This window comes from Ascaphus truei, chromosome 11 (genome assembly GCF_040206685.1).
Source record: "Ascaphus truei isolate aAscTru1 chromosome 11, aAscTru1.hap1, whole genome shotgun sequence".
NCBI lineage: Eukaryota > Metazoa > Chordata > Amphibia > Anura > Ascaphidae > Ascaphus > Ascaphus truei.
In genome coordinates, this window is record NC_134493.1 from 56,531,849 (window position 1) to 56,602,766 (window position 70,918).

The window sequence follows — 70,918 nt, forward strand, 5'->3', positions numbered from 1 at the left end:
CGGCTTCAGGACGGGCAACATGGCTGCTTCAGGCCGGGCAACATGGCTGCTTCAGGCAGGGCAATAGGGCGGCTTCAGGCCGGGCAACAGGGCGGCTTCAGGCCGGGCAACAGGGCTGCTTCAGGCCGGGTAACATGGCGGCTTCAGGCCGGGCAACATGGCGGCTTCAGGACGGGCAACATGGCTGCTTCAGGCAGGGCAATATGGCGGCTTCAGGCCGGGCAACAGGGCGGCTTCAGGCCGGGCAACAGGGCTGCTTCAGGCCGGGTAACATGGCTGCTTCAGGCCGGGCAATATGGCGGCTTCAGGCCGGGCAACAGGGCGGCTTCAGGCCGGGCAACAGGGCTGCTTCAGGCCGGGCAACATGGCTGCTTCAGGCCGGGCAACATGGCTGCTTCAGGCCGGGCAACATGGCTGCTTCAGGCCGGGCAGCAGATAGACTTCCCCGGACTAGTTACGACCACACCGCCCCCCCCCCCCCCCCCGCCCCCATGCCAGCGGTCTTGCAAGTCCTCCCATTTCACACCTCACGAACCCCCTTTATTTCCCCCTTTTCCCATGTATTTCTCTCCCCTCCGTCTTCCTCACTCCTCTATCCTCCCCCTCCATCAATTACCCCACTCTCCCCCACAATATACACACACCAAACCCCTCCCCCCAGTACATACAAAAAACCCTACCCCACCAAAAAAACCCTACACCCCCAATACATACAAACCCTACACCCCCAATACATACAAACCCTACACCCCCAATACATACAAACCCTACACCCCCAATACATACAAACCCTACACCCCCAATACATACAAACCCTACACCCCCAATACATACAAACCCTACACCCCCAATACATACAAACCCTACACCCCCAATATATACAAACCCTACACCCCCAATACATACAAACCCTACACCCCCAATACATACAAACCCTACACCCCCAATACATACAAACCCTACACCCCCAATACATACAAACCCTACACCCCCAATACATACAAACCCTACACCCCCAATACATACAAAATACACTTACCTTGGGGGTGGTCTCAGGCCGGGGCCCGGTGGTAGCGAGGAGCCCAGCTGCCGGTCCTGCAGTTGCCGCCGGACCCCGGCTCTCCCCAGGTGTGGGGCTTCTTCACTGACCCACGCTGGCGTGCGCCAGGCCTCTCATGCCGGCATACGCCGGAAACTCAGCCCAGCTTCCGGTGCGCACCGACTTCAGAGAGGCCTGGAGCGGGACAGTAAGGAAGGCCCACAGCCGGGACTCGTGGCAACTGCTTTGCCCGGCCGCCGGGCCCCTCGCAGCCACACCCGGCTCTCCCAACCGTTGGCGGCCCTGGCCTCAGGCCCCCAAAGTGGAGCTCCATCCTTTGTAACCACCCACCTCCTAAATAAGAAAAGCAAAGGTACACACTGCTGGCAAGGATATCCTGAGGGAAAAATAATGGGCACAACACCAGACTAAAAACTGAGGGTATTTATTCCATAAACTCACAGGGACATAAGCACAGCCCACGCACCAACGCGTTTCGTGCCGTGGGACTTTATCAAGGTGTAATAGGAAAACATACCTCCTCACAGTTATAGGCCCCATTTCGCGCGAAAAAGTCTGTGGGAACGCATTGCGCATGCGCGCCAGTGACGCGTCGCAACACTGTGACACCGCCTCATGCCCAACCGATCACCTCGTCACCGTGAGGTGACGTCACTCGTGTGCGCCCGCATCCAGCCTGACACGCAAAGTCCCCGTGCTCCCAGCGGGCGGGAGGTGGAAGGGGATAATAAATCAACAACAACTTTATCGATACACTAAAAACGGACAAACTAACATAACTAGCAACAACTGGTATAATACACATAAACGTTCATACCACATGATAAAAACAAGAAAAAACAAGAAAAAAATAATAAAGAAAACCTAGTGATAAATTAGATACATTTAGATGCAAGAAGATGTTTAAACAATCACAAACCCAACCTGACTATAATCTACTATATATTTCTGAAAGTGTCCTATGTGTCCGGGTCTGTATGTGTCTCCCTGTGCCCCTCCCCGTGTCCCTAGCGGCAATCTCATTGGACCTTGGGCCAGGCCAATGAGATTGCTCCCTTGGGCCGCCCGCCCCCGCACACCTCTCATTGGCCTGAGGCGGAGTGAAGGGCACACACACACACACACACACACACACACACACACACACACACACACACACACACACACACACACACATCACTATACACACACACATCACTATACACACACACATCACTATACACACACACACATCACTATACACACACACACATCACTATACACACACACACACACACACACACACACACACATCACTATACACACACACACACACATCACTATACACACACACACACACATCACTATACACACACACACACACATCACTATACACACACACACACATCACTAAACACACACAACCCCCCCACACACACGGGGCTCACAGTGTTAGCAGCACATCACCGCTCTCTTCCCCACCGGTCCCGGAGGCTCCGTCTCTCCCTGTTTCCCGCGCTTTCACCCCCCCCCCCCCTCCACGTGGGAGTTGCCGGACGGGTGAGGGAGCTGCCGAACGGGTGAGGGAGCTGCCGGACGGGTGAGGGAGCGGCCTTCACCTTCCCTCACTCACTTCCCCTCCACCCCCCCCCCCCGGCGCCGCTACAGTCAGCGGCGGAGCGGAGTGAGCGAGCGCGCGCCAGGGACACAGCGGGGGAGCGGAGTGAGCGAGCGCGCGCCAGGGACACAGCGGGGGAGCGGCCACAACACGCTGCCTCCCGCCTCAGATCCACATGGGAGCTGCCGAACGGGTGAGGGAGCTGCCGGACGGGTGAGGGAGCTGCCGGACGGGTGAGGGAACGGCCGGACGGGTGAGGGAACGGCCGGACGGGTGAGGGAACGGCCGGACGGGTGAGGGAACGGCCGGACGGGTGAGTGAGCGGCCTTCACCTCACCCACCCCTCACTCCCCTCCCTTCCCCCTCCCCCTCCAACTCCACCTCCCCCTCCCTTCCCCCTCCACCTCCCCTCCCTCCCCCTCCACCTCCCCTCCCTCCACTTCACCTCCCCTCCACCCCCCCTTAACCTCCCCTCCACCCCCCCTTAACCTCCCCTCCACCCCCCCCTTAACCTCCCCTCCACCCCCCCTTAACCTCCCCCTCCACCCCCCCCTTAACCACCCCTCCACCCCCCCCTTAACCTCCCCTCCACCCCCCCTTCACCTCCCCTCCACCCCCCCTTTACCTCCCCTCCACCCCCCCTTTACCTCCCCTCCACCTCCCCTCCACCCCCCCCTTCACCTCCCCTCCACCCCCCCCTTCACCTCCCCTCCACCCCCCCCCCCCTTCACCTCCCCTCCACCCCCCCCCTTCACCTCCCCTCCACCCCCCCCTTCACCCCCGCTTCACCTCCCCTTCACCCGCGCTTCACCCCCCCTCCACCCCCCCCCCTTCACCTCCCCTCCACCCCCCCCTTCACCTCCCCTCCACCCCCCCCCCCCCCTTCACCTCCCCTCCACCCCCCCCCTTCACCCTCCACCCCCCCCCTTCACCCTCCACCCCCCCCTTCACCTCCCCTCCACCCCCCCTTCACCTCCCCTCCACCCCCGCTTCACCTCCCCTTCACCCCCACACCTTCACCCCCCCTCCACCCCCACCTTCACCCCCCCTCCACCCCCACCTTCACCCCCCCTCCACCCCCACCTTCACCCCCCCTCCACCTCCACCTTCACCCCCCCTCCACCCCCACCCCCCTTCACTCCCCCCTTACAACCTCCCACCTCCCCCCCCCTTCCCACCTTCCCACCACCTCCCCCCCTTCCCACCACCTCCCCACCTTCCCACCACCTCCCCCCCATCCCACCACCTCCCCCCCCTTACCTCCCCTCCACCCCCCCTTCACCTCCCCCCCAGCCCCCCACCCTTCCCACCTACCCCCTCCACCCCCCCTTCACCTCCCCTCCGCTCCGCCTTCACCTCCCCTCCGCCCCCCTTCACCTCCCCTCCGCCCCCCTTCACCTCCCCTCCGCCCCCCTTCACCTCCCCTCCGCCCCCCCTTCACCTCCCCTCCGCCCCCCTTCACCTCCCCTCCGCCCCCCCTCCGCCCCCCTTCGCCCCCCCTCCGCCTCCCCTCCGCCCCCCCTTCACCTCCCCTCCACCACCCATCCTCACCTCCCCTCACCACCCATCCTCACCTCCCCTCCGCCCCCCTTCACCTCCCCTCACCACCCCTCCGACCTCACCTCCCCTCCTTCAATGCCTTTCGTCCGCCCTCCTGCCTCTGCCTTTCGCCCACCCGCACTTCTGCCTTTCACCCGCCCACCGCTCACACCCCTGCGCCACACAGCCGCCGCACGCACTCAACAGACACCCGCCACTCGACACACACCCGCCGCCTCTCACCCACCCCACACACTCGACACACACCTGCCGCATCCTGCCCCTACGCAACAATATCACTGACCAGCTGTCACCCGCACTCGCCACACACCCGCCGCCTCACACCCTAGCAGGACCCCGACCCACAGCCAGCACTCACTACCCACGCGCCACCCGTACTGAACACCCACCCGCCGCCTCACACACGCTCACACCCTAGCAGGACACACGCCTCACATTTTCACATCACTTATGTCACCAAAATATACATTGTACTGTGGTGTGTTTACAATAAACCATTTTTATACAACATCGTATTACATTTTCTTCCATCTTTCTTTTCAATATTATTATCCAACCTTTCCAACAAATAGTCACCTATTGTTCCACCATTTATAAATAATACTACCTATTACGCATTTACATCCCGGGCAACGCCGGGTCTCTCAGCTAGTAACTAATAAATGATAAATTATTAAATATATGAAAAAAATAGATTTATGTCAAGTTCCTATCTTCCTTCATTTCTACTATTCTACTCTGCGTCTGCACTGATATTGACCGTCAGTCTCTACATCATTCTACCGCCTCCTACATCCAACTGCTGATTGGCTGGCCAAGTGCGCGGGCCCAACTACAGACTTTCCTACTTCACTTTAAAAACAAACGTCGCCTTATAAATCGGGCAACACCGGTATATTATAACTCATGGAAAAATGGCATTATGAATTGAATAAAAATATAATAAGTATCATCTAATAATCTGGTCACATTGGATTAAAGAGAAAGTCGTGACATTGTTCCACCTTCAACTCAATGTGTTTGTCACCATAAGGCCGAGCCTAGCCCTGGAGTTGCTGCATGCGCGCATGTCAGGCACACTTCTGTTATTGGCTATAGCGGTTAGCCAAGTGCCTGCAGGCGAAAAGGTGCGCCGACGCGGCAGCGTTTTGAGGAGACAATACATTTTGTCTTCTCAGGCGGCTGCCGCATGACATCAGCGTCACGTGAGCTGGTTCAGCCAATGAGGGCGAAACAGCTTTGTGACACCCCCCGCCACGCCTCCCCAAATCTCCTGCAGCCAAGTTCACAGATCGCTGGGGCTGCAGGAGTGCGTGCGAACCGCGTAGGTAGTATAAGCTTGAACGCTGGGGCTGCAGGACTGCGTGCGAACCGCGTAGGTAGTATAAGCTTGAACGCTGAGGCTGCAGGAGTGCATGCGAACCGCATAGGTAGTATAAGCTTGAACTCTGGGGCTGCAGGAGTGCATGCGAACCGCGTAGGTAGTATAAGCTTGAACGCTGGGCCTGCAGGAGTGCATGCGAACCGCATAGGTAGTATAAGCTCTGCCTCATTCTGGGCCCAGGACATACTTACCAACGAGAGGCAACTCTCACGGGGTTATTCAATTCAACACACGCAGGTCGATAAATAAAAATCACACACGCACGTTAAATAATGATCAGGAAAGCGGAAGATTTCAGAAACGCCGTTATCTTTATTCTCCCGGCCGGCGCAGGCGGCGCACTGAATGGGCCTTTTCTTTTAAAAAAGGAAAAACAAAACAAGACACAAAACATTACAAAAAAAGATTACTGCAGAGAGGTGCCGACGGCGCAGGAATGGGGTCGCTGGGCGATACAAACGCGCGTTAAAGAGCCATTAACCCCTCGGCTTCCGGGGAGGGTTTATAAATCATTACATGATTGTCTCTGACGGCGAAGGGTCGTGTCCGTAGTATACGCGCGTTACACCATAACACTACACGCCAATGGGATTATGGATGATAACCCACACGTGGTATTGCGTGGACCGCCATTAAATAAGGGTAGAACTTGGGTGGGGGTCAGGTTGGAAGCCCCCCTGTGGCGAACTTAACAAATGCGTTCTCCGTCACCGACTTTGCCTGTCACGTTTCTCCCGATGGTCACACCATCTGGCGTGTCCCCCCTCTCCTCCCCCCAAAAACACTAATGCAAAAATTCTCTTCAAAAGTGGCCACGTGATTATGCAGCTTGTTTCCGGACCCCGACCACGGTTCCTTTTAGTTCGGTTTCTGGGTAACGGCTGCAGCGTGTAATGAGCGCACTGCGCAAAGGTAATAAATAGGTCTTAATCTACAGCATGAGGCAACTGGTCAAACTGAAACTAAATCTGTTAGAGCCACGCTCCCACGCGGGAGAGCCACGCGGGGCCGAACATATTGTCTGGTGCCGTCCTACTTTGGCAACTTAAACGCGCCTGATTTTGCGCTGCATGTACACCAAGTCAGGATGCCAACTCCAGCCCGCAAGGGCCGCCAACAGGTCAGGTTTTGAGGGTGTCCCTGCTTCAGCACAGGTGTCTCAATCAGGTGTCTCAATATCGTCAAACCCTGGCCTGTTGGGGGAGCTTGCTGCCTGGAGTTGACCACTCCTTGGTACAAGTATGTTCTTACCCGATGCCCAGACGGCGAGCCTTGGTTTTGAGTGAGCAGCTGCTGTATCCGTTTCTTGCCGGCCTGGCACTGCCCACACAAAGCACACAATCTCTGCCCAACCTGGAAGCATTTCTCAGGCAGGCACCGTTATTCCAACCGCCAGGGACAAAGGCCTGGTCAATTGTGACAACGCCTCCGCAGGGTCCCTCACCGGGCGGCAGAAACAAACGCTTCTACCAACATTAAAGCCAGAGCTACGGAGGTAAGGTTACCCACGAGCGTACGGCCAATTCCACTGCCGCGCCGGTGCAGATCAGGCCTGCATTCCGCGGAAGTATGGCAGAGTTAGCGCCCAAAGGGGAGTTTCCTGGCAAAGTTATGCAAAGAATCGGGGCGTTGTGTCAGCGATATGGAAAACTCCTATATGTCACCTCTGGCTCGCACTCCTATCCTCACAAGGACCCCAGATAGAAGGGGAAAGCGGGCAACCAGCCACCGTACCAGTGCACCGGTCACATACCACTGACCCTGGTTGGTTATTCCCATACAACCAGGGCTGGCCAATGCCAGTCCTCAAGGGCCACCAACCAGTCCGGTTTTAAGGACATCCCTGCTTCAGCATAGGTGGCTCAATTAGAATGACTCCTTAAAAAGGGATATCCTTAAAAGCTCATTTTTTGGTGGCCCTTGAGGACTGGAGTTGGTCACCCCTGCCACACAAGATCTGGCCCAAGCTACATAATGAGATGTGGTCCGATCAGTGACCAGGTTAAGAGCTGCTGACCGAGTCATTGAACTGAGTAGAGGTCATGTACAACGTGTCAATCCTATTCCTGTTGGACAATGCAATGTCTCCGGTCCCTCTGCACTGGGACCCTAACCCTAATCCTAATCCCATCTTCTGGATACCAAACGGGGAACTTCCTGCTGGTGTCCTCACTACAGGCATCCGGTCCCAAAGGAGGTGTAAGCCTGACCACCGGGTCAGTGGAAGTCTCTACGAGAGGGGGTCGGATCTTTTTGTTGGTCTTCAGCTCGCTGAAGATGAGACCCCGAGATGCATCAGCAGGTGGGAGGGCAGGTGCTGGGAGGTACGGGATTCCCATAAAAGCATTGGTATTGCACACACACGTCCGACACTTTCCAACGTTGGCAAGCGGAACAGGGATATTTGGAATAGGATCTGCTTTGCACCGCTACGTTTCCTGTAAATCTGCTTGCAAAGTGATGGTGGGCACCCTGAGGTCACACTCCTGAGGGGTGTGTGTGTGTGTTGCAAAGTGATGGTGGGCACCCTGAGGTCACTCCTGAGGGGTGTGTGTGTGTGTGTGTTGCAAAGTGATGGTAGCACCCTGAGGTCGCTCCTGAGGGGTGTGTGTGTTGCAAAGTGATGGTAGCACCCTGAGGTCACTCCTGAGGGGTGTGTGTGTGTTGCAAAGTGATGGTAGCACCCTGAGGTCGCTCCTGAGGGGTGTGTGTGTTGCAAAGGAAATATCGTATGTCAGTATCATGGAGTAATGGTTACTCCCAGCGAGTACTACCGAGTACTGCGAAGCTGTGCTTTGGCATCACATCATACGACAGCGGCGCCGCCGAACCATAAGACGAGAGTCCGTGTTACTCCGTATAATCCTGCCGCCGCTGCACCCCCATTACCGGCAGTCCTAGTCTTAATGTTTCATGCAATGCCTTGTAGAGCAGTGACAGAGGCCGTTCCTGTTACCACTGCTCGCCCACCATACACGTCTGGTTAGCAGCGAGTGGTGCCACGGCTCTGAAAGTCTTAAAGTGGTCGCAACGTCCGAGAAACCCGCCAACCAGGACAAAACAAATAAAGCAAAATGGTGCAACTTGTATATCCCACACCACATGGTATAGGCAGGGCCCACTACCGCCATTTTAGTGGTCCCCGTACACATCGTGGTGCTGGTGGGGAAGTCCAGACATGACTTTCGGTGTGTGGTATCTGAGTTAGACCAGAGAATAAATTCCTTAATCCCTCCTTTTTTGGCTCCGCATGAATAGTAAAGCTGGAAGAATGGATCAGCGCAAACGGAGGTTCTCCTTTGGAATCGGTGGAGGAACCGATGGCCGGTCTGCTTTGGTTTCTCCTGTCCGAGCCAACAGAGCAGTTGGGTGGAGGTGGAAGAGTTGGGTCTAGAGCAACAGCAGGGACTAGAAGAACATGGCCCATTAACACTGGCCCACTACATGTTCTGCCAAGTCTTCATGGTAGAACCACACGTGTCCTGGGGGAGGAGACGAGTTTGTGGTCCCTTCAGCCTGGGTATAATCTCATAACGGGCCTCAATGCCGAGTCTTTTTTTTTTTACTGCAATGTTGAACAGTCTGGGGATTCTGATACAGGGGCCCGAGGTACGACCCCAGTGGCAATCTGATTCGCTACACGTCGCTATTCTGCTGGGTTTTTTGGCAGCGGTCAAGACAAATGGGGATTAGCGTCCCGACACGCTCTGCCCACTCGGAAAGGTTCTGCCGACACCCAGAAGATGCCCATTAAGGGCTCGGGCTTCTGCTCGTCCTTAACACGAGGTCGGGGGGGGGCGAGACGACCGGGCTTTGCCGCCTCAGCGCTTTGGTTTCCATGATTGAGGCATCTTGGGAAGGGGCCCGATTACGAGTTCCCTAAAACAGATGGCCGGGGTATTGAAGAAAGAAAAGAACGGCTCTTGAAAGCGTCCCATGAGCCAGCGGTGATACCATTAGCCCCTTTGCCGCTGGAGTGGGACCCCCCCTCACCCCCTCCAGTGGTGAAGGGGTTAGAGAATATCCCAATCTTCCTGGAAGCCTCCCCAGGCTAGATACGGAAGCTCTCCTCTTTGCCGTCGATGTGTTTGAGGCGGAGGTACGCGTCGGTGCCGATACCCTGGAGGGACTGGATGCCGAGGGATCCGCCCAGGTATTCTGCGTACGCCCGGGAGGTGGGGAGCCCGAAACCGAAACTGGAGGGAGAGAGAGAGGGGACATGGAGTTAGTGTAGCAAAGGCTCGGTCCTGGCTGCCCCGGTGTTCTCGGTAGCCGAGTACTCTGAAGGTGGACGGCGGGACGAGTAGGGGAAACGCGAGCAAGTACTTCATCGAAAGGGTGTTGGGTGCGTGGGATCGCCTCCCGGCAAAGGTGGTAGAGGCGAACATAGTAGGACCACACCTTGAGTATGGAGTACAGTTTTGGGCACCACTCCTTAGAAAAGACATTATGGAACTAGAGAGTGCAGAGAAGAGCCACCAAATGAATAAAGGGGAAGGACAATCTAATTTATGAGGAGAGGCTAGCTAAATTAAGATTTATTTACATTACAAAAGAGGCGTCTAAGAGGGGATATGATAACTATATACAAATATATTCGGGGACAGTACAAGGAGCTTTCAAAAGAACTATTCATCCCACGGGCAGTACAAAGGATTCGGGGCCAACCCTTACGGTTGGAGGAAAGGAGATTTCACCAGCAACAAAGGAAAAGGTTCTTTACAGTAAGGGCAGTTACAGTGTGGGATTCATTACCCATGGAGACTGTGATGGCAGATACAATAGATTTGTTCAAAAAAAAGTTGGACATCTTTTTAGATGGGAAAGGTATACAGGGATATACCAAATAAGTATATATGGGAAGGATGTTGATCCAGGGAGTAATCTGATTGCCAATTCTTGGGAGTCAGGAAGGAATTAATTTTTCCCCTTATGAGATATCATTAGATGATGTGACACTGGGGTTTGTGTTTGCTTCCTCTGGATCAATATACTGTGGGGGAAGAGAACAGGTAAGTACAGATATAGGAAAGTGTCTGTCGTCTACATTTAGCATAGGGTGAACTTGACGGACGTACGTCTTTTTTCAACCTCATCTATTATGAAACCATGTAACGACCATGTAACGACCATGTAACGACCATGTAACTACCATGTAACTACCATGTAACTACCATGTAACTACCATGTAACTACCATGTAACTACCATGTAACTACCATGTAACTACCATGTAACCCCGACATGCTTGGGATAGACAAGACTATAATAAAAAGATGTGTCTGATGTTTCTACAGCAGATAGAAAATGGACAGACTTGTTGGGCCAAGTGTTTCCCGCCCCAGACACACCGCCCACCCCAGACACACCGCCCGCCCCACCGCCCGCCCCAGACACACCGCCCGCCCCAGACACACCGCCCGCCCCAGACACACCGCCCGCCCCAGACACACCGCCCGCCCCAAACACACCGCCCGCCCCACCGCCCGCCCCAGACACACCGCCCGCCCCACCGCCCGCCCCAGACACACCGCCCGCCCCAGACACACCGCCCGCCCCAGACACACCGCCCGCCCCAGACACACGTCCCCCTCGTATACAATGTATATCTGGGACACGGCTGGAATTCCTGCAGGCTGGTACACGAGGAGGGGCGCCGGTCACACGGTCAGGGGCGCCGGTCACACGGTCAGGGGCGCCGGTCACACGGTCAGGGGCGCCGGTCACACGGTCAGGGGCGCCGGTCACACGGTCAGGGGCGCCGGTCACACGGTCAGGGGCGCCGGTCACACGGTCAGGGGCGCCGGTCACACGGTCAGAGGCGCCGGTCACACGGTCAGAGGCGCCGGTCACACGGTCAGAGGCGCCGGTCACACGGTCAGAGGCGCCGGTCACACGGTCAGAGGCAGAGGCGCCGGTCACACGATCAAAGGCGCCGGTCACACGGAATATCTCGGTCCCGCTCACCCATGCATGGGGCCGGACTGGCCGCTGTTCACCATGTCCACCATATTCCCGAAGATGGGGTTGATGCGGGGGTCCTGCGTGCTGGTCTCGGCGGTAGTGAAGTGGTAATCCATCACCCTCTCTAGGTGATCGTGGGGGATCCCTCCGCCCCGGTCTGAGATCCTGCGGGGGAAGAGAACAGGGCCGGTGAGCCGGTGGATCCCAATATATTATCCCTTCCACAGTGCATTGTAGGCCCATCACACGCTGCCTTAATGCACACGTCCCTCCTACCAACCAGTGTGCCCAGGCACTGCCATCTACTGCACGTACCCACCATCAAGGCCAGGCACTGCCATCTACTGCAGGTACCCACCATCAAGGCCAGGCACTGCCATCTACTGCAGGTACCCACCAACAAGGCCAGGCACTGCCATCTACTGCACGTACCCACCATCAAGGCCAGGCACTGCCATCTACTGCAGGTACCCACCATCAAGGCCAGGCACTGCCATCTACTGCAGGTACCCACCAACAAGGCCAGGCACTGCCATCTACTGCACGTACCCACCATCAAGGCCAGGCACTGCCATCTACTGCAGGTACCCACCATCAAGGCCAGGCACTGCCATCTACTGCACGTACCCACCATCAAGGCCAGGCACTGCCATCTACTGCATGTACCCACCATCAAGGCCAGGCACTGCCATCTACTGCAGGTACCCACCATCAAGGCCAGGCACTGCCATCTACTGCACCTACCCACCATCAAGGCCAGACACTGCCATCTACTGCACGTACCCACCATCAAGGCCAGGCACTGCCATCTCCTGCACTTACCCACCATCAAGGCCAGGCACTGCCATCTACTGCGCTTACCCACCATCAAGGCCAGGCACTGCCATCTACTGCACGTACCCACCATCAAGGCCAGGCACTGCCATCTACTGCAGGTACCCACCATCAAGGCCAGGCACTGCTATCTACTGCACGTACCAACCAGTGTGCCCAGGCACTGCCATCTACTGCACGTACCCACCATCAAGGCCAGGCACTGCCATCTACTGCACGTACCCACCATCAAGGCCAGGCACTGCCATCTACTGCAGGTACCCACCATCAAGGCCAGGCACTGCCATCTACTGCACGTACCCACCATCAAGGCCAGGCAGTGCCATCTACTGCACCTACCCACCATCAAGGCCAGGCACTGCCATTTACTGCGTTTACCCAACATCATCAAGGCCAGGCACTGCCATCTACTGCACCTACCCACCATTAAGGCCAGGCACTGCCATCTACTGCGCGTACCCACCATCAAGGCCAGGCACTGCCATCTACTGCGCTTACCCACCATCAAGGCCAGGCACTGCCATCTACTGCACTTACCCACCATCAAGGCCAGGCACTGCCATCTACTGCGCTTACCCACCATCAAGGCCAGGCACTGCCATCTACTGCACGTACCCACCATCAAGGCCAGGCACTGCCATCTACTGCAGGTACCCACCATCAAGGCCAGGCACTGCCATCTACTGCGCTTACCCACCATCAAGGCCAGGCACTGCCATCTACTGCGCTTACCCACCATCAAGGCCAGGCACTGCCATCTACTGCACGTACCCACCATCAAGGCCAGGCACTGCCATCTACTGCACGTACCCACCATCAAGGCCAGGCACTGCCATCTACTGCAGGTACCCACCATCAAGGCCAGGCACTGCCATCTACTGCACGTACCCACCATCAAGGCCAGGCACTGCCATCTACTGCAGGTACCCACCATCAAGGCCAGGCACTGCCATCTACTGCACGTACCCACCATCAAGGCCAGGCAGTGCCATCTACTGCACCTACCCACCATCAAGGCCAGGCACTGCCATCTACTGCAGGTACCCACCATCAAGGCCAGGCACTGCCATCTACTGCGCTTACCCACCATCAAGGCCAGGCACTGCCATCTACTGCAGGTACCCACCATCAAGGCCAGGCACTGCCATCTACTGCGCTTACCCACCATCAAGGCCAGGCACTGCCATCTACTGCACCTACCCACCATCAAGGCCAGGCACTGCCATCTACTGCAGGTACCCACCATCAAGGCCAGGCACTGCCATCTACTGCGCTTACCCACCATCAAGGCCAGGCACTGCCATCTACTGCACTTACCCACCATCAAGGCCAGGCACTGCCATCTACTGCGCTTACCCACCATCAAGGCCAGGCACTGCCATCTACTGCGCTTACCCACCATCAAGGCCAGGCACTGCCATCTACTGCACGTACCCACCATCAAGGCCAGGCACTGCCATCTACTGCGCTTACCCACCATCAAGGCCAGGCACTGCCATCTACTGCGCTTACCCACCTTCAAGGCCAGGCACTGCCATCTACTGCACGTACCCACCATCAAGGCCAGGCACTGCCATCTACGGCACTTATTCCCTCACCTGCTGCCTCTGTAACTCTCCCATCATACCCCCTAGATAGTAAGCTCCCCGGGGCAGGGATTTCCTTTCCTATTGTCTGACTTTGCTGCGCTTATTGTGTTATTATAGTTCCCTGTGCGGTTTGCTTTGTGAAGCGCGGAGTACACCATCAGCGCTATATACAGATATACAGTACATACAAATACTGCGTGTATGCATCATGGAGCAATAGTGACACCCAGTGGTCATTGCCGAGTACTGCAAGGCTGCACTCGGTATCACATCCCAGCTGTAGGTGGGAGGATGGGGTACCCCACAGCTGGGGTATGGGGGAGACCCTTTCCCTGGCTGGAGCCCCTGGTCCTTACCCCTCCCACGTCCCATGTCCGTGCTGCCGGTCAGCGGCGCTCACCTGATTATAAGGTCGATGTCGTTGTTGGCGATGGTGATGGAAATGTCGGGGACGTTGTATGGCGTCTCGATGTGACTCTCCATGGTGGCGCTGCGGGGGCAGAGAGAACAGTCACAGTCCTGATCTAGAGACACAGAGGGGCGGCGGGGCAGTGTGGGGCTTCAGCCGCAGCGGGGCAGGGGTTAACTTGGTTGTACAAGTGAGGAGGATTCCACCCCAGTGGTGGCTGCATGAAACCATCCAAATTAGGACCAGCTGAGACATTGCGAGACTAACCACCGCTCCACGCCTGGCCGCGGAACCCCGACGCAGAGCGCCACGCCTGGCCGCAGAACCCCGACGCAGAGCGCCACGCCTGGCCGCGGGACCCCGACGCAGAGCGCCACGCCTGGCCGCAGAACCCCGACGCAGAGCGCCACGCCTGGCCGCGGGACCCCGACGCAGAGCGCCACGCCTGGCCGCGGAACCCCGACGCAGAGCGCCACGCCTGGCCGCGGAACCCCGACGCAGAGCGCCACGCCTGGCCGCAGGACCCCGACGCAGAGCGCCACGCCTGGCCGCAGGACCCCGACGCAGAGCGCCACGCCAGGCCGCGGGATCTGCCGCAGAGCACCTCGCCAGGCCAAGGGACCAGCCGCAGAACGCCACGCCAAGGGACCAGCCGCAGAACGCCACGCGACCAGCCGCAGAACGCCAGGCCACGGGACCAGCCGCAGAACGCCACGCCAGGCCAAGGGACCAGCCGCAGAACGCCACGCCAGGCCAAGGGACCAGCCGCAGGACGCCACGCCACGCCAAGGGACCAGCCGCAGAACGCCACGCCAGGCCGCGGGACCAGACGCAGAATGCCAAGCCAGGCCGCGGGACCAGACGCAGAATGCCACGCCAGGCCGCGGGACCAGACGCAGAACGCCACGCCAGGCCGCGGGACCAGCCACAGGCCGCGGGACGAGCCGCAGAACGCCACGCCGCGGGACCAGCCGCAGAACGCCACGCCGCGGGACCAGACGCAGAACGCCACGCCAGGCCGCGGGACCAGACGCATAACGCCACGCCAGGCCGCGGGACCAGCCGCAGGCCGCGGGACCAGCCGCAGAACGCCACGCCGCGGGACCAGCCGCAGAACGCCACGCCGCGGGACCAGCCGCAGAACGCCACGCCGCGGGACCAGCCGCAGAACGCCACGCCGCGGGACCAGCCGCAGAACGCCACGCCGCGGGACCAACCGCAGAACGCCACGCCGCGGGACCAGCCGCAGAACGCCACGCCGCGGGACCAGCCGCAGAACGCCACGGGACCAGCCGCAGAACGCCAGGCCGCGGGACTCACCGCATGGAGTTTTTGAGCAGCTCGGGAAGGATGTAATCCAGCGGCATCGGGATAAAAGGGAATCGTGCAGCGACGTGGCCATTAATCCGAACGCGGGGAGCGTTCCCGTACTTGTGCTCACAGAGACGCCTGCGGGAAGAGGAGAGATAATGCACACTACTCAGAGCGGACATTCACAGCGCGGGCAGCGGCAGTGCCAGCCTCCCCCTCACACACACTGCTACACCATGACATGTATACACAGCACAGGTACAGCGCGGGCAGCGGCAGTGCCAGCCTCCCCGCACACCATGACATGTACACAGCACAGGTACAGCGCGGGCAGCGGCAGTGCCAGCCTCCCCCCTCACACGCACTACTACACCATGACATGTATACACAGCACAGGTACAGCGCGGGCAGCGGCAGTGCCAGCCTCCCCCTCACACACACTACTACACCATGACATGTATACACAGCACAGGTACAGCGCGGGCAGCGGCAGTGCCAGCCTCCCCCCTCACACGCACTACTACACCATGAATTGTACACAGCACAGGTACAGCGCGGGCAGCGGCAGTGCCAGCCTCCCCCTCACACGCACTGCTACACCATGAATTGTACACAGCACAGGTACAGCGCGGGCAGCGGCAGTGCCAGCCTCCCCGCACACCATGACATGTACACAGCACAGGTACAGCGCGGGCAGCGGCAGTGCCAGCTTCCCCCCTCACACACACTACTACACCATGACATGTACACACAGCACAGGTACAGCGCGGGCAGTGGCAGTGCCAGCCTCCCCCCTCACACACACTGCTACACCATGTATACACAGCACAGGTACAGCGCGGGCAGCGGCAGTGCCAGCCTCCCCCCTCACACACATTACTACACCATGACATGTACACACAGCACAGGTACAGCGCGGGCAGCGACAGTGCCAGCCTCCCCCCTCACACACATTACTACACCATGACATGTACACACAGCACAGGTACATCACAGGCAGCGGCAGTGCCAGCCTCCCCCTCACACACACTACTACACCATGACATGTATACACAGCACAGGTACAGCGCGGGCAGCGGCAGTGCCAGCCTCCCCCTCAGACACACTACTACACCATGACATGTACACACAGCACAGGTACATCACAGGCAGCGGCAGTGCCAGCCTCCCCCTCACACACACTACTACACCATGACATGTATACACAGCACAGGTACAGCGCGGGCAGCGGCAGTGCCAGCCTCCCCCCTCACACACACTTCTACACCATGTATACACAGCACAGGTACAGCGCGGGCAGCGACAGTGCCAGCCTCCCCCCTCACACATACTACTACACCATGACATGTACACACAGCACAGGTACAGCGCTGGCAGTGGCAGTGCCACCCTCCCCCTCACACACACTCCTACACCATGACATATATACACAGCACAGGTACAGCGCGGGCAGCGGCAGTGCCAGCCTCCCCCCTCACACACACTGCTACACCATGACATGTACACAGCACAGGTACAGCGCGGGCAGCAGCAGTGCCAGCCTCCCCCTCACAAACACTCCTACACCATGACATGTACACAGCACAGGTACAGCGCGGGCAGCGGCAGTGCCAGCCTCCCCGCACACCATGACATGTACACAGCACAGGTACAGCGCGGGCAACGGCAGTGCCAGCCTCCCCCTCACACACACTACTACACCAGGACATGTACACAGCACAGGTACAGCGCGGGCAGCGGTAGTGCCAGCCTCCCCCTCACACACACTACTACACCATGACATGTACACACAGCACAGGTACAGCGCGGGCAGCGGCAGTGCCAGCCTCCCCCCTCACACACACTACTACACCATGTATACACAGCACAGGTACAGCGCGGGCAGCGACAGTGCCAGCCTCCCCCCTCACACATACTACTACACCATGACATGTACACACAGCACAGGTACAGCGCAGGCAGCAGCAGTGCCAGCCTCCCCGTCACACACACACTGCTACACCATGTATACACAGCACAGGTACAGCGCAGGCAGCGGCAGCCTCCCGCTCACACACACTGCTACACCATGACATGTACACACAGCACAGGTACAGCTCGGGCAGCGGCAGTGCCAGCCTCCCCCCTCACACACACTACTACACCATGTATACACAGCACAGGTACAGCGCGGGCAGCGGTAGTGCCAGCCTCCCCCTCGCACACACTCCTACACCATGACATGTACACACAGCACAGGTACAGCGCGGACAGAGACAGATAGACAGGTGTGAAAAAGAAAGTACACCCTCTCTGAATTCTATGGTTTTACATATCAGGACATAATAACAATCATCTGTTCCTTAGCAGGTCTTAAAATTAGGTAAATACTGTGACGATCGAGAGGATTTGGCCCGGGATTAAAGGGGTTACACCCCAATTGGCCACCCTCTACCCTCACCTGGGAAGCAAGGGGTTAACTGGACTGAGGTCCAGTAATGTGTTTTTACCTCTCTTTATGTCCAAATGCTTATTCCCCTGTAAAAAATGTATTGTTTCTGGGCCAGTGTCTGCACCACACACACTGGGGCTTAAGGGGTTAATAAGCTACAGTTTAAGAAAATACAACTGTGGGGTGTCTTTTCAGAAAATCTGGACTTCAAAAGGCTTGATTGAAGTTGGGTGTGAAAAGCAGAAGGGTTTTTTGGTGCACAGTATGTTAATACCTAATTTGCAGGCCAAGGGAATATTGCTAGAGACAGCTAGACCCAGGCTGGGACATTGGGTGTGACATGTAGCACCAGGTGACAAATGTCCACCACCCAGGGGTCCCTGCTTCAAAGGATTTTTTGATGGGTCCAGGGGTGCGGCTACCCAAGGAGAAAATCAGAATGGGTGACCTTAGTAAATATAAGAATCTTATGATCCCCAACTAATGATTCTAAACACTTGATATCTAACAGATACTAAGAGCCAGATATTAATATCTCTCTTAATTTTAATATTACACGGTAATATGTAGTCTCATTGGGAGCGTCATGCGTGACGGAATGCATTAATATGGCTCGCGTGCCAGTAAGTACTACTAAACTGAAGTTATGAAGTTATTTAGATAGGGAAAAGCAGTTTTTAAACGTCGTGGGGTGGGAGGAGTTTTACTCTGAGGAAAACTGTCAACGTCACCGCTGATTTATGAGAGGGGCTGGGTTTAGGTTGTGTTCAAAGGGAAATTGTATAAGAACCAGGCTCAGCCTAGGGCTATTGTCTTCATGTCCTCATGTCTTCATGTATTGCTGTGATGTTTTCATCTGCAACTGAATTATGGAAGAAATGGCCCATCCTGTATCCTGATGGCTTTCTTGTCCTAATCTTTAAGTAAGTGTCTATATTTTGCCTGTTATTTGTATATTTTGTGTGTTCACCTTTATCAAGGAATAAATTATATTTTATCATATCTAAGTCTCGTCCCAGTTCAACCCAGTTATATATATATATATATATATATATATATATATTGGTTGGTGTATTATTAATAGCCTGTCACAAAGCTCCAGTCCAAATACAACCTCAGATGAACAACAACACATGACATATTACACCGTGTCGTGATTTATTTAACCAAAATAAAGCCAAAATGGAGACGCTGTGTGTGAAAAACTAAGTACACCCTTACTGCTTCCGTAGGAATTAAGATGCTAAGTAGCAGACAGGTGCTGCTAATCAAATGCCCTTGATTAATTGATCATCAGCAAGTGTGACCACCTCTATAAAAGCCGAAGTTTTAGCAGTTTTCTGGTCTGGAGCATTGGTGTGTCAACACAATGCCAAGGAGGAAAGACATCAGCAATGATCTTAGAGAAGCAATTATTGCTGCCAATCAATCTGGGAAGAGTTATAAGACCATTTCCAAACAATTTAAAGACCATAATTCTACAGTGAGAAAGATTATTCAAAAGTGGAAAACATTCAAGACAGTTGCCAATCTTCCCAGGAGTGGACGTCCCAGCAAATTCACCCCAAGGTCAGACCGTGCAATGCTCAGAGAAATTGCAAAAAACCCAAGAGTTACAAAATCTCAGACTCTACAGGCCTCAGTTAGCATGTTAAATGTTACAGTTCATGACAGTACAATTAGAAAAAGACTGAACAAGTATGGTTTGTTTGGAAGGGTTACCAGGAGAAAGACTTCTCTCTAAAAAGATGACAGCACGGCTTAGGTTTGCAAAGTTGCATCTGAACAAACCACAAGACTTCTGGAACAATGTCCTTTGGACAGACGAGACCAAAGTGGAGATGTTTGGCCATAATGCACAGCGCCACGTTTGGCGAAAACCAAACACAGCATATCAGGACAAACACCTCATACCAACTGTCAAGCACGGTGGTGGAGGGGTGATGATTTGGGCTTGTTTGCAGCCACAGGACCTGGAAACCTTCCAGTCATTGAGTCGACCATGAACTCCTCTGTATACCAAAGTATTCTAGAGTCAAATGTGAGGCCATCTGTCCAACAGCTAAAGCTTGGCCGAAATTGGGTCATGCAACTGGACAATGATCCCAAGCACACCAGCAAATCTACAACAGAATAGCTGAAAAAGAAAAGAATCAAAGTGTTGCAATGGCCCAGTCAAAGTCCAGACCTCAACCCGATTGAAATGCTGTGGCTGGACCTTAAGAGAGCTGTGCATAAACAGATGTCCACAAACCTCAATGAACTGAAGCAACGCTGTAAAGAAGAGTGGGCAAAAATTCCTCCACAACGATGTGAGAGACTGATAAAGTCATACAGAAAACGATGACTTCAAGTTATTGCTGCTAAAGGTGGTTCTACAAGCTATTGAATCATGTATGTATGTATGTATGTATGTATGTATGTATGTATGTCTTTATTTGTATAGCGCCATAAAATGTACATAGCGCTTCACAGTAGTAATACATGTCATATAAATAACAAATATAAATAACACATCATGGGAATAAGTGCTTCAGACATACTGTAAAAGTAACATTAAGGAAGGAGTCCCTGCTCCGAGGAGCTTACAATCTAATTGGTAGGTAGGGAGAACATACAGAGACAGTAGGAGGGAATACTAGTAAGTGCGTCTGCAGGAGGCCAAGCTTTGTGTCATGTGTCCATGATTATCCAGTGCTACTCATATGCTTCTTTAAGCAGATGTGTCTTAAGGTGGGTCTTAAAGGTGGATAGCGAGGGGGCTAGTCGGGTATTGAGGGGAAGAGCATTCCAGAGGTGTGGGGCAGAAAGTGAGAAAGGTTTAAGGCGGGAGAGAGCTTTAGATACAAAGGGGGTAGAAAGAAGACATCCTTGAGAAGAACGCAAGAGTCGTGATGGTGCATAGCGAGAAATTAGGGCTGAGATGTAATGAGGGGCAGAAGAATGTAAAGCTTTAAAAGTGAGCAGTAGAATTGAGTGTGAGATACGCGATTTAATCGGAAGCCAGGAGAGGGATTTCAGCAGGGGAGACGCTGAGACAGATTTAGGAAAGAGTAGAGTGATTCTGGCAGCAGTTTTTAGGATAGATTGTAGGGGAGACAGGTGAGAGGTAGAAAGGCCGGACAGCAGGAGGTTGCAGTAATCGAGACGTGAGAGAATGAGGGCCTGAGTCAGAGTTTTAGCAGTTGAGTAACAGAGGAAAGGGCGTATCTTTGTGATATTGCGGAGGAAAAAGCGACAAGTTTTAGAAACGTTTTGAATATGAGAGGAGAATGAGAGAGAGGAATCAAGTGTGACCCCTAGGCAGCGTGCTTGGGCTACTGGGTGAATGATCGTATTTCCAATAGCAATGTGGAAGGATGTAGTAGGGCCAGGTTTGGGAGGTAGTATAAGGAGCTCTGTTTTTGCCATGTTAAGTTTCAGTCGGCGGATGGCCATCCAGGATGATATTCCAGAGAGGCATTCAGAAACTTTGGTCTGTATAGCAGGTGTAAGGTCAGGGGTTGAAAGGTAAATTTGTGTGTCGTCAGCATAGAGGTGATATTTAAACCCAAAAGATGCGATTAGGTCACCTAGAGAGAGTGTGTAGAGAGAAAAGAGAAGGGGTCCCAGGACAGAGCCCTGGGGTACCCCCACAGAGAGATCAATAGAGGAGGAGGAGGTGTTAGCAAAAGAGACACTGAAGGTACGATGGGAGAGGTAAGAGGAGATCCAGGATAAAGCTTTGTTCCGAATACAAAGTGTATGGAGAATGTGAAGGAGAAGAGGGTGGTCCACGGTGTCGAATGCTGCAGAGAGGTCGAGTAATATGAGCAGAGTGTAATGACCTCTGTCTTTGGCAGCGTGGAGGTCGTCAGTTATTTTAGTGAGGGCTGTTTCAGTAGAGTGAGCAGTGCGGAAGCCAGATTGTAGAGGGTCTAGTACAGAATAGGTGTTGAGAAAGTGTAGCAATAGAGAGAATACAAGACGTTCAAGGAGTTTGGAGGCAAAAGGCAGGAGGGAGACAGGTCGATAGTTAGAAGGACAGGTAGGGTCAAGCTTGCTGTTTTTGAGTAATGGTATAACGGTTGCATGCTTGAAGGATGAAGGAAAGGTACCAGAGTAGAGGGAAGAGTTAAAGATCTGTGTGAGCATAGGGATTATAGAAGGAGCAAGAGGTTTTAGGAGATGGGAGGGAATGGGGTCAAGTGGTAGAGGGCGAAGAGGAGATCAGCAGTGATACATCCTCCTCCGAGATAGCAGAAAAAGAGTCAAGAAAGACAGGAGGAGAGTTGGGAATCATAAGGTATACTTAGATTTTCACACATGGCTTCTCCATTTTGGCTTTATTTTTGTTAAATAAATCGTGACACGGTGTAATAGGTCATGTGTTGCTGTTCATCTGAGGTTGTATTTACCTAATTTTTAGACCTGCTAAGGAACAGATGATTGTTATTATGTCCTGATATGTAAAACCATGGAATTCATAGAGGGTGTACTTTCTTTTTCACACAACTGTATATACACAGCACAGGTACAGCGCGGGCAGCGGCAGTGCCAGCCTCCACCTCACTACTCCACCATGACATATACACAGCACAGGTACAGCCTGGGCAACGGCAGTGCCAGCCTCCCCCTCACTACTCCACCATGACATATACACAGCACAGGTACAGCGTGGGCAGCGACAGTGCCAGCCTCCCCCTCACTACTCCACCATGACATATACACAGCACAGGTACAGCGTGGGCAGCGACAGTGCCAGCCTCCCCCTCACTACTCCACCATGACATATGCACAGCACAGGTACAGCGTGGGCAGCGGCAGTGCCAGCCTCACCCTCACTACTCCACCATGACATATACACAGCACAGGAACAGCGTGGGCAGCGGCAGTGCCAGCCTCCACCTCACTACTCCACCATGACATACACAGCACAGGTACAGCGTGGGCAGCGGCAGTGCCAGCCTCCACCTCACTACTCCACCATGACATACACAGCACAGGTACAGCGTGGGCAGCGGCAGTGCCAGCCTCCACCTCACTACTCCACCATGACATACACAGCACAGGTATAGCGTGGGCAGCGGCAGTGCCAGCCTCCCCCTCACTACTCCACCATGACATATGCACAGCACAGGTACAGCGTGGGCAGCGGCAGTGCCAGCCTCCCCCTCACTACTCCACCATGACATATGCACAGCACAGGTACAGCGTGGGCAGCGGCAGTGCCAGCCTCCCCCTCACTACTCCACCATGACATATACACAGCACAGGTACAGCGCGGGCAGCGGCAGTGCCAGCCTCACCCTCACTACTCCACCATGACATACACAGCACAGGTACAGCGTGGGCAGCGGCAGTGCCAGCCTCCCCCTCACTACTCCACCATGACATATACACAGCACAGGTACAGCGTGGGCAGCGGCAGTGCCAGCCTCCACCTCACTACTCCACCATGACATATACACAGCACAGGTACAGCGCGGGCAGCGGCAGTGCCAGCCTCACCCTCACTACTCCACCATGACATATACACAGCACAGGTACAGCGTGGGCAGCGGCAGTGCCAGCCTCCCCCTCACTACTCCACCATGACATATACACAGCACAGGTACAGCGTGGGCAGCGACAGTGCCAGCCTCCCCCTCACTACTCCACCATGACATATACACAGCACAGGTACAGCGTGGGCAGCGGCAGTGCCAGCCTCACCCTCACTACTCCACCATGACATATACACAGCACAGGTACAGCGCGGGCAGCGGCAGTGCCAGCCTCCCCTTTTCGGTCATCAATTACCTGGCAAAGTCCACCCACTTCTCGATTATTTTCTTGGGCGAAAGGCGGGTGCAGATAATGCCGACAAAATCTGCCTGCGGGGAGAGGGGGCAGGAGTGATATAGAGGGGGTAGGTGTGAGAGAGGGCTGTTAGATGTAATATAGAGGGGGTAGGTGTGAAAGGGCTGGAAATGTAGTAGGCGTGCGTGCAATACGGGCGGGGCAGGTGGTAGGCGCGTGCGATACGGGAGGGGCAGGTAGGGGGCCTGTGCGATAGGGCGGGGCAGGTAGTAGGCGCGTGCGATACGGGCGGGGCAGGAAGTAGGCGTGTGCGATACGGGCAGGGCAGGTAGAAGGCGCGTGCGATACGGGCGGGGCAGGTAGTAGGCGCGTGCGATACGGGCGGGGCAGGTAGTAGGCGCGTGCGATACGGGCGGGGCAGGTAGTAGGCGCGTGCGATACGGGCGGGGCAGGTAGTAGGCGCGTGCGATACGGGCGGGGCAGATAGTAGGCACGTGCGATACGGGCGGGGCAGGTAGTAGGCGCGTGCGATACGGGCGGGGCAGGTAGTAGGCGCGTGCGATACGGGCGGGGCAGGTAGTAGGCACGTGCGATACGGGCGGGGCAGGTAGTAGGCACGTGCGATACGGACGGGCAGGTAGTAGGCGAGTGCGATACGGGAGGGGCAGGTAGGGGGCGTGTGCGATACGGGCGGGGCAGGTAGTAGGCGTGTGTGATAGGGCGGGGCAGGTAGGGGGCGTGTGTGATAGGGAGGGGCAGGTAGGGGGCGTGTGTGATAGGGCGGGGCAGGTAGTAGGCGTGTGTGATAGGGCGGGGCAGGTAGGGGGCGTGTGTGATAGGGAGGGGCAGGTAGGGGGCGTGTGTGATAGGGCGGGGCAGGTAGTAGGCGTGTGTGATAGGGCGGGGCAGGTAGGGGGCGTGTGTGATAGGGCGGGGCAGGTAGTAGGCGTGTGTGATAGGGCGGGGCAGGTAGTAGGCGTGTGTGATAGGGCGGGGCAGGTAGGGGGCGTGTGTGATAGGGAGGGGCAGGTAGGGGGCGTGTGTGATAGGGCGGGGCAGGTAGTAGGCGTGTGTGATAGGGCGGGGCAGGTAGTAGGCGTGTGTGATAGGGCGGGGCAGGTAGGGGGCGTGTGTGATAGGGAGGGGCAGGTAGTAGGCGTGTGTGATAGGGCGGGGCAGGTAGTAGGCGTGTGTGATAGGGCGGGGCAGGTAGGGGGCGTGTGTGATAGGGCGGGGCAGGTAGTAGGCGTGTGTGATAGGGCGGGGCAGGTAGGGGGCGTGTAGTTACCCGGTCCTCATGCAGAGACAGGTGATGCGTGGCTAACATCCGGATGCCAAGACGGGACGTCAGAGTCTTATCCAGGAAGAAACTGATCACTTTCTCATCCTGCGCGTAGCGAGAAACCGGAGGGGTACAGGTTACAGAGGAGGGGTGCGGGGAGGGGTACAGGTTACAGAGGAGGGGTGCGGGGAGGGGTACAGGTTACAGAGGAGGGGTGCGGGGAGGGGTACAGGTTAGAGAGGAGGGGTGCGGGGAGGGGTACAGGTTAGAGAGGAGGGGTGCGGGGAGGGGTACAGGTTAGAGAGGAGGGGTGCGGGGAGGGGTACAGGTTAGAGAGAAGGGGTGCGGGGAGAGGTACAGGTTACAGAGGAGGGGTGCGGGGAGGGGTACAGGTTAGAGAGGAGGGGTGCGGGGAGGGGTACAGGTTAGAGAGAAGGGGTGCGGGGAGAGGTACAGGTTAGAGAGGAGGGGTGCGGGGAGGGGTACAGGTTAGAGAGGAGGGGTGCGGGGAGGGGTACAGGTTAGAGAGAAGGGGTGCGGGGAGAGGTACAGGTTAGAGAGGAGGGGTGCGGGGAGGGGTACAGGTTAGAGAGGAGGGTGCGGGGAGTGGTATAGGGGCTCAGGTTAGAGAGGAGGGGTACAGGTTAGAGAGGAGGGGTGCTGAGAGGGGTACAGGTTAGAGAGGACGGGTGCTGAGAGGGGTACAGGTTAGAGAAGAGGAGCGGTGCTGAGAGGGGTACAGGTTAGAGAGAAGGGTGCGGGGAGGGGTACAGGTTAGAGAGGAGGGTGCGGGGAGGGGTACAGGTTAGAGAGGATGGGTGCGGGGAGGGGTACAGGTTAGAGAGGATGGGTGCTGAGAGGGGTACAGGTTAGAGAGGAGGGGTGCAGGTTAGAGAGGATGGGTGCTGAGAGGGGTACAGGTTAGAGAGAAGGGTGCGGGGAGGGGTGCAGGTTAGAGAGAAGGGTGCGGGGAGGGGTATAGGGGCTCAAGTTAGAGAGGAGGGGTGCGAGGAGATAGCAATGGCGACACATTTCCGAGCCCCCGCCCTTTCACAGTGCCCGGGGGGGGGGGGGTTGGGGGGGGGGCGTGGCCCCTCCGCAGCGTGGTACCTGGATGGGCCTTCTCCCGAGCGGTACCTGGATGTGTTTCCTGCTCTCCCTCAGTCCCTCTGCCAGTTGGGTCACCACGTCCTTGTGATCGTCCAGCAGCTGGCGCAGGAGCTTACAGTACTGAGCCTCCGTGTCGTGGTTCGTGATCTGCGGGGAGAGGCCGCAATGAGACCTGCTCGGCTTTCCCAATCGCACATCGCCGCCACCGCCGCCCTGCACATCGCCGCCGCCGACCGGCGGATCATCACCGAGCGTCGCTACCCAGCGGCCTGCAGATCGTCACCGCCGAGCGTCGCTGCCCAGGACCTGCAGATCGTCACCGCCGAGCGTCGCTGCCCAGCGGCCTGCAGATCGTCACCGTCGAGCGTCGCTGCCCAGGACCTGCAGATCGTCACCGCCGAGCGTCGCTGCCCAGCGGCCTGCAGATCGTCACCGCAGAGCGTCGCTGCCCAGCGGCCTGCAGATCGTCACCGCCGAGCGTCGCTGCCCAGCGGCCTGCAGATCGTCACCGCAGAGCGTCGCTGCCCAGCGGCCTGCAGATCGTCACCGCCGAGCGTCGCTGCCCAGCGGCCTGCAGATCGTCACCGCAGAGCGGCGCTGCCCAGCGGCCTGCAGATCGTCACCGCAGAGCGTCGCTGCCCAGCGGCCTGCAGATCGTCACCACCGCCGAGCGACGCTGCCCAGCGGCCTGCAGATCGTCACCGCAGAGCGGCGCTGCCCAGCGGCCTGCAGATCGTCACCGCCGAGCGTCGCTACCCAGCAGCCTGCAGATCGTCACCGCCGAGCGTCGCTACCCAGCAGCCTGCAGATCGTCACCGCCGAGCATCGCTACCCAGCGGCCTGCAGATCGTCACCGCCGAGCGTCGCTACCCAGCGGCCTGCAGATCATCACCGCAGAGCATCGCTGCCCAGCGGCCTGCAGATCGTCACCGCAGAGCGTCGCTGCCCAGCGGCCTGCAGAGCGTCGCTGCCCAGAGGCCTGCAGATTGTCACCGCAGAGCGTCGCTGCCCAGCGGCCTGCAGATCGTCGCCGCTGAGCGTGACACCACTAACCGCTTCGCTACCTGCAGAGCGTCACTGCCAAGTGTCCCGCCACTAACCAATGCGCTACCAGCGGCCGCCTGCAGAGCATCGCTCCCTTTACTACTAAAGCCCAGTAGAAGATTGCTCCGTTAACCAGAAACCTGCTGCGGTGCGGCCTGCAGAGCATCGCTCCGTTCTCACTCACCGGAGGGAACTCGCTCAGCTTCTGGAAGGCGCGGATGTAAAGCTCGTGCTGCAGGAAACAGGCGGACATTACCAACACTGCGGGGGCCACCCCCGGACACTCCCAGAGGGGCAGAACCACGGGCCGGGTAGTGGGGGTTACAGGGTAGTGTGGTACATACCACGTGCAGTGCGGTGGGGTTACAGGGCAGTGTGGTACATACCACGTGCAGTGCGGTGGGGTTACAGGGCAGTGTGGTACATACCACGTACAGTGCGGTGGGGTTACAGGGCAGTGTGGTACATACCACGTGCAGTGCGGTGGGGTTACAGGGCAGTGTGGTACATACCACGTGCAGTGCAGTGGGGTTACAGGACTGTGTGGTACTACATACCACGTGCCGGATAGTGGGGGTTACAGGACAGTGTGGTATATACCATGTGCAGTATGAGGGAGTTACAGGAAAGTGCGGTGGGACGTGCCACGTGCCGGATAGTGGGGGTTACAGGACAGTGTGGTATATACCACGTGCAGTATGGTGGGGTTACAGGACATTGTGGTACATACCACGTGCAGTATGGTGGGGTTACAGGGCAGTGTGGTACATACCACGTGCAGTGCGGTGGGGGATAAGGGAGAGTGTGGTACATACCACGTGCAGTGCGGTGGGGTTACAGGGCAGTGTGGTACATACCACGTGCAGTATGGTGGGGTTACAGGGCAGTGTGGTACATACCACGTGCAGTATGGTGGGGTTACAGGGCAGTGTGGTACATACCACGTGCAGTATGGTGGGGGATAAGGGAGAGTGTGGTACATACCACGTGCAGAATGGTGGGGTTACAGGGCAGTGTGGTACATACCACGTGCAGTGCGGTGGGGGATAAGGGGCAGTGTGGTACATACCACGTGCAGTATGGTGGGGTTACAGGGCAGTGTGGTACATACCACGTGCAGTGCGGTGGGGGATAAGGGGCAGTGTGGTACATACCACGTGCAGTATGGTGGGGTTACAGGGCAGTGTGGTACATACCACGTGCAGTATGGTGGGGTTACAGGGCAGTGTGATACATACCACGTGCAGTGCGGTGGGGGATAAGGGGCAGTGTGGTACATACCACGTGCAGTATGGTGGTGTTACAGGACAGTGTGGTACATACCACGTGCAGTATGGTGGTGTTACAGGGCAGTGTGGTACATACCACGTGCAGTATGGTGGGGGATAAGGGAGAGTGTGGTACATACCACGTGCAGAATGGTGGGGTTACAGGGCAGTGTGGTACATACCACGTGCAGTGCGGTGGGGATAAGGGGCAGTGTGGTACATACCACGTGCAGTGCGGTGGGGGATAAGGGGCAGTGTGGTACATACCACGTGCAGAATGGTGGGGTTACAGGGCAGTGTGGTACATACCACGTGCAGTGCGGTGGGGGATAAGTGGCAGTGTGGTACATACCACGTGCAGAATGGTGGGGGATAAGGGAGAGTGTGGTACATACCACGTGCAGTATGGTGGGGTTACAGGGCAGTGTGGTACATACCACGTGCAGTGCGGTGGGGGATAAGTGGCAGTGTGGTACATACCACGTGCAGAATGGTGGGGGATAAGGGAGAGTGTGGTACATACCACGTGCAGAATGGTGGGGTTACAGGGCAGTGTGGTACATACCACGTGCAGTGCGGTGGGGGATAAGGGACAGTGTGGTACATACCACGTGCAGTATGGTGGGGTTACAGGGCAGTGTGGTACATACCACGTGCAGTATGGTGGGGTTACAGGGCAGTGTGGTACATACCACGTGCAGTATGGTGGGGTTGCATCCAATGATGAAGGGAAGGCTGCGGAACCCTTTAATACGATGAGCGATACGGACCGGCAGCTCCTTGTGCAGGTAACGGGCGCTCTTCTGTATAGGGAGAGAGAGGGTGAGACGGAGACACACAGGGGGCGAGAGAGGGAGACACACAGGGGGCGAGAGAGGGAGACACACAGGGGGCGAGAGAGAGGGGGCGAGAGAGAGGGGTGGAGACAGGGGGCGGAGAGAGAGGGGGCGAGACAGGGGGCGAGAGAGAGGGGGAGAGACAGGGGGCGAGAGAGAGGGGGAGAGACAGGGGGCGAGAGAGAGGTGGAGAGACAGGGGGCGAGAGAGAGGTGGAGAGACAGGGGGCGAGAGAGAGGTGGAGAGACAGGGGGCGAGAGAGAGGTGGAGAGACGGGGCGAGAGAGAGGTGGAGAGACAGGGGGCGAGAGAGAGGTGGAGAGACAGGGGGCGAGAGAGAGGTGGAGAGACGGGGCGAGAGAGAGGTGGAGAGACAGGGGGCGAGAGAGAGGTGGAGAGACAGGGGGCGAGAGAGAGGTGGAGAGACAGGGGGCGAGAGAGAGGTGGAGAGACAGGGGGCGAGAGAGAGGTGGAGAGACAGGGGGCGAGAGAGAGGTGGAGAGACAGGGGGCGAGAGAGAGGTGGAGAGACAGGGGGCGAGAGAGAGGTGGAGAGACAGGGGGCGAGAGAGAGGTGGAGAGACAGGGGGCGAGAGAGAGGTGGAGAGACAGGGGGCGAGAGAGAGGTGGAGAGACAGGGGGCGAGAGAGAGGTGGAGAGACAGGGGGCGAGAGAGAGGTGGAGAGACAGGGGGCGAGAGAGAGGTGGAGAGACAGGGGGCGAGAGAGAGGTGGAGAGACAGGGGGCGAGAGAGAGGTGGAGAGACAGGGGGCGAGAGAGAGGTGGAGAGACAGGGGGCGAGAGAGAGGTGGAGAGACAGGGGGCGAGAGAGAGGTGGAGAGACAGGGGGCGAGAGAGAGGTGGAGAGACAGGGGGCGAGAGAGAGGTGGAGAGACAGGGGGCGAGAGAGAGGTGGAGAGACAGGGGGCGAGAGAGAGGTGGAGAGACAGGGGGCGAGAGAGAGGTGGAGAGACAGGGGGCGAGAGAGAGGTGGAGAGACAGGGGGCGAGAGAGAGGTGGAGAGACAGGGGGCGAGAGAGAGGTGGAGAGACAGGGGGCGAGAGAGAGGTGGAGAGACAGGGGGCGAGAGAGAGGTGGAGAGACAGGGGGCGAGAGAGAGGTGGAGAGACAGGGGGCGAGAGAGAGGTGGAGAGACAGGGGGCGAGAGAGAGGTGGAGAGACAGGGGGCGAGAGAGAGGTGGAGAGACAGGGGGCGAGAGAGAGGTGGAGAGACAGGGGGCGAGAGAGAGGTGGAGAGACAGGGGGCGAGAGAGAGGTGGAGAGACAGGGGGCGAGAGAGAGGTGGAGAGACGGGGGGCGAGAGAGAGGTGGAGAGACGGGGGGCGAGAGAGAGGTGGAGAGACGGGGGGCGAGAGAGAGGTGGAGAGACGGGGGGCGAGAGAGAGGTGGAGAGACGGGGGGCGAGAGAGAGGTGGAGAGACGGGGGGCGAGAGAGAGGTGGAGAGACGGGGGGCGAGAGAGAGGTGGAGAGACGGGGGGCGAGAGAGAGGTGGAGAGACGGGGGGCGAGAGAGAGGTGGAGAGACGGGGGGCGAGAGAGAGGTGGAGAGACGGGGGGCGAGAGAGAGGTGGAGAGACGGGGGGCGAGAGAGAGGTGGAGAGACGGGGGGCGAGAGAGAGGTGGAGAGACGGGGGGCGAGAGAGAGGTGGAGAGACGGGGGGCGAGAGAGAGGTGGAGAGACGGGGGGCGAGAGAGAGGTGGAGAGACGGGGGGCGAGAGAGAGGTGGAGAGACGGGGGGCGAGAGAGAGGTGGAGAGACGGGGGGCGAGAGAGAGGTGGAGAGACCGGGGGCGAGAGAGAGGTGGAGAGACCGGGGGCGAGAGAGGTGGAGAGACCGGGGGCGAGAGAGGTGGAGAGGGCGAGAGAGGTGGAGAGGGCGAGAGAGGTGGAGAGACCGGGGGCGAGAGAGGTGGAGAGGGCGAGAGAGGTGGAGAGACCGGGGGCGAGAGAGGTGGAGAGGGCGAGAGAGGTGGAGAGACCGGGGGCGAGAGAGGTGGAGAGGGCGAGAGAGGTGGAGAGACCGGGGGCGAGAGAGGTGGAGAGGGCGAGAGAGGTGGAGGGGGCGAGAGAGGTGGAGGGGGCGAGAGAGGTGGAGGGGGCGAGAGAGGTGGAGGGGGCGAGAGAGGTGGAGGGGGCGAGAGAGGTGGAGGGGGCGAGAGAGGTGGAGGGGGCGAGAGAGGTGGAGGGGGCGAGAGAGGTGGAGGGGGCGAGAGAGGTGGAGAGGGCGAGAGAGGTGGAGAGACGGGGGGCGAGAGAGAGGTGGAGAGACGGGGGGCGAGAGAGAGGTGGAGAGACGGGGGGCGAGAGAGAGGTGGAGAGACGGGGGGCGAGAGAGAGGTGGAGAGACGGGGGGCGAGAGAGAGGTGGAGAGACGGGGGGCGAGAGAGAGGTGGAGAGACGGGGGGCGAGAGAGAGGTGGAGAGACGGGGGGCGAGAGAGGTGGAGAGACGGGGGGCGAGAGAGAGGTGGAGAGACGGGGGGCGAGAGAGAGGTGGAGAGACGGGGGGCGAGAGAGAGGTGGAGAGACGGAGGGCGAGAGAGAGGTGGAGAGACCGGGGGCGAGAGAGAGGTGGAGAGACCGGGGGCGAGAGAGAGGTGGAGAGACCGGGGGCGAGAGAGGTGGAGAGACCGGGGGCGAGAGAGGTGGAGAGACCGGGGGCGAGAGAGGTGGAGAGACCGGGGGCGAGAGAGGTGGAGAGACCGGGGGCGAGAGAGGTGGAGAGACCGGGGGCGAGAGAGGTGGAGAGGGCGAGAGAGGTGGAGAGGGCGAGAGAGGTGGAGAGACCGGGGGCGAGAGAGGTGGAGAGGGCGAGAGAGGTGGAGAGACCGGGGGCGAGAGAGGTGGAGAGGGCGAGAGAGGTGGAGGGGGCGAGAGAGGTGGAGGGGGCGAGAGAGGTGGAGGGGGCGAGAGAGGTGGAGGGGGCGAGAGAGGTGGAGGGGGCGAGAGAGGTGGAGGGGGCGAGAGAGGTGGAGGGGGCGAGAGAGGTGGAGAGGGCGAGAGAGGTGGAGAGGGCGAGAGGGGGCGGGGGTAACACGGTGTGAGGACAGGATAGTGAGGGGTGGGCGTAGGAAGGGGGGTGCAGGACCCGGAGCGCCCGTCTCTTACCAGGATGTGGCTGCCGTCCTGCGAGCGGCCTGAATACAGCATGGTGGTCGGAGTGAGACGGACAGAGGCCTAAAGCACAAGGAATACACACAGCTGTGTCACTTAATCCTGCTACACAACACACACCCCTATCACAGCGACTCTCACACGACGTACAGCACACCTGTGCTATACCTGCACTGACCCCACACCCACCACTGCTTAAAGGGCGACAGAAGAGGGTCGCAGGCCGCCCCTCCGCGAGCCCCCTCCCAGCGGCAGACACGCTTTGTACCTTCTCAGCTGCGATGTCGATCCCAAACTGGTTGTAGAAAGAGGTGACCGTCTTGGATCGCTCCCTCGCCAGCTCCACCTGGTGGTGATCAGTGGCGGAGGTGGAGCGGGGGCGCAGGGGCGGGAGGGAGAGGCGGAGAAGAGAGGGCAGCAGACACCCTCTGCCCCCCAACTCCAACAGGCTCGTCCGCAGCATCTCTAACCGTGCGTGGCACCCTGTAAGAGGAGGAACCGCGTGAGAGAGGAAGGGACGGGGAGAAGGAGGAAGGGACGGGGAGAAGGAGGAAGAGACCCCGGGGACAGGAGAGGAAGGGACAGGGAGAAGGAGGAAGAGACCCCGGGGACAGGAGAGGAAGGGACGGGGAGAAGGAGGAAGAGACCCCGGGGACAGGAGAGGAAGGGACGGGGAGAAGGAGGAAGAGACCCCGGGGACAGGAGAGGAAGGGACGGGGAGAAGGAGGAAGAGACCCCGGGGACAGGAGAGGAAGGGACGGGGAGAAGGAGGAAGAGACCCCGGGGACAGGAGAGGAAGGGACGGGGAGAAGGAGGAAGAGACCCCGGGGACAGGAGAGGAAGGGACGGGGAGAAGGAGGAAGAGACCCCGGGGACAGGAGAGGAAGGGACGGGGAGAAGGAGGAAGAGACTCCGGGGACAGGAGAGGAAGGAAGAGACCCCGGGGACAGGAGAGGAAGGGACAGGGAGAAGGAGGAAGAGACCCCGGGGACGGGAGAGGAAGGGACAGGGAGAAGGAGGAAGAGACCCCGGGGACAGGAGAGGAAGGGACGGGGAGAAGGAGGAAGAGACCCCGGGGACAGGAGAGGAAGGGACGGGGAGAAGGAGGAAGAGACCCCGGGGACAGGAGAGGAAGGGACGGGGAGAAGGAGGAAGAGACCCCGGGGACAGGAGAGGAAGGGACGGGGAGAAGGAGGAAGAGACCCCGGGGACAGGAGAGGAAGGGACGGGGAGAAGGAGGAAGAGACCCCGGGGACAGGAGAGGAAGGGACGGGGAGAAGGAGGAAGAGACCCCGGGGACAGGAGAGGAAGGGACGGGGAGAAGGAGGAAGAGACTCCGGGGACAGGAGAGGAAGGGACGGGGAGAAGGAGGAAGAGACCCCGGAGACAGAGAAGCGGAAAGGATGGAGGAGGAAGAGACCCCGGGGACAGAGAAGGAGGAAGAGACCCCGGGGACAGAGAAGAGGAAGGAAGAGACCCCGGGGACAGAGAAGCGGAAAGCATGGAGAGAAGGAAGAAGAGACCCGGGGACAGAGAAGCGGAAGGAAGAGACCCCGGGGACAGAGAAGAGGAAGGAAGAGACCCCGGGGACAGGAGAGGAAGGGACAGGGAGAAGGAGGAAGAGACCCCGGGGACAGGAGAGGAAGGGACAGGGAGAAGGAGGAAGAGACCCCGGGGACAGGAGAGGAAGGGACGGGGAGAAGGAGGAAGAGACCCCGGGGACAGGAGAGGAAGGGACGGGGAGAAGGAGGAAGAGACCCCGGGGACAGGAGAGGAAGGGACGGGGAGAAGGAGGAAGAGACCCCGGGGACAGGAGAGGAAGGGACGGGGAGAAGGAGGAAGAGACCCCGGGGACAGGAGAGGAAGGGACGGGGAGAAGGAGGAAGAGACCCCGGGGACAGGAGAGGAAGGGACGGGGAGAAGGAGGAAGAGACCCCGGGGACAGGAGAGGAAGGGACGGGGAGAAGGAGGAAGAGACTCCGGGGACAGGAGAGGAAGGGACGGGGAGAAGGAGGAAGAGACCCCGGAGACAGAGAAGCGGAAAGGATGGAGGAGGAAGAGACCCCGGGGACAGAGAAGGAGGAAGAGACCCCGGGGACAGAGAAGAGGAAGGAAGAGACCCCGGGGACAGAGAAGCGGAAAGCATGGAGAGAAGGAAGAAGAGACCCGGGGACAGAGAAGCGGAAGGAAGAGACCCCGGGGACAGAGAAGAGGAAGGAAGAGACCCCGGGGACAGAGAAGAGGAAGGGACAGGAGAAGGAAGAGACCCCTGGGCACAGAGAAGAGGAAGGAAGAGACCCCTGGGACAGAAGAGGAAGGGACGGGGAAGAGAACCAGGGGACAGGAGAAGAAGGGACGGGGAGAAGGAAGAAGAGACCCCGGGGACAGGAGAGGAAGGGACGGGGAGAAGGAGGAAGAGACGCCGGGGACAGGAGAGGAAGAGACGGGGAGAAGGAGGAAGAGACCCCGGGGACAGGAGAGGAAGGGACGGGGAGAAGGAGGAAGAGACCCCGGGGACAGGAGAGGAAGGGACGGGGAGAAGGAGGAAGAGACCCCGGGGACAGGAGAGGAAGGGACGGGGAGAAGGAGGAAGAGACCCCGGGGACAGGAGAGGAAGGGACGTGGAGAAGGAGGAAGAGACCCCGGGGACAGGAGAGGAAGGGACGGGGAGAAGGAGGAAGGGACGGGGAGAAGGAGGAAGAGACTCCGGGGACAGGAGAGGAAGGGACAGGGAGAAGGAGGAAGAGACCCCGGAGACAGAGAAGCGGAAAGGATGGAGAAGGAGGAAGAGACCCCGGGGACAGAGAAGAGGAAGGAAGAGACCCCGGGGACAGAGAAGCGGAAAGCATGGAGAGAAGGAAGAAGAGACCCGGGGACAGAGAAGCGGAAGGAATAGACCCCGGGACAGAGAAGAGGAAGGAAGAGACCCCGGGGACAGAGAAGAGGAAGGAAGAGACCCCGGGGACAGAGAAGAGGAAGGAAGAGACCCCGGGGACAGAGAAGAGGAAGGGACGGGGAAGAGGAAGAGAACCAGGGGACAGGAGAAGAAGGGACGGGGAGAAGGAAGAAGAGACCCCGGGGACAGGAGAGGAAGGGACGGGGAGAAGGAGGAAGAGACCCCGGGGACAGGAGAGGAAGAGACGGGGAGAAGGAGGAAGAGACGCCGGGGACAGGAGAGGAAGGGACGGGGAGAAGGAGGAAGAGACGCCGGGGACAGGAGAGGAAGGGACGGGGAGAAGGAGGAAGAGAACCCGGGGACAGGAGAGGAAGGGACGGGGAGAAGGAGGAAGAGACCCCGGGGACAGGAGAGGAAGGGACGGGGAGAAGGAAGAGACGCCGGGGACAGGAGAGGAAGGGACAGGGAGAAGGAAGAGACACCGGGGACAGGAGAGGAAGGGACGGGGAGAAGGAGGAAGAGACGCCGGGGACAGGAGAGGAAGGGACGGGGAGAAGGAAGAAGAGACCCCGGGGACAGGAGAGGAAGGGACGGGGAGAAGGAAGAAGAGACCCCGGGGACAGGAGAGGAAGAGACGGGAGGAGGAAGAGAACCCGGGGACAGGAGAGGAAGGGACGGGGAGAAGGAAGAAGAGACCCCGGGGACAGGAGAGGAAGAGACGGGAGGAGGAAGAGACGCCGGGGACAGGAGAGGAAGAGACGGGGAGAAGGAGGAAGAGACTCCGGGGACAGGAGAGGAAGGGACGGGGAGAAGGAGGAAGAGACGCCGGGGACAGGAGAGGAAGGGACGGGGAGAAGGAGGAAGAGACCCCGGGGACAGGAGAGGAAGGGACGGGGAGAAGGAGGAAGAGACGCCGGGGAGAAGGAGGAAGAGACGGGAAGAAGGAGGAAGAGACCCCGGGGACAGGAGAGGAAGGGACGGGGAGAAGGAGGAAGAGACCCTGGGGACAGGAGAGGAAGGGACGGGGAGAAGGAGGAAGAGACCCCGGGGACAGGAGAGGAAGGGACGGGGAGAAGGAGGAAGAGACGCCGGGGAGAAGGAGGAAGAGACGGGAAGAAGGAGGAAGAGACCCCGGGGACAGGAGAGGAAGGGACGGGGAGAATGAGGAAGAGACCCCGGGGACAGGAGAGGAAGGGACGGGGAGAAGGAGGAAGAGACCCCGGGGACAGGAGAGGAAGGGACGGGAAGAAGGAGGAAGAGACTCCGGGGACAGGAGAGGAAGGGACGGGGAGGAGGAAGAGACCCCGGGGACAGGAGAGGAAGAGACGGGAGGAGGAAGAGACGCCGGGGACAGGAAAGGAAGGGACGGGGAAGAGGAGGAAGAGATCCCGGGGACAGGAGAGGAAGGGACGGGAAGGAGGAAGAGACCCCGGGGACAGGAGAGGAAGGGACGGGAAGAAGGAGGAAGAGACCCGGGGACAGGAGAGGAAGGGACGGGGAAGAGGAGGAAGAGATCCCGGGGACAGGAGAGGAAAGGACGGGAAGAAGAAGGAAGAGACCCCGGGGACAGGAGAGGAAGGGACGGGAAGAAGGAGGAAGAGACCCCGGGGACAGGAGAGGAAGGGACGGGGAGAAGGAGGAAGAGACCCCGGGGACAGGAGAGGAAGGGACGGGGAGAAGGAGGAAGAGACCCCGGGGACAGGAGAGGAAGGGACGGGGAGAAGGAGGAAGAGACCCCAGGGACAGGAGAGGAAGGGACGGGAAGGAGGAAGAGACCCCGGGGACAGGAGAGGAAGGGACGGGGAGAAGGAGGAAGAGACCCCGGGGACAGGAGAGGAAGGGACAGGGAGAAGGAGGAAGAGACCCCGGGGACAGGAGAGGAAGGGACGGGGAGAAGGAGGAAGAGACGCCGGGGAGAAGGAGGAAGAGACGGGAAGGAGGAAGAGACCCCGGGGACAGGAGAGGAAGGGACGGGGAGAAGGAGGAAGAGACGCCGGGGACAGGAGAGGAAGGGACGGGAAGAAGGAGGAAGAGACCCCGGGGACAGGAGAGGAAGGGACGGGGAGAAGGAGGAAGAGACCCTGGGGACAGGAGAGGAAGGGACGGGGAGAAGGAGGAAGAGACCCTGGGGACAGGAGAGGAAGGGACGGGGAGAAGGAGGAAGAGACCCCGGGGACAGGAGAGGAAGGGACGGGGAGAAGGAGGAAGAGACCCCGGGGACAGGAGAGGAAGGGACGGGGAGAAGGAGGAAGAGACCCCGGGGACAGGAGAGGAAGGGACGGGGAGAAGGAGGAAGAGACCCCGGAGACAGGAGAGGAAGGGACGGGAAGAAGGAGGAAGAGACCCCGGGGACAGGAGAGGAAGGGACGGGGAGAAGGAGGAAGAGACCCCGGGGACAGGAGAGGAAGGGACGGGGAGAAGGAGGAAGAGACCCCGGGGACAGGAGAGGAAGGGACGGGGAGAAGGAGGAAGAGACCCCGGGGACAGGAGAGGAAGGGACGGGGAGAAGGAGGAAGAGACCCCGGAGACAGGAGAGGAAGGGACGGGAAGAAGGAGGAAGAGACCCCGGGGACAGGAGAGGAAGGGACGGGGAGAAGGAGGAAGAGACCCCGGGGACAGGAGAGGAAGGGACGGGGAGAAGGAGGAAGAGACGCCGGGGAGAAGGAGGAAGAGACGGGAAGAAGGAGGAAGAGACCCCGGGGACAGGAGAGGAAGGGACGGGGAGAAGGAAGAGACGCCGGGGACAGGAGAGGAAGGGACGGGGAGAAGGAAGAGACGCCGGGGACAGGAGAGGAAGGGACGGGGAGAAGGAGGAAGAGACGCCGGGGACAGGAGAGGAAGGGACGGGGAGAAGGAAGAAGAGACCCCGGGGACAGGAGAGGAAGGGACGGGGAGAAGGAAGAAGAGACCCCGGGGACAGGAGAGGAAGAGACGGGAGGAGGAAGAGAACCCGGGGACAGGAGAGGAAGGGACGGGGAGAAGGAAGAAGAGACCCCGGGGACAGGAGAGGAAGAGACGGGAGGAGGAAGAGACGCCGGGGACAGGAGAGGAAGAGACGGGGAGAAGGAGGAAGAGACTCCGGGGACAGGAGAGGAAGGGACGGGGAGAAGGAGGAAGAGACGCCGGGGACAGGAGAGGAAGGGACGGGGAGAAGGAGGAAGAGACCCCGGGGACAGGAGAGGAAGGGACGGGGAGAAGGAGGAAGAGACGCCGGGGAGAAGGAGGAAGAGACGGGAAGAAGGAGGAAGAGACCCCGGGGACAGGAGAGGAAGGGACGGGGAGAAGGAGGAAGAGACCCTGGGGACAGGAGAGGAAGGGACGGGGAGAAGGAGGAAGAGACCCCAGGGACAGGAGAGGAAGGGACAGGGAGAAGGAGGAAGAGACGCCGGGGAGAAGGAGGAAGAGACGGGAAGAAGGAGGAAGAGACCCCGGGGACAGGAGAGGAAGGGACGGGGAGAATGAGGAAGAGACCCCGGGGACAGGAGAGGAAGGGACGGGGAGAAGGAGGAAGAGACCCCGGGGACAGGAGAGGAAGGGACGGGAAGAAGGAGGAAGAGACTCCGGGGACAGGAGAGGAAGGGACGGGGAGGAGGAAGAGACCCCGGGGACAGGAGAGGAAGAGACGGGAGGAGGAAGAAACGCCGGGGACAGGAAAGGAAGGGACGGGGAAGAGGAGGAAGAGATCCCGGGGACAGGAGAGGAAGGGACGGGAAGGAGGAAGAGACCCCGGGGACAGGAGAGGAAGGGACGGGAAGAAGGAGGAAGAGACCCCGGGGACAGGAGAGGAAGGGACGGGGAAGAGGAGGAAGAGATCCCGGGGACAGGAGAGGAAAGGACGGGAAGAAGAAGGAAGAGACCCCGGGGACAGGAGAGGAAGGGACGGGAAGAAGGAGGAAGAGACCCCGGGGACAGGAGAGGAAGGGACGGGGAGAAGGAGGAAGAGACCCCGGGGACAGGAGAGGAAGGGACGGGGAGAAGGAGGAAGAGACCCCGGGGACAGGAGAGGAAGGGACGGGGAGAAGGAGGAAGAGACCCCAGGGACAGGAGAGGAAGGGACGGGAAGGAGGAAGAGACCCCGGGGACAGGAGAGGAAGGGACGGGGAGAAGGAGGAAGAGACCCCGGGGACAGGAGAGGAAGGGACGGGGAGAAGGAGGAAGAGACCCCGGGGACAGGAGAGGAAGGGACGGGGAGAAGGAGGAAGAGACGCCGGGGAGAAGGAGGAAGAGACGGGAAGGAGGAAGAGACCCCGGGGACAGGAGAGGAAGGGACGGGGAGAAGGAGGAAGAGACGCCGGGGACAGGAGAGGAAGGGACGGGAAGAAGGAGGAAGAGACCCCGGGGACAGGAGAGGAAGGGACGGGGAGAAGGAGGAAGAGACCCTGGGGACAGGAGAGGAAGGGACGGGGAGAAGGAGGAAGAGACCCCGGGGACAGGAGAGGAAGGGACGGGGAGAAGGAGGAAGAGACCCCGGGGACAGGAGAGGAAGGGACGGGGAGAAGGAGGAAGAGACCCCGGGGACAGGAGAGGAAGGGACGGGGAGAAGGAGGAAGAGACCCCGGGGACAGGAGAGGAAGGGACGGGGAGAAGGAGGAAGAGACCCCGGGGACAGGAGAGGAAGGGACGGGGAGAAGGAGGAAGAGACCCCGGAGACAGGAGAGGAAGGGACGGGAAGAAGGAGGAAGAGACCCCGGGGACAGGAGAGGAAGGGACGGGGAGAAGGAGGAAGAGACCCCGGGGACAGGAGAGGAAGGGACGGGGAGAAGGAGGAAGAGACGCCGGGGAGAAGGAGGAAGAGACGGGAAGAAGGAGGAAGAGACCCCGGGGACAGGAGAGGAAGGGACGGGGAGGAGGAAGAGACCCCGGGGACAGGAGAGGAAGGGACGGGAAGAAGGAGGAAGAGACCCCGGGGACAGGAGAGGAAGGGACGGGGAGGAGGAAGAGATCCCGGGGACAGGAGAGGAAGGGACGGGGAGAAGGAGGAAGAGACCCCCTGGCACAGAGAAGAAGAAAGGACGGGAGAGATGCAGATGTGAGAAAGACATCACAGGAGACCGGAGACCCCAAACCTGGCCCCTTACTGATGGAGACCCTGGGAACAGACTAACCCAGGTCCGGAGACGTTTGCCGCCGCTTAGGTTTCCTCTCTCCCGTCGCAGTTACTTCTCAGCCTGCATGAAGAGACAGTGACAGCCACGGAAAGGGAACACGTAACGTGGTGGGATTGGTAAACCCCCTTACCACCAGAAATGGACAGCCATGTTCCACCAATGACCCACTCCCCTCTCTGACCCCAGGGATGTGCACATGGGGCGACATTCTGCACGGACATCAACGTGGGCTCTACAGGTTGTAGGGTCATGTCACGAGGTGAAGTGGGGGACGGAAGGGACTCTGCTTGAGGTCAGCAGCAGTGCGGAGACCGGGGGTATGGCGAAATGGGACATGACAGATCAGCCCGTTACTTCCCACTGCCCAAAACCTGCGGGTTCACCAAAAAGGAGCGGTGCGTGGTCTTACCTCTGGGTGGCTCTGGTCACAGGATGAGGAGGTAACGGGTGGACACGGTGCCATCTACAGGGAACAAGACAGATGTGGCATCTGGATAGAAAGATCTCCAGGTGTTGAGAGCTGATTACTGTGGCATCTAAACCCTCGGAGCCCGGGAGAGACCTCGCTGGGGGGAAACCGGGAGGTCCTCACGCAGAGTAAAATTACCCAGAGATGGACATGAGCTAGTGCCGTGGAATCTGTGCGTCACCGTCTGACCTCTGGCCTTTGAAGTGGGTTAAAGCTGGTTACAAACCCAGCATCTGCCCACCTTGTGATCTGGGACCAGCAGGTAGCGAGTGTCCCGGACCCCGTGTACAGAGCCGCGTACATAGTCAGCGCCATGCAAATTACCATCATTATATTCATACTCGCTCAGGCACCAAGATTTAGATTGTAAGCTCAATGGGACAGGGACAAATGCGCGATAAATTCAGGAAAAACTATAATAATAACTCCAATTATGCAATTATTGTGCAATGACGTGTAATAAGGCAAAGGTATTGGGCGCAATCCATGCAGTTTCCTACGCGTGTGTTTAAATAAATCAGTTCTGTAGCATTAGATAATACTTACTACATTTATTCATTCACATGTAATGAGTTGTGAAGCCCCAGTTCCATGCTGCTGGGTTCCCCCTCAGTATGTGCATCAATGCAACCCACACAGCGAGAAGCACAGGGCTCCCGTCTTTTGTTGTATACATGTGCAACACTCCTTTTGACACATACACCTATATACATATACATACATATACACGTACATATACACGTACATATGATGTGGTGGGTGTTGGGGTTTCAGCTTGCTGGGAATGTGTGTGAATTCAATCAACACAATGATAAGTAATTGTCTAAGTTGCCGATCGGCGAAGATTCGGCTCAGGGGTTCACTAAATGGCTGTCAGTACAGCAGAAGAGCACCAAAGATGCAAAGTTATGTGTGGAAGATCGTGTGACCAGGCAGTCACTAGATACAATTGGTGCACTGCTAGAGAGGGCAGAGCTCGAAAAGGGGTGTGCCAGTTTCAGAAGAGAAAGGGGATGTCACTTTGTAAATGGTTGCTATAGAAACAATAAATGCTTGTTACATTATAATACATTAGAAATGTCAGAGTTGTTTAAAAAAATACTACAAGTATTTTCTCACAGTACAGAACTGATTTATTTAAAAAAAAAAAAAAAAACACATGTAGGATATTGCTTGGTCTGCAGCTTTAATACACCGGGCATCCGGGAATGTCTACAGCAGGATTAGCCACCTTCCCAGCCGTGCCAAATCATTGCAACACTTTCCTGTTTGTGATCATTTGCTGCCAATGTTCCCAGCAGTTTGAGCTGCAAACTGTAACAATAGGTAATGTTACCTTAGTAATATCAGGATACATTGTAGCGGCTGAGTTACACTGACTGAAGGATTGATTGAAACGGAAAGGCGGCCATTTAGTGAACCCGGGGAAGCAGGAACGTTGCTGATCGATCACGGGAGAACCGAATCGATCGGCAGCTTAGGTAATTAGCTTGACCTTTTTATTGAATCAAATGCGGCGTGTATTAAAACAAAATGTTTTTTTTATAAAGTTCTGCGTGGACATTTTAGTGGCCTTGCACGGCCTCTAATATTGTAGTGGCCCTGGGCACACAGCCCATCGCGGGAGCGAGATCCGCAGCCTGCGACAGTGCGCAGGCGTTTATAGGGTGGTCTTCGGTGGGAAGCGCGGGGCGGGCCCCGGGAGGAGCCAGATCCGCAGCCTGCGACAGTGCGCAGGCGTTTATAGGGTGGTCTTAGGTGGGAAGCGCTGGGCGGTCCCTAGGAGCGAGATCCGCAGCCTGCGACAGTGCGCAGGCGTTTATAGGGTGGTCTTAGGTGGGAAGCGCGGGGCGGGCCCCGGGAGGAGCGAGATCCGCAGCCTGCGACAGTGCGCAGGCGTTTATAGGGTGGTCTTAGGTGGGAAGCGCGGGGCGGTCCCGGGAGGAGCCAGATCCGCAGCCTGCGACAGTGCGCAGGCGTTTATAGGGTGGTCTTAGGTGGGAAGCGCTGGGCGGTCCCTAGGAGGAGCGAGATCCGCAGCCTGCGACAGTGCGCAGGCGTTTATAGGGTGGTCTTAGGTGGGAAGCGCGGGGCGGGCCCCGGGAGGAGCCAGATCCGCAGCCTGCGACAGTGCGCAGGCGTTTATAGGGTGGTCTTCGGTGGGAAGCGCGGGGCGGGCCCCGGGAGGAGCCAGATCCGCAGCCTGCGACAGTGCGCAGGCGTTTATAGGGTGGTCTTAGGTGGGAAGCGCGGGGCGGGCCCCGGGAGGAGCGAGATCCGCAGCCTGCGACAGTGCACAGGCGTTTATAGGGTGGTCTTAGGTGGGAAGCGCGGGGCGGTCCCTAGGAGGAGCGAGATCCGCAGCCTGCGACAGTGCGCAGGCGTTTATAGGGTGGTCTTAGGTGGGAAGCGCGGGGCGGGCCCCGGGAGGAGCGAGATCCGCAGCCTGCGACAGTGCGCAGGCGTTTATAGGGTGGTCTTAGGTGGGAAGCGCGGGGCGGGCCCCGGGAGGAGCGAGATCCGCAGCCTGCGACAGTGCGCAGGCGTTTGTAGGGTGGTCTTAGGTGGGAAGCGCGGGGCGGTCCCGGGAGGAGCGAGATCCGCAGCCTGCGACAGTGCGCAGGCGTTTGTAGGGTGGTCTTAGGTGGGAAGCGCGGGGCGGGCCCCGGGAGGAGCGAGATCCGCAGCCTGCGACAGTGCGCAGGCGTTTATAGGGTGGTCTTAGGTGGGAAGCGCGGGGCGGGCCCCGGGAGGAGCGAGATCCGCAGCCTGCGACAGTGCGCAGGCGTTTATAGGGTGGTCTTCGGTGGGAAGCGCGGGGCGGGCCCCGGGAGGAGCCAGATCCGCAGCCTGCGACAGTGCGCAGGCGTTTATAGGGTGGTCTTAGGTGGGAAGCGCGGGGCGGGCCCCGGGAGGAGCCAGATCCGCAGCCTGCGACAGTGCGCAAGCGTTTATAGGGTGGTCTTAGGTGGGAAGCGCGGGGCGGGCCCCGGGAGGAGCCAGATCCGCAGCCTGCGACAGTGCGCAGGCGTTTATAGGGTGGTCTTAGGTGGGAAGCGCGGGGCGGTCCCGGGAGGAGCCAGATCCGCAGCCTGCGACAGTGCGCAGGCGTTTATAGGGTGGTCTTAGGTGGGAAGCGCGGGGCGGGCCCCGGGAGGAGCGAGATCTGCAGCCTGCGACAGTGCGCAGGCGTTTATAGGGTGGTCTTCGGTGGGAAGCGCGGGGCGGGCCCCGGGAGGAGCCAGATCCGCAGCCTGCGACAGTGCGCAGGCGTTTATAGGGTGGTCTTAGGTGGGAAGCGCGGGCGGTCCCAGGGAGGAGCGAGATCCGCAGCCTGCGACAGTGCGCAGGCGTTTATAGGGTGGTCTTAGGTGGGAAGCGCGGGGCGGGCCCCGGGAGGAGCGAGATCCGCAGCCTGCGACAGTGCGCAGGCGTTTATAGGGTGGTCTTAGGTGGGAAGCGCGGGGCGGGCCCCGGGAGGAGCGAGATTGCTAAGGATCCTGGGTAACTTATTCAGGAGCGTGAGCAAATATAAACCCATTCAACTGGTTACAGCGAGTCTGGCGCCAACAGCCACTGCTTGTTTTGGCCGAGAAGGCGAGGGGGTGGAGGAGAGGGGGTGGAGGAGAGGGGGTGGAGGAGAGGGGGTGGAGGAGAGGGGGTGGAGGAGAGGGGGTGGAGGAGAGGGGGTGGAGGAGAGGGGGTGGAGGAGAGGGGGTGGAGGAGAGGGGGTGGAGGAGAGGGGGTGGAGGAGAGGGGGTGGAGGAGAGGGGGTGGAGGAGAGGGGGTGGAGGAGAGGGGGTGGAGGAGAGGGGGTGGAGGAGAGGGGGGAGAGATCAAGGGGGAGAGAGAAGCGGGAGAGAGAAGCGGGAGGAGAGGATGGAATACAAGTGGTGGGTGTTAGATCTTGTGTGACGTGCGATTAAATAAATTAACCATTGTGCTCCCGGGGGAAGGGTGGGCTCCCGGGGGAAGGGGGGGCTCCCGGGGGAAGGGGGGGCTCCCGGGGGACGGGGGGGCTCCCGGGGGACGGGGGGGCTCCCGGGGGACGGGGGGACTCCCAGGGGGGGGCGTCTCTTTCACTCACCTCCTGCACTTCAAACCCCATACGCAGAGCGACGCGCAGACTTCGCCAGCTCACCTGTTAGGAGACAGTAGAGAGAGGGGAGACGTGGGTGGGGAGACGTGGGTGGGGAGACGTGGGTGGGGAGACGTGGGTGGGGAGACGTGGGTGGGGAGACGTGGGTGGGGAGACGTGGGTGGGGAGACGTGGGTGGGGAGACGTGGGTGGGGAGACGTGGGTGGGGAGACGGGACCGGCACCGTGTGGCGGGGAATGAGACAGGCACCGTGTGGCGGGGAATGGGACAGGCACCGTGTGGCGGGGAATGGGACAGCTCCGGATCAGGTTCCTCGTTCTAGAGCAGCGATTCCAAGGACCCCCAACAGGTCGGGCTTTAGTAGGAATATCCCTGCTTCAGCACATGTGGCTCAATCAGTCCCTTCTTCAGCCCAGACTGTTCAGTCAAAATGTCTCGGTCCCCGATTGAGCTCAAGCTGGAACATCCTTAAAACCCGATCTGTTGGGGGTTTGGAGTCTGGACTGGGAACCAGTTCTCGAGCAGGGGGGGGGGGGGGCGGCGCAACTCCAGTTCAAGGGCCACCAACAGGTCAGGTTTGCAGGATAGCCCTGCTGGTTCAGTGGCTCAGTCATGACTGCGCCACCTGTGCTGAGGCAGGGATATCCTGAAAACCTGACCTGTTGGTGGCCCATGAAAACTGGAGTTGCGTCCCCCTCCCCCCCCCACCTCAATGTGCCCCCGGGGGGCCCCCACGTCAATGGGCCCCCCACGTCAATGGGCCCCCGGGGACCCCCCACCTCAATGTGCCCCCGGCGTCTGTCTAGCAGAGCTTACGATCCAATTGACTGTATTTCAGGCGATAGATGCCAAGAGAATCAAACCGCTGGCGCTGGTCTTCCAAGTCAGAGGTTAATGTCCTGTCCTCCGCCCCTCTGCCCCTCTGCTCCTCCCGCCCCTCTGCTCCTCCCGCCCCTCTGCTCCTCCCGCCCCTCTGCTCCTCTGCTCCTCCCGCCCTCCCGCCCCTCTGCTCCTCCCGCGCCTCCCGCCGGGCTCCGCGCTTCTGCTCCTCCCGCCGGGGCTCCCCACCTTGCTGCCTCCCCCCCTTTTTATTACATATGGGAAAATGAGGGGGGTCTCTGGAGTAAAACCGCGTTCATTTACGCTCCGGGGACCCCCAGGTCCGGAGAAAGCCACCAGGAAAAGTGCTGCTGGTTACTTCCGTGTATTTAAATACCAGCGTCACGCAGAAGGCTCCCTATTGGTCCGTGTAACGCGGTATATTTAAACCTCCATCTTGTTTACCCTGGAGGGGACGCTACGGGCAGCACCTGCCCCAATATTTCAGGAACCACAGGGTCACCAGAGCTCAAATTAAAAGGGTTCACGTCCGGAGACCCCCGGCTTCCCACGCAAGGAAAAAAAAAACACGCGCACACGCACGCACACGCACACACGCACACGCTGTCCCCAGCAGAACTCAGTCTGACACAAGAGAGGCGGGGGAGAGAGACCTAGGTTACAAACCACAAAACATTAACCAATAATCTGGCAGAGAACACCACAGACTCATTGCAGAGGCCCAAGGACTGCACTGCTGGAGGGAGCAAAGCATGGCGCCCGATGAACAAGTCCACCGCCGAAGGGAGAGCAAAGCATGGCGCCCGATGAACAAGTCCACCGCCGAAGGGAGAGCAGAGCATGGCGCCCGATGAACAAGTCCACCGCCGAAGGGAGAGCAGAGCATGGCGCCCGATGAACAAGTCCACCTCCAAAGGGAGAGCAGAGCATGGCGCCCGATGAACAAGTCCACCTCCAAAGGGAGAGCAGAGCATGGCGCCCGATGAACAAGTCCACCTCCAAAGGGAGAGCAAAGCATGGCGCCCGATGAACAAGTCCACCACCGAAGGGAGAGCAGAGCATGGCGACCGATGAACAAGTCCACCGCCGAAGGGAGAGCAAAGCATGGCGCCCGATGAACAAGTCCACCACCGAAGGGAGAGCAGAGCATGGCGCCCGATGAACAAGTCCACCGCCGAAGGGAGAGCAGAGCGTGGCGCCCGATGAACAAGTCCACCGCCGAAGGGAGAGCAGAGCATGGCGCCCGATGAACAAGTCCACCGCCGAAGGGGGAGCAGAGCATGGCGCCCGATGAACAAGTCTACCTCCGAAGGGAGAGCAGAGCATGGCGCCCGATGAACAAGTCTACCTCCGAAGGGAGAGCAGAGCATGGCGCCCGATGAACAAGTCTACCTCCGAAGGAAGAGCAGAGCGTGGCGCCCGATGAACAAGTCCACCGCCGAAGTGAGAGCAGAGCGTGGCGCCCGATGAACCAGTCCACCGCCGAAGGGAGAGCAGAGCATGGCGCCCGATGAACAAGTCCACCGCCGAAGGGAGAGCAGAGCCTGGCGCCCGATGAACAAGTCCACCGCCGAAGGGAGAGCAGAGCATGGCGCCCGATGAACAAGTCCACCGCCGAAGGGAGAGCAGAGCCTGGCGCCCGATGAACAAGTCCACCGCCGAAGGGAGAGCAGAGCATGGCGCCCGATGAACAAGTCCACCGCCGAAGGGAGAGCAGAGCATGGCGCCCGATGAACAAGTCCACCTCCAAAGGGAGAGCAAAGCATGGCGCCCGATGAACAAGTCCACCACCGAAGGGAGAGCAGAGCATGGCGACCGATGAACAAGTCCACCGCCGAAGGGAGAGCAAAGCATGGCGCCCGATGAACAAGTCCACCACCGAAGGGAGAGCAGAGCATGGCGCCCGATGAACAAGTCCACCGCCGAACGGAGAGCAGAGCATGGCGCCCGATGAACAAGTCCACCGCCGAAGGGAGAGCAGAGCGTGGCGCCCGATGAACAAGTCCACCGCCGAAGGGAGAGCAGAGCATGGCGCCCGATGAACAAGTCCACCGCCGAAGGGAGAGCAGAGCATGGCGCCCGATGAACAAGTCTACCTCCGAAGGGAGAGCAGAGCATGGCGCCCGATGAACAAGTCTACCTCCGAAGGGAGAGCAGAGCATGGCGCCCGATGAACAAGTCTACCTCCGAAGGAAGAGCAGAGCGTGGCGCCCGATGAACAAGTCCACCGCCGAAGTGAGAGCAGAGCGTGGCGCCCGATGAACCAGTCCACCGCCGAAGGGAGAGCAGAGCATGGCGCCCGATGAACAGTCCACCGCCGAAGGGAGAGCAGAGCCTGGCGCCCGATGAACAAGTCCACCGCCGAAGGGAGAGCAGAGCATGGCGCCCGATGAACAAGTCCACCGCCGAAGGGAGAGCAGAGCCTGGCGCCCGATGAACAAGTCCACCGCCGAAGGGAGAGCAGAGCATGGCGCCCGATGAACAAGTCCACCACCGAAGGGAGAGCAGAGCATGGCGCCCGATGAACAAGTCCACCACCGAAGGGAGAGCAGAGCATGGCGCCCGATGAACAAGTCCACCACCGAAGGGAGAGCAGAGCATGGCGCCCGATGAACAAGTCCACCGCCGAAGGGAGAGCAAAGCATGGCGCCCGATGAACAAGTCCACCGCCGAAGGGAGAGCAGAGCATGGCGCCCGATGAACAAGTCTACCTCCAAAGGGAGAGCAAAGCATGGCGCCCGATGAACAAGTCCACCGCCGAAGGGAGAGCAGAGCGTGGCGCCCGATGAACAAGTCCACCACCGAAGGGAGAGCAGAGCCTGGCGCCCGATGAACAAGTCCACCGCCGAAGGGAGAGCAAAGCATGGCGCCCGATGAACAAGTCCACCGCCGAAGGGAGAGCAGAGCATGGCGCCCGATGAACAAGTCCACCGCCGAAGGGAGAGCAGAGCATGGCGCCCGATGAACAAGTCTACCTCCGAAGGAAGAGCAGAGCGTGGCGCCCGATGAACAAGTCCACCGCCGAAGTGAGAGCAGAGCGTGGCGCCCGATGAACCAGTCCACCGCCGAAGGGAGAGCAGAGCATGGCGCCCGATGAACAAGTCCACCGCCGAAGGGAGAGCAGAGCGTGGCGCCCGATGAACAAGTCCACCGCCGAAGGGAGAGCAGAGCATGGCGCCCGATGAACAAGTCTACCTCCGAAGGGAGAGCAGAGCATGGCGCCCGATGAACAAGTCTACCTCCGAAGGAAGAGCAGAGCGTGGCGCCCGATGAACAAGTCCACCGCCGAAGGGAGAGCAGAGCGTGGCGCCCGATGAACAAGTCCACCGCCGAAGGGAGAGCAGAGCGTGGCGCCCGATGAACAAGTCCACCGCCGAGAAGTCTGCAGAGCGTTCCCATGCACACTAACCTTCCCACTGCCAGAGACCAGCACAATGCTGAATCATTTAACAAACGGCTACCGATTGTACTACAGAACACCCCAGAGGGAATACGCAGAGCAAGGCGGACTTTAGTTATTGTTCTAGTCACATATTTTTAATGGCCAACATATTCCGTAGCACGGTACAATGAGGGTGTGAATACAGTTACAACGCCAACATGCGCTGGTACAGTAAGGAGAGCCCTGAACCGAAGAGCTTACAATCTAATTTGAAAACAGTGAATACTGCTCAAAATAAAGCAATTAATTGCCTGTGAGATCTGCAGAGCATCGCACACGTGAGTGGGGTGCTGGCCTCTGAATTAGGATCGTCCAGTTACAACTGCATGTGACATAGGGCCAGTCCCCTAACTTCCTCAGGCCTTGGGCCCCGAGAACATGCGCCAGGCTTAGCGCAGAGATTTTAATCTGTAGCAAAACACGCGGAAAAAGACATTATTAATATTGTCAAATTATTACAGGGAAAGGAACGCCAGCCCTGGGAATGAGGCGAAGGTGTGAGGAATCCCAGCCTGTCATGGCTGTGCTAGGGTTAAGTCGGACTAGGGAATGCTGGGTATGCTGAATCACAGAGCATGGAAATGTTAAGCATGTGACATGCGCACGAAGCAGACTGTGGCACAAAGGGTGAGAGCGGGTAACCTGCAGGCGGGCAGCATCGCCTCCTGGGGACCCCACACACTGCTCCCCCTCTGCCCTGCCTCCGGGAGGCGAGGCTCAGTCCCCGAGGTAGGAGGCCCGTGTTTAGGGGTGAATGGAAATATTAACACTCTCAGGGTCACCTCTAGAACGGGGAGATGGCTCCGTGAGGACCTGCTCTCCCTGTCTTTCCTCCTGGGAACGGGTCACCTTGCGTAACGAGACACGGCGAGGCCTCTATTTTGGGAAATGTCACCTCTGGAGGTGACAGAGCTGTCACTGTGCCAAGTCCCGAATACAATGCCCCTTCCTCTCAATGAATAGATCATCCTGCCCCCCTTTGTCCATTCAATCCCAGCTCCCTGGGCAGACATCCCTGGGTGAGGCGTACAATGACATCACACTGTACTCCAATAGGCAAACAGCAACCACTATCATTATGACATCACAGGATAGTCAGGTCTGTGGACCAATCAGGCGACTGCTCTCTCCCAGCTCAATAAAAATAAAAGATTTCTGCGCGCCAGCCTATAATTGAATAAACGCCCGGCGTGTTAATAGATGTTTAATACATAACGCAGCCACACCCAACTGCCAGGGGCAAAATAATATATATAACATGGCACAGTCTTAAAGCCCCAGATACAAACACATTCACCAGCAGTACTATACACACACACACACACACACACACACACACACACACACACACAGTGCTGTATACAGAAATTCCACCAGCAGTACTATATACAGGCATACCCCGCATTACCATACGCAATGGGACCGGAGCATGTATGTAAAGCGAAAATGTACTTAAAGTGAAGCACTCCCTTTTTCCCACTCATCGATGCATGTACTGTACTGCAATCGGCATATACGTGCATAACTGATGTAAATAACACATGTGTAACAGGTTCTATAGTCTCCCCGCTTGCGCACAGCTTCGGTACAGGTAGGGAGTCGGTATTGCTGTTCAGGACGTGCTGACAGGCGCATGCGCGAGCTGCCGTTTTCCTATTAGGCGATATGTCCTTACTCGCGAGTGTACTTAAAGTGAGTGTCCTTAAACCGGGTTATGCCTGTATGCACATATACAGTGCTGTATACAGAAATTCCACCAGCAGTACTATATACATATATGTCAAATGGAAATAGTACAGTGAGCTCATTCACATTTCTTAGACAGGTCTGCAACCCTGCTTTTCACCATTATCACCCATCATACAGTGCTTCCACTGCAAGGGATTCTGGGAAGTGACATGCAAATGAGCACACAGTGCCATCCTTTGCTTCAAAACCATATTATATGGTCCCCTATAGGCTTATGCTTGCTGCATGGTCACAGCTTTGAGCACAGCCAGGGTTAAGATGCATAGCCATTAAACCCACCCACAGACTGTTTCGACCTTATTGGGTCTCATCAGTGTGGGGTTGGTTATACAGGCTGTGCAAAATGAAGCAGGGATAGGTTTCACCATACTTAGTTAAGTTATGGTGGGTAAAAAAAGTGACAAAATCGTGAGTGAACTGTCAGCGCTATAGGTGGAAATACAGCCCGCCAGCGTTATATACACGCAAGTACAGCCTCGCACACACCATCAGCACTATATACACGGAAATACAGCTCTGCACATACCGCCAGTGCTATATACACACAAGTACAGCCCAGCGCACACCGCCAGCGCTATATACACGCAAGTACAGCCCCGCACACACCGCCAGCACTATATACACGCAAGTACAGCCCACACACACCGCTAACACTATATACACGCAAGTACAGACCACACACACCGCTATCACTATATACACGCAAGTACAGCCCACACACACGCAAGTACAGCCCCGCACACACCAGCGCTATATACACGCAACTACAGCCCCGCACACACCACCAGCAGTATATACACGCAAGTACAACCCCAGGCACACCGCTAATGCTATATACACGCAAGTACAGCCCCGCACACACCAGCGCTATATACACGCAAGTACAGCACCGCACACACCACCAGCAGTATATACACGCAAGTACAGCCCTGTGTACACCGCCAGGGCTATATACACACTGTACACAGCACTGTATACAGATCCTCTGCTATATACACCGTGCTATGCACATAATGTGTATAAGCTGCTTACACCGATAGCTACAAGTCACGTGACACCGACACGCACAACAAACATCCCTCCGCAACTCACCGACCGACCGACCGACCGCTGCCGCTGCAGATCCAGCCGCTGCGTGCTACGTATCCGCACCAGCGTGACAGCGTCACGTACACAGCGGCGACTACAAGGCCCGGCATGCACCAGGCGCTGCCTGCCCGATGGGCGCGGCCAGCAGCGGTCGCAGAGCATCTCGGGAGTTGGAGTCCCAGGGCACTCTAGTATTCGTCATACAATAAGTGACAATGACTACAACTCCCGGCATGCCAGGCGGGGGGAAGAAGCTTGGGAACTTACTATTGGACTAGGGTTCTGTGATGTCATAAACATAGCCCCGTCCCCGCCATAATTTGAAACAGAAAGGAAATGTAAGCTGCTTTCTGATTGGCTGTTAACTTTATGACATTTACGTCAGTCAAGCAACATTCGTTACATACAATATGAGATCTCCCCCGGAGGGTCACCTGAGGGCCGATTCACAGCTATTCCCACAGTGTCAGTCACTAGCAAAGGCCAAAAAAACACTACCACTAATCACCATGGCAACTGCCATTGTATGAGCGTCTCCATGGAGACGGAGGAGGCAGCCATCTTTGTAACAGGAGACTACGGTATTTAATTCAGACCATTCCGCTTCCTCGTACGGAGCGTCTGATTTCAGTCATAAAAACTACGTTGGAAAGGGCAATAAGACTTCGCTGTCCCACGGTTCAACAAAGTATCCGGCCGCTCCTCTTACCGTGCAGCTCACACCTAGAACAGCATGCCGGAGACTCTCACAGCCGCTCCTCCTCTTACCGTGCACCTCACACCTAGAACAGCATGCCGGAGACTCTCACAGCCGCTCCTCCTCTTACCGTGCACCTCACACCTAGAACAGCATGCCGGAGACTCTCACAGCCGCTCCTCCTCTTACCGTGCACCTCACACCTAGAACAGCATGCCGGAGACTCTCACAGCCGCTCCTCCTCTTACCGTGCACCTCACACCTAGAACAGCATGCCGGAGACTCTCACAGCCGCTCCTCCTCTTACCGTGCACCTCACACCTAGAACAGCATGCCGGAGACTCTCACAGCCGCTCCTCCTCTTACCGTGCACCTCACACCTAGAACAGCAAGCCAGAGACTCTCACAGCCGCTCCTCTTACCGTGCGCCTCACACCTAGAACAGCATGCCGGAGACTCTCACAGCCGCTCCTCTTACCGTGCACCTCACACCTAGAACAGCAAGCCAGAGACTCTCACAGCCGCTTCTCTTACCGTGCACCTCACACCTAGAACAGCATGCCGGAGACTCTCACAGCCGCTCCTTTTACCGTGCACCTTACACCTGGAACAGCATGCCGGAGACTCTCACAGCCGCTCCTCCTCTTACCGTGCACCTTACACCTGGAACAGCAAGCCGGAGACTCTCACAGCCGCTCCTCCTCTTACCGTGCACCTTACACCTGGAACAGCAAGCCGGAGACTCTCACAGCCGCTCCTCCTCTTACCGTGCACCTCACACCTAGAACAGCATGCCGGAGACTCTCACAGCCGCTCCTCCTCTTACCGTGCACCTCACACCTAGAACAGCATGCCGGAGACTCTCACAGCCGCTCCTCCTCTTACCGTGCACCTCACACCTGTAACAGCATGCCGGAGACTCTCACAGCCGCTCCTCTTACCGTGCGCCTCACACCTAGAACAGCATGCCGGAGACTCTCACAGCCACTTCTCTTACCGTGCACCTCACACCTGGAACAGCATGCCGGAGACTCTCACAGCCGCTCCTCCTCTTACCGTGCACCTCACACCTAGAACAGCATGCCGGAGACTCTCACAGCCGCTCCTCCTCTTACCGTGCACCTCACACCTGGAACAGCATGCCGGAGACTCTCACAGCCGCTTCTCTTACCGTGCACCTCACACCTAGAACAGCATGCCGGAGACTCTCACAGCCGCTCCTCTTACCGTGCACCTCACACCTGGAACAGCATGCCGGAGACTCTCACAGCCGCTTCTCTTACCGTGCACCTCACACCTAGAACAGCATGCCGGAGACTCTCACAGCCGCTCCTCTTACCGTGCACCTCACACCTGGAACAGCATGCCGGAGACTCACAGCCGCTCCTCCTCTTACCGTGCGCCTCACACCTGGAACAGCATGCCGGAGACTCTCACAGCCGCTCCTCTTACCGTGCACCTCACACCTGGAACAGCATGCCGGAGACTCTCACAGCCGCTCCTCCTCTTACCGTGCACCTCACACCTGGAACAGCATGCCGGAGACTCTCACAGCCGCTCCTCTTACCGTGCACCTCACACCTGGAACAGCATGCCGGAGACTCTCACAGCCGCTCCTCCTCTTACCGTGCGCCTCACACCTGGAACAGCATGCCGGAGACTCTCACAGCCGCTCCTCCTCTTACCGTGCACCTCACACCTAGAACAGCATGCCGGAGACTCTCACAGCCGCTCCTCTTACCGTGCGCCTCACACCTGGAACAGCATGCCGGAGACTCTCACAGCCGCTCCTCTTACCGTGCGCCTCACACCTGGAACAGCATGCCGGAGACTCTCACAGCCGCTCCTCTTACCGTGCACCTCACACCTGGAACAGCATGCCGGAGACTCTCACAGCCGCTCCTCTTACCGTGCGCCTCACACCTGGAACAGCATGCCGGAGACTCTTACAGCCGCTCCTCTTACCGTGCACCTCACACCTGGAACAGCATGCCGGAGACTCTCACAGCCGCTCATCTTACCGTGCACCTCACACCTGGAACAGCATGCCGGAGACTCTCACAGCCGCTCATCTTACCGTGCACCTCACACCTGGAACAGCATGCCGGAGACTCTCACAGCCGCTCATCTTACCGTGCACCTCACACCTGGAACAGCATGCCGGAGACTCTCACAGCCGCTCATCTTACCGTGCACCTCACACCTGGAACAGCATGCCGGAGACTCTCACAGCCGCTCCTCCTCTTACCGTGCACCTCACACCTGGAACAGCATGCCGGAGACTCTCACAGCCCGCTCCTCTTACCGTGCACCTCACACCTGTAACAGCGACGGCAGCGGAGGAGGCGGCGGCAGTGGAGGAGGACGGCGGCAGTGGAGGAGGACGGCGGCAGTGGAGGAGGACGGCGGCAGCGGCAGCGGAGGAGGCGGGCGGCAGCGGAGGAGGACGGCAGCGGAGGAGGACGGCGGCAGCAGCAGCGGAGGAGGCGGGCGGCAGCGGAGGAGGACGACGGCAGCGGAGGAGGCGGCGGCAGCGGCAGCGGAGGAGGCGGGCGGCAGCGGAGGAGGATGACGGCAGCGGAGGAGGCGGCGGCAGCGGAGGAGGACGGCGGCAGTGGAGGAGGACGGTGGCAGCGGCAGCGGAGGAGGCGGGCGGCAGCGGAGGAGGACGGCAGCGGAGGAGGACGGCGGCAGCAGCAGCGGAGGAGGCGGGCGGCAGCGGAGGAGGACGGCGGCAGTGGAGGAGGACGGCGGCAGCAGCAGCGGAGGAGGCGGGCGGCAGCGGAGGAGGACGACGGCAGCGGAGGAGGCGGCGGCAGCGGCAGCGGAGGAGGACGGCGGCAGCGGAGGAGGCGGCGGCAGCGGAGGACGGCGGCAACGGAGGAGGCGGCAGCGGAGGAGGACGGCGGCAGCGGAGGAGGCGGCGGCAGCGGAGGAGGCGACGGCAGCGGAGGAGGCGACGGCAGCGGAGGAGGCGACGGCAGCGGAGGAGGCGACGGCAGCGGAGGAGGACGGCGGCAGCGGAGGAGGCGGCGGCAGCGGAGGAGGCGACGGCAGCGGAGGAGGCGGCGGCAGCGGAGGAGGCGGCGGCAGCGGAGGAGGCGACGGCAGCGGAGGAGGCGACGGCAGCGGAGGAGGCGACGGCAGCGGAGGAGGACGGCGGCAGCGGAGGAGGACGGCGGCAGCGGAGGAGGGCGACGGCAGCGGAGGACGGCGGCAGCGGAGGACGGCGGCAGCGGAGGAGGCGGCGGCAGCGGAGGAGGGCGGCGGCAGCGGAGGAGGCGGGCGGCGGCGGCAGCGGAGGAGGACGGCGGCAGCGGAGGAGGCGGGTGGCGGCGGAGGAGGCGGCCGGTGGCAGCGGAGGAGGCGGGCGGCAGCGGAGGAGGCGGGTGGCGGCAGCGGAGGAGGTGGGCGGCAGCGGAGGAGGAGGCGGCAGCGGAGGAGGACGGCGGCAGCGGAGGAGGTGGGCGGCAGCGGAGGAGGCGGCGGCAGCGGAGGAGGCGACGGCAGCGGAGGAGGCGGGCGGCGGCAGCGGAGGAGGCGGGCGGCAGCGGAGGAGGCGGGCGGCGGCAGCGGAGGAGGCGGGCGGCGGCAGCGGAGGAGGCGGGCGGCGGCAGCGGAGAAGGCGGCGGCAGCAGCGGAGGAGGTGGCCGGCGACGGCAGCGGAGAAGGAGGGCGGCGGCAGCGGAGGAGGCAGGCGGCGGCGGCAGCGGAGGAGGACGGCGGCAGCGGAGGAGGCGGGTGGCGGCAGCGGAAGAGGCGGGCGGCGGCAGCGGAGGAGGCGGCGGCAGCGGAGGAGGCGGGCGGCGGCGGCAGCGGAGGAGGATGGCGGCAGCGGAGGAGGCGGGTGGTGGCAGCGGAAGAGGCGGGCGGAGGAGGCGGCAGCGGAGGAGGCGGGCGGCGGCGGCAGCGGAGGAGGACGGCGGCAGCGGAGGAGGCGGGCGGCGGCGGCAGCGGAGGAGGACGGCGGCAGCGGAGGAGGCGGGTGGCGGCAGCGGAGGAGGCGGCCGGTGGCAGCGGAGGAGGCGGGCGGCAGCGGAGGAGGCGGCGGCAGAGGAGGCGGGCGGCAGCGGAGGAGGCGGCGGCAGAGGAGGCGGGCGGCAGCGGAGGAGGCGGGTGGCGGCAGCGGAGGAGGTGGGCGGCAGCGGAGGAGGCGGCGGCAGCGGAGGAGGTGGGCGGCAGCGGAGGAGGAGGCGGCGGCAGCGGAGGAGGACGGCGGCAGCGGAGGAGGCGGGCGGTGGCAGCGGAGGAGGCGAGCGGTGGCAGCGGAGGAGGAGGAGGAGGCGGCAGCAGCGGAGGAGGCGGCGGCAGCGGAGGAGGCGGCGGCAGCGGAGGAGGACGGCGGCAGCGGAGGAGGTGGGCGGCAGCGGAGGAGGTGGGCGGCAGCGGAGGAGGCGGGCGGTGGCAGCGGAGGAGGAGGAGGAGGCGGCAGCAGAGGAGGACGGCGGCAGCGGAGGAGGTGGGCGGCAGCGGAGGAGGTGGGCGGCAGCGAAGGAGGCGGGCGGTGGCAGCGGAGGAGGACGGCGGCAGCGGAGGAGGTGGGCGGCAGCGGAGGAGGTGGGCGGCAGCGGAGGAGGCGGGCGGTGGCAGCGGAGGAGGCGAGCGGTGGCAGCGGAGGAGGAGGAGGCGGCAGCAGCGGAGGAGGCGTGCGGCGGCGGAGGACGGCGGCAGCGGAGGAGGCGGCCGGTGGCAGCGGAGGAGGCGGGCGGCAGCGGAGGAGGCGGGTGGCGGCAGCGGAGGAGGTGGGCGGCAGCGGAGGAGGTGGACGGCAGCGGAGGAGGTGGACGGCAGCGGAGGAGGCGGGCGGTGGCAGCGGAGGAGGAGGCGGCAGCGGAGGAGGACGGCGGCAGCGGAGGAGGTGGGCGGCAGCGGAGGAGGCGACGGCAGCGGAGGAGGCGGGCGGCGGCAGCGGAGGAGGCGGGCGGCAGCGGAGGAGGCGGGCGGCGGCAGCGGAGGAGGCGGGCGGCGGCAGCGGAGGAGGCGGGCAGCGGAGAAGGCGGCGGCAGCAGCGGAGGAGGCGGCCGGCGACGGCAGCGGAGAAGGAGGGCGGCGGCAGCGGAGGAGGCAGGCGGCGGCGGCAGCGGAGGAGGACGGCGGCAGCGGAGGAGGCGGGTGGCGGCAGCGGAAGAGGCGGGCGGCGGCAGCGGAGGAGGCGGCGGCAGCGGAGGAGGCGGGCGGCGGCGGCAGCGGAGGAGGACGGCGGCAGCGGAGGAGGCGGGTGGCGGCAGCGGAAGAGGCGGGCGGAGGAGGCGGCAGCGGAGGAGGCGGGCGGCGGCGGCAGCGGAGGAGGACGGCGGCAGCGGAGGAGGCGGGCGGCGGCGGCAGCGGAGGAGGACGGCGGCAGCGGAGGAGGCGGGTGGCGGCAGCGGAGGAGGCGGCCGGTGGCAGCGGAGGAGGCGGGCGGCAGCGGAGGAGGCGGCGGCAGAGGAGGCGGGCGGCAGCGGAGGAGGCGGCGGCAGAGGAGGCGGGCGGCAGCGGAGGAGGCGGGTGGCGGCAGCGGAGGAGGTGGGCGGCAGCGGAGGAGGCGGCGGCAGCGGAGGAGGTGGGCGGCAGCGGAGGAGGAGGCGGCGGCAGCGGAGGAGGACGGCGGCAGCGGAGGAGGACGGCGGCAGCGGAGGAGGCGGGCGGTGGCAGCGGAGGAGGCGAGCGGTGGCAGCGGAGGAGGAGGAGGAGGCGGCAGCAGCGGAGGAGGCGGCGGCAGCGGAGGAGGCGGCGGCAGCGGAGGAGGATGGCGGCAGCGGAGGAGGTGGGCGGCAGCGGAGGAGGTGGGCGGCAGCGGAGGAGGCGGGCGGTGGCAGCGGAGGAGGACGGCGGCAGCGGAGGAGGTGGGCGGCAGCGGAGGAGGTGGGCGGCAGCGGAGGAGGCGGGCGGTGGCAGCGGAGGAGGCGAGCGGTGGCAGCGGAGGAGGAGGAGGCGGCAGCAGCGGAGGAGGCGTGCGGCGGCGGAGGACGGCGGCAGCGGAGGAGGCGGCCGGTGGCAGCGGAGGAGGCGGGCGGCAGCGGAGGAGGCGGGTGGCGGCAGCGGAGGAGGCGGGTGTCGGCAGCGGAGGAGGCGGGCGGCAGCAGCGGAGGAGGCGGGCGGCAGCGGAGGAGGCGGGCGGCAGCAGCGGAGGAGGCGGGCGGCAGCGGAGGAGGCGGGTGGCGGCAGCGGAGGAGGCGGGTGGCGGCAGCGGAGGAGGCGTGCGGCGGTGGAGGACGGCGGCAGCAGAGGAGGCGGCCGGTGGCAGCGGAGGAGGCGAGCGGCAGCGGAGGAGGCGGGTGGCGGCAGCGGAGGAGGCGGGCGGCAGCGGAGGAGGCGGGTGGCGGCAGCGGAGGAGGCGTGCGGCGGCGGAGGACGACGGCAGCGGAGGCGGGCAGTGGCAGCGAAGGAGGAGGAGGCGGCGGCAGCGGAGGAGGCGTGCGGCGGAGGAGGACGGCGGCAGTGAAGGAGGCGGGCGGCGGCAGCGGAGGAGGCGGGCGGCGGCAGCGGAGAACGGCGGCAGCGGAGGAGGCGGTTGGCGGCAGCGGAGGAGGCGGGTGGCAGCAGCGGAGGAGGAGGCGGCGGCAGCGGAGGAGGACGGCGGCAGCGGAGGAGGCGGGTGGCGGCAGCGGAAGAGGCGGGCGGCGGCAGCGGAGGAGGCGGGCGGCGGCGGCAGCGGAGGAGGACGGCGGCAGCGGAGGAGGCGGGCGGCAGCAGCGGAGGAGGCGGGCGGCAGCGGAGGAGGCGGGCGGCAGCAGCGGAGGAGGCGGGCGGCAGCAGCGGAGGAGGCGGGTGGCGGCAGCGGAGGAGGCGGGTGGCGGCAGCGGAGGAGGCGTGCGGCGGTGGAGGACGGCGGCAGCAGAGGAGGCGGCCGGTGGCAGCGGAGGAGGCGGGCGGCAGCGGAGGAGGCGGGTGGCGGCAGCGGAGGAGGCGGGCGGCAGCAGCGGAGGAGGCGGGCGGCAGCGGAGGAGGCGGGTGGCGGCAGCGGAGGAGGCGTGCGGCGGCGGAGGACGACGGCAGCGGAGGCGGGCAGTGGCAGCGGAGGAGGAGGAGGCGGCGGCAGCGGAGGAGGCGTGCGGCGGCGGAGGAGGACGGCGGCAGTGAAGGAGGCGGGCGGCGGCAGCGGAGGAGGCGGGCGGCGGCAGCGGAGAATGGCGGCAGCGGAGGAGGCGGGTGGCGGCAGCGGAGGAGGCGGGTGGCAGCAGCGGAGGAGGAGGCGGCGGCAGCGGAGGAGGACGGCGGCAGCGGAGGAGGCGGGTGGCGGCAGCGGAAGAGGCGGGCGGCGGCAGCGGAAGAGGCGGGTGGCGGCGGAGGAGGTGGCCGGTGGCAGCGGAGGAGGCGGGCGGCAGCGGAGGAGGCGGGTGGCGGCAGCGGAGGAGGTGGGCGGCAGCGGAGGAGGTGGACGGCAGCGGAGGAGGTGGACGGCAGCGGAGGAGGTGGACGGCAGCGGAGGAGGCGGGTGGCAGCAGCGGAGGAGGAGGCGGCGGCAGCGGAGGAGGACGGCGGCAGCGGAGGAGGCGGGCGGCGGCGGCAGCGGAGGAGGACGGCGGCAGCGGAGGAGGCGGGTGGCGGCCGGTGGCAGCGGAGGAGGCGGGCGGCAGCGGAGGAGGCGGGTGGCGGCAGCGGAGGAGGTGGGCGGCAGCGGAGGAGGTGGACGGCAGCGGAGGAGGTGGACGGCAGCGGAGGAGGTGGACGGCAGCGGAGGAGGCGGGCGGTGGCAGCGGAGGAGGAGGCGGCAGCGGAGGAGGACGGCGGCAGCGGAGGAGGTGGGCGGCAGCGGAGGAGGCGGCGGCAGCGGAGGAGGCGACGGCAGCGGAGGAGGCGGGCGGCGGCAGCGGAGGAGGCGGGCGGCAGCGGAGGAGGCGGGCGGCGGCAGCGGAGGAGGCGGGCGGCGGCAGCGGAGGAGGCGGGCGGCGGCAGCGGAGAAGGCGGCGGCAGCAGCGGAGGAGGCGGCCGGCGACGGCAGCGGAGAAGGAGGGCGGCGGCAGCGGAGGAGGCGGGCGGCGGCGGCAGCGGAGGAGGACGGCGGCAGCGGAGGAGGCGGGTGGCGGCAGCGGAAGAGGCGGGCGGCGGCAGCGGAGGAGGCGGCGGCAGCGGAGGAGGCGGGCGGCGGCGGCAGCGGAGGAGGACGGCGGCAGCGGAGGAGGCAGGTGGCGGCAGCGGAGGAGGTGGGCGGCAGCGGAGGAGGCGGCCGGTGGCAGCGGAGGAGGCGGGCGGCAGCGGAGGAGGCGGGTGGCGGCAGCGGAGGAGGTGGGCGGCAGCGGAGGAGGCGGCGGCAGCGGAGGAGGTGGGCGGCAGCGGAGGAGGCGGCGGCAGCGGAGGACGGCAGCGGAGGAGGCGGGCGGCGGCAGCGGAGGAGGCGGGCGGCAGCGGAGGAGGCGGGCGGCGGCAGCGGAGGAGGCGGGCGGCGGCAGCGGAGGAGGCGGGCGGCGGCAGCGGAGGAGGCGGGTGGTGGCAGCGGAGAAGGCGGCGGCAGCAGCGGAGGAGGCGTCCGGCGACGGCAGCGGAGAAGGAGGGCGGCGGCAGCGGAGGAGGCGGGCGGCGGCGGCAGCGGAGGAGGACGGCGGCAGCGGAGGAGGCGGGTGGCGGCAGCGGAAGAGGCGGGCGGCGGCAGCGGAGGAGGCGGCAGCAGCGGAGGAGGTGGGCGGCGGCGGCAGCGGAGGAGGACGGCGGCAGCGGAGGAGGCGGGCGGCAGCGGAGGAGGACGGCGGCAGCGGAGGAGGCGGGTGGCGGCAGCGGAGGAGGTGGGCGGCAGCGGAGGAGGCGGCCGGTGGCAGCGGAGGAGGCGGGCGGCAGCGGAGGAGGCGGCGGCAGAGGAGGCGGGCGGCAGCGGAGGAGGCGGGTGGCGGCAGCGGAGGAGGCGGCGGCAGAGGAGGAGGCGGCGGCAGCGGAGGAGGTGGGCGGCAGCGGAGGAGGCGGCGGCAGCGGAGGAGGACGGCGGCAGCGGAGGAGGTGGGCGGCAGCGGAGGAGGCGGGCGGTGGCAGCGGAGGAGGCGAGCGGTGGCAGTGGAGGAGGAGGAGGAGGCGGCAGCAGCGGAGGAGGCGGCGGCAGCGGAGGAGGACGGCGGCAGCGGAGGAGGTGGGCGGCAGCGGAGGAGGCGGCGGCAGCGGAGGAGGACGGCGGCAGCGGAGGAGGTGGGCGGCAGCGGAGGAGGTGGGCGGCAGCGGAGGAGGCGGGCGGTGGCAGCGGAGGAGGAGGAGGAGGCGGCAGCGGAGGAGGACGGCGGCAGCGGAGGAGGTGGGCGGCAGTGGAGGAGGTGGGCGGCAGCGGAGGAGGCGGCGGCAGCGGAGGAGGACGGCGGCAGCGGAGGAGGTGGGCGGAAGCGGAGGAGGTGGGCGGCAGCGGAGGAGGCGGGCGGTGGCAGCGGAGGAGGCGAGCGGTGGCAGCGGAGGAGGAGGAGGCGGCAGCAGCGGAGGAGGCGGCGGCAGCAGCGGAGGAGGCGTGCGGCGGCGGAGGACGGCGGCAGCGGAGGAGGCGGCCGGTGGCAGCGGAGGAGGCGGGTGGCGGCAGCGGAGGAGGCGGGTGTCGGCAGCGGAGGAGGCGGGCGGCAGCAGCGGAGGAGGCGGGAGGCAGCGGAGGAGGCGGGCGGCAGCAGCGGAGGAGGCGGGCGGCAGCAGCGGAGGAGGCGGGCGGCAGCGGAGGAGGCGGGTGGCGGCAGCGGAGGAGGCGGGCGGCAGCGGAGGAGGCGGGTGGCGGCAGCGGAGGAGGCGTGCGGCGGTGGAGGACGGCGGCAGCAGAGGAGGCGGCCGGTGGCAGCGGAGGAGGCGGGCGGCAGCGGAGGAGGCGGGTGGCGGCAGCGGAGGAGGCGGGCGGCAGCAGCGGAGGAGGCGGGCGGCAGCGGAGGAGGCGGGTGGCGGCAGCGGAGGAGGCGTGCGGCGGCGGACGACGGCAGCGGAGGCGGGCAGTGGCAGCGGAGGAGGAGGAGGCGGCGGCAGCGGAGGAGGCGTGCGGCGGCGGAGGAGGACGGCGGCAGTGAAGGAGGCGGGCGGCGGCAGCGGAGGAGGCGGGCGGCGGCAGCGGAGAACGGCGGCAGCGGAGGAGGCGGGTGGCAGCAGCGGAGGAGGCGGGTGGCAGCAGTGGAGGAGGAGGCGGCGGCAGCGGAGGAGGACGGCGGCAGTGGAGGAGGCGGGCGGCGGCAGCGGAGGAGGACGGCGGCAGCGGAGGAGGACGGCGGCAGCGGAGGAGGAGGGCGGCGGCAGCGGAGGAGGCGGCGGCAGCGGAGGAGGTGGGCGGCAGCGGAGGACGGCGGCAGCGGAGGACGGCGGCGGCGGCAGCGGAGGAGGACGGCGGCGGCAGCGGAGGAGGACGGCGGCGGCAGCGGAGAAGGAGGTCGGCGGCAGCTAACTAAGGGAGTTGTGAATTGCATGGGATTTCACTAGAACCACTCCCAAATGAATAGAAGCTTTGTTTACCCCTTGTTTGGATGGTTTCCTGATGTTAAGGAAAAGGCACAATAAAGCCTCGTTATAATTTCACCTTATAAAAGTCTCCATTGTGTACCTCTGTGAACGTCCGTCTACACCAAACATTTAGAATTTAGTGACATTATGGGTAAATCAGTTCAAGAAAATTCAAAGAACATAAATACTATACCACATAAAGAATCATCATCGTTTTTAGAACCAAGGGGGTGTATGAGTTCATGGGAAACCAGGAACCCATTTCACCCCTTAGTCAATGTCAACTTACCCAAACGACAAAGACAAAAAAGACGCATGTCAGAGGGAGACGAGGGGGAAGAATACGGAAAAACAAGAAAGTTAGTTTAGAAACAAAAAACATTTTTAATCTTAGTCATAAAATTCTTACTGAGCACCAAAATAAAGTTATTAGTAAGGGACTACCTTTGCCCCTACCATTGGACCAAATAAATTTTGTCTTTATGTGGACGCACAAAAATTTCTGAGATCGTTGACACTTAAGAGATTTTTTATTAATAAGGAAGCTGAAACTAAAAATTGGACCAATACACAAACTAATGTTATAGAAAGTCCAACTACGTCTATACCAGAATCGTCAAAGTATATACATTCTAAATTTAAACCCAAATCCCAGTTCTTTCCTAAATTTGCAAAGGGAAACCATTTGGATGTCTTTTTTCAATTAATCACTAAAGATTTAGAAGCGTTAAGTGCTAAAAGTAGCAAACATACTAATTTAACAAAAAATGAAATAATAGTTTTAGAAGAACTTGCACAAGATAAAAGTATTGTAATTAAATCAGCAGACAAGGGAGGGGGTGTGGTCATTATGGACCACAGTTATTATATGCTTGAAGCAAATAGAATTTTGAGTGATACAAATACTTACCAGAAATTAAAATTGAACCCCTCTACCCTTTATAAAAGAGAACGACTGACCCTATTAGAGGATGGGAAAAAACAGGGTATTTTGGAAGAACATGAGTTCCAATTTCTAAATGTAGAAAATCCCATATTCCCCATATTTTATTTCCAACCTAAAATACATAAAAACATCACGCATCCCCCCGGTAGACCTATAATCTCCGGAATAGGGTCACTAACAGCTAACTTATCAGAGTTCATAGATAGTCACTTGCAAGAAATAGTAAAGAAACAAAAATCCTATCTAAAGGATACAAGTGACGTAATTACATTATTAAGAGACATCCAATGGCAAGAACACTATATACTAGTCACCACAGATGTCACGGCTCTATACACTTCCATCAACCATGGGGATGGATGTAGAGCAGTGAGGTCCTTTTTGGAGAAAGAAAATAAATTCCCAAAATCACAGATAGAGTTCCTTATTAAGTGTATACATTTTATTCTTAGTAAAAATTTCTTTTGGTTCAACGACGAGTTCTACCTACAATTGTGCGGGACCGCCATGGGGACCAAATTCGCGCCCAGCTACGCCAATCTACTTATGTCCATGTGGGAAGATCTATATATATGGTCTTGGCCGGGGCTGGACGTGAATTTGGTCACATGGCGGAGATACATAGATGATATTATTTTTATATGGAGGGGTACCTCTGAAAATCTAGAAAGGTTCCTTGTCCATTTGGATAACAATGAATTTAATTTAAAATTCACATCCATTATTAGTGGCTCTACCATCAACTTCTTGGATCTCACCATCTACATCGAAGATAATCTGATAAAAACTAAAAATTTCTTTAAGGCCGTAGATGCGAATAACTTCATTTTACAGTCCAGTTGCCATCTAAATAAATGGATTAAAATATACCTTACGGACAATACCGTAGGCTAAAACGCAACTGTACCGACAATCAAAAATTTCAAGAACAATCAATGATTTTATCCAAGAAGTTTAGGAAGAGACATTATAAAAATGATGTCATACAAAAAGCATTGGTTAAAGCTAATAACACCTCTAGAGAATCAATGTTGATTCCCACTGATAAAACACAAAATACTACTCTACAAGTGCCTTTCATAACGCGTTACAATAAGGATGCCAATAAAATCAACAAAATCCTAAATACCCATTGGCACATACTAAAGAACGATCCCGTTCTGGGTACACATCGACCAAATAGAGCGAGAATCATTTATAAAAAGGCGCCAAATATTAAAACAAAATTGGCCCCTAGCGCATTGAGATCATGTACCACTAACAATTGCTCTACCTGGTTAGATCCCCCAAAGGGTTTTTTTAATTGTAAAATGTTTACCGCTTGCCAACATAGTTCCAAAGTAGACAATAGTTTTCAGTCCAATATCACAAGTAAAATCTATAATATCAAACAACACCTGAATTGTAGATCAAACTTTGTTAATCTCCTAGAATGTGATTGTGGTTTACAATTGTGACGATAGCTTCCACAGGCTTATTAATATTACACAAAAATAATTGGGTTTGAACTGAACGAGGCTTAAGATATAATAAATTGTATTTATTCCTTAGAATAAAGGTGAACACAACAGATAATACAGTAACAAACAAGGAGTACACTTACTTAAGGGTTGGGGAATGAGAAGTATGATGTAGCATTTCTCTCAGCAGTCAGGAAATCATTCAGGTGATATCAGGTAACCATATCAGCAAACGAAGACAAAGGATATATGGGTGGACAGCAGTTTATAAACCATTCTCCTTCTATTCTTAACCTTAAGCACAGGGGATTGGTTTACAATTACCTCCAGCCACTCACTAACGTGAGAAAGCATTCTGACCCATGCCCCCCTGCTAGTTGGCACATGCGCAGTAGAACTCTGGGGGTCTCATTTCTGAAGCCCCACATTTACATCAGGAATGCCAGCCAGTCTACCATTTGGAGTTCTGGCAGGAAAACCTTTGTTGAAAGGTGTTAACTGGAACACTTAAGACCTGCCCTGGTTTGGGCTTCGGATAAACAGTGAGGGTGATAAAACTCTTTGAACAGCACTTAAATCCTAGACATAGCGGCGTCCCCAGGGCCATCTGCTACCTTATGGCCCAAAAGAATTTCCTCTGGGTCTTTGTCCATACCTTAAGATACACTATTAAGCATAAAACATAAACGTATTAAAATATCCGGTCCAAACTTCCCAGTTCGCATTGCCAGAACTGGGACACCATATGGTCCAAAAAGCGACTTGCTACGACCTAAGAAACCGGAGTTACACAAATGCACATTAAATCATTTTAATACAAAAATCTCCATTGAAAAAGAAATCTCAGCTTTTCACTAAATCCCCATTGAAAACAACGGGCAGCTCCGCCATAGACTTTCAATGGTAAATCGCCGCCATTGAAGTCAATGGGGTTTTTCTGCCATTGAAGTCTATGGGAAAAGCCCCGAACTTCAAGGGGGTCCATACTCCGTCGGGTTGGTCCAAGCGGGTCAAGGATGGTTCTGCAGCGATGCCGGAGCAGTGGCTACAGATACCCCAAACCCTGATCCGCTGAACCCTCCGGAACCGGAGATATGGATTCCTAAAATTCAGCATTTCTCACTTAGTCATTTTTCTGAGCCGTTTCTGCCGCCGCCGGCAAAGCCTATGGCGCGACCCGCTCTATCTGGTTCGACCCTTATCGGGGGTCCAGGATTCGGGGACCCGGTTGTGGTCGAGTGGGGGGAAGCCTAGGAACTAGGGGCAACAAGAATTTTATCCCTAGGTGCCCTAGAACTGTTTATTCCCCCGCTAATTGACGTTGAACTTGACCCAGTGATTTTAGCTCTTTTGAAGGACATTGTATCCGCTTTGCGGTTTGCGGTCTGGACGGCAGCCAACTAGGTTACCTCGAGGCATCTCCATTGAAGTCAATGAGCCCATTGACTTTCAATGGGAAACCGCCGCTCTTCCTCTCGGACGCCACCTGCTGGTCACTGCAGGAAACAGGACTAAAACAGCACAAATTCCTATTGATATGCATTGAGCCCTAATGGCGGCCAATGGGGACCTGCAAAATGGTGCCTGAAAAGGCGGGAAAACTACACAAAGGGCTATAATCATTAAAGAACTATTAACCCTTGTGCTCCCGGATGGATTCTAGTGTGTATGTGATGCAGACACTGATTAACACAGACATTACAATGGAACAGGGGAACATACATTTACAGGTCATAACAAGGGTTAAATCACATTTCTGGACCTCAGTCCAGTTAACCCCTTGTCTCCCTGGTGCGGTCAGGGGTGGCCAAATGGGGTGCAACCCCTTTAATACCGGGCCACCCCCTCTCTCCCTCTACAACAATATATAGGTAAAACCATACGTCCCCTCAAAACACGTATATTGGAACATCTTAGCAATATTAAAAGAAAGATCACAACACAGTGTTTCCAATCACTTTTTATTAGTTCACAATGCTAACCCCAAAGGTCTTACATTCAAACCTATAGAACAAGTTATGCCCTATTGGAGGGGGGGTGACAGAAATCTGGCTCTGATTAAGAGAGAATCGTTTTGGATGTATGAGTTAAAAACCATTTCTCCTTTGGGTCTAAACTCGGAGTTTGACATTAAACCATTCCTATAATATAGATCGTGAACTATGTAATCTAACATCTGTTTTTCTTTGTCCCTCTCCTCCTAGAACCTGCATATAATGTATCTCTAAACAATCATATCTATTAGTTTCATCTAATAACTATTGTATTCTGTTTTAATTGTCTTAAATTCTTTTTACATTTTTTTTATTATGTTAGACTAGTATATCAATTCATGTTGCTATTAAAAATCAATTTTTTGAGCTTCACATATGTATTGATGTGGAGATAATTGTAACTTGCTGAATAGCATAAACCGACACCCTTTTATATTATGTAATTATACTCACCATTATTCAATTAATTCCCAACCTATGGGATTAAAGTGTACAGTATATAAGGCTATTACACACAGTCAGAGTCACTCCTGAAGAACCCAAAGAAGGGGAAACGCGTAGAGTGACGCAGACTATCCAGCCCTACCGCAGACCGGAACCTCAGAGTCCCGGTGACGTCATTTCCGGCATCGCCGAGACGCACGCCTGACTACAGGGGAATCAGAGATCTGTCCGTTCCTGCTGCAGAGATCCGATTTATGAGATCTAAATGCCTGTTACTACTTTTAATCATGTGAGTGCATTGGATTATACTTAGTTTTTATAAAATTTATATACAGTCTATGCTATGTTTGGCTCTCTTATCTGACACTAAGGTTACCAGAGCGTGCATCTAGATTGAAAGCCTCATTATCACCACTGAAAACTACAAAGCATCATCCAAAGATACCATTACGTGTATATATCCCATCTCACATTTGTGAGTATTCTACACATCGATTTAAAGATAAAGCCATCAGTTTATTATAACAATATATGTTTTTCTGCCTTCACATGTTTGCGCTTCCCGATGAACGACTCCACATCTATCATACAAGGGATTGAGAAAGCAATCCCACATTGGCTTACAGCTGCATTCATCAAACGTGTTTGTATTTTGTATCACTGCTAATCACTATTGCACTTATTATTTATTGCACTTTGATAATTAGAGCACCATCACTGATAAGTTCCTTTTTTCACTTGCATCACATTTTAATCTTGTCTGTAACTGTTTCATATATTATCTGTAACTGTGCATGCAATGTCTTTATATATAATGTATAACCTCTTTTCACCTAATGCACCCATGTATCTGTTATCATAACTGTGCCCAGGACACACAGTACTTGAAAACGAGAAGTAACTCTCAATGTATTACTTCCTGGTAAAACATTTTAGAAATAAATTGGATGATAATTAATCTCACAAAATGATGTTCATTTAGATGCACACGGCACATCACACAACCATACACCTGTAACCCCTTCCTTTTAATATGTCACAGTGTAAACATCGGCCCAAATATGCTGATAACTGAAGAGATGTCAAAATTGGAGGAATTGTAACAGAAACACTATATCTAACCCCACAGTGGGACAAGAATGCTCTCAACCAGAATATATATATATATATATATATAGTTATTTGTGGTATATATTTTCTGGACACTGATACTGGATATTCCAGGCATGCCTGGTACGGAAAAGGTTAACTTACAGCACAGAAAGAGTTAAGCAGACACAGACATGTCAGAAGTCTGCAAAGATAACAGGACATGCTCACCACCAGCAGTGAGGATTCTGCCGGGCCTGTTGTGACACAGAAATACACAGGGATAAATCCGCAAAAGCTGGTAAAACCACAGGAGCTGACAATCCAAGTCACTGTCGATGTTTAACTCGGCTCGCTGCCGGGACATCTCTCCACTGGCCGTTTCACCGCCAAGGTACTCCTTACCCTAAAAACCCCTAATGTTAAAACCTAACGCTACCCCCTACCCTAAAAACCTTAACCCCTTACCCTAAAAACCTTAACGGTATCTCTGTAGTCAGAGCCCCCATTTTTTCTCCCTTCAGGGGCCGCACATGATGCACTGGAGAGCCCCTTGAGACCCCCGGGCTCTGGGTGGGCCACCCCTGCACGATACGCTGTCTTTTTGTTTCAGCTTCTATATATTGGGAGAGAACTTGAGACTGCTGATACATACACAGAGGACATGTAACCCTTCCAGACCTAATCGCCTGATTAAACCCCCCAGCATGCGAGCGCTATCACTATATTGGGAGAGAACTTGAGACTGCTGATACATACACAGAGGACATGTAACCCTTCCAGACCTAATCGCCTGATTAAACCCCCAGCATGTGAGCGCTATCACTATATTGGGAGAGAACTTGAGACTGCTGATACATACACAGAGGACATGTAACCCTTCCAGACCTAATCGCCTGATTAAACCCCCAGCATGCGAGCGCTATCACTATATTGGGAGAGAACTTGAGACTGCTGATACATACACAGAGGACATGTAACCCTTCCAGGCCTAATCGCCTGATTAAACCCCCAGCATGTGAGCGCTATCACTATATTGGGAGAGAACTTGAGACTGCTGATACATACACAGAGGACATGTAACCCTTCCAGGCCCAATCGCCTGATTAAACCCCCAGCATGTGAGCGCTATCACTATATTGGGAGAGAACTTGAGACTGCTGATACATACACAGAGGACATGTAACCCTTCCAGGCCCAATCGCCTGATTAAACCCCCAGCATGTGAGCGCTATCACTATATTGGGAGAGAACTTGAGACTGCTGATACATACACAGAGGACATGTAACCCTTCCAGGCCCAATCGCCTGATTAAACCCCCAGCATGCGAGAGCTATCACTATATTGGGAGAGAACTTGAGACTGCTGATACATACACAGAGGACATGTAACCCTTCCAGGCCCAATCGCCTGATTAAACCCCCAGCATGCGAGCGCTATCACTATATTGGGAGAGAACTTGAGACTGCTGATACATACACAGAGGACATGTAACCCTTCCAGGCCTAATCGCCTGATTAAACCCCCAGCATGCGAGCGCTATCACTATATTGGGAGAGAACTTGAGACTGCTGATACATACACAGAGGACATGTAACCCTTCCAGACCTAATCGCCTGATTAAACCCCCAGCATGTGAGCGCTAT

The 70,918-nt window shown here is 59.0% G+C and overlaps 1 protein-coding gene across 6 annotated transcripts; it reads right to left on the reverse strand.

Moving 5' to 3' along the window:
* Positions 1–5,893: 5,893 nt before the first annotated feature.
* On the reverse strand, positions 5,894–52,398 carry BCKDK (branched chain keto acid dehydrogenase kinase). Of its 6 annotated transcripts, none has more exons than XM_075566507.1 (15): positions 52,286–52,398; positions 45,151–45,204; positions 41,004–41,057; positions 40,565–40,654; positions 32,859–33,073; positions 32,585–32,653; positions 29,316–29,426; positions 27,540–27,587; positions 26,312–26,458; positions 25,208–25,306; positions 23,920–23,993; positions 15,717–15,845; positions 14,388–14,477; positions 11,568–11,729; positions 5,894–9,797 (listed from the first exon to the last, which is right to left on the reverse strand). In XM_075566507.1, exons 5-15 carry the CDS (start codon positions 33,051–33,053, stop codon positions 9,653–9,655), a joined length of 1,269 nt encoding a protein of 422 aa, XP_075422622.1. In that variant the 5' UTR covers positions 33,054–33,073; positions 40,565–40,654; positions 41,004–41,057; positions 45,151–45,204; positions 52,286–52,398; the 3' UTR covers positions 5,894–9,652. The 6 variants fall into 6 exon arrangements, with proteins under 6 accessions (XP_075422622.1, XP_075422621.1, XP_075422624.1 ...); XM_075566506.1 differs by having other exon boundaries at positions 40,592–40,654; positions 52,286–52,397; XM_075566509.1 differs by having other exon boundaries at positions 40,592–40,654; positions 41,004–41,084; positions 52,286–52,397.
* Between the last annotated feature and the right edge of the window lie 18,520 nt (positions 52,399–70,918).

Coding starts and splice junctions, on each gene's coding strand:
- BCKDK (XM_075566507.1), bottom strand. CDS start 33,053: ATGCTGCGGACGAGCCTGTTGGAGTTGGGGGGCAGAGGGTGTCTGCTG. Junction 32,654..32,858: donor TCGACATCGCAGCTGAGAAG/GTACAAAGCGTG, acceptor CTTGTGCTTTAG/GCCTCTGTCCGTCTCACTCC. Junction 23,994..25,207: donor TGTCTCTGCATGAGGACCGG/GTAACTACACGC, acceptor CTCTCCCCGCAG/GCAGATTTTGTCGGCATTAT.